This window comes from Schistocerca americana, chromosome 8, assembly GCF_021461395.2.
Source record: "Schistocerca americana isolate TAMUIC-IGC-003095 chromosome 8, iqSchAmer2.1, whole genome shotgun sequence".
Taxonomy (NCBI): Eukaryota; Metazoa; Arthropoda; class Insecta; order Orthoptera; family Acrididae; genus Schistocerca; species Schistocerca americana.
In genome coordinates, this window is record NC_060126.1 from 212,594,649 (window position 1) to 212,666,737 (window position 72,089).

The following is a 72,089-nucleotide window of genomic DNA, read 5'->3' on the forward strand; positions in this document are numbered from 1 at the left end:
CATATCTAGATTAACTAGATGACAATAAATTAAATATTAAGAAAAAACGATATTAAGGAACAAAAAGAAGTAAAATAATTATGCCAAAAAAGGAGAACAAAATAGATTTAAAAATTATAATAATACAGTAAAAGGGCTTTAGTAATTTATGCCAATATCGAATGATTATTAAAATATACTAGCACTTATCAAGCAAATTCTTGATCAATCTTATACTGATAGTTTTAACATTTAAAATTCCTTTAAGTCACTATATAAAACTTTCAAATGGTGATTATATACCATCTGTGGAATGTGAGTTAAAGACACCCCCAAAAATTTGTAGAAATGGTGAAACGAGAGTCTAGTGAATTTGAAGTGTTATGTGATAAAAATGTCCCAATAATAATGCCTAAAGAACATTATATAAATTTTAATATATTTGAAAAATGTTTTATATATCAAGGGAAATTTACTGATGGAGAAAAAAGGTAAGTGATCATTATCATGTAACAGAAAAATTTCAAGCGGCTGCCAATAAAGTTTGTAATATTATTTATTCTTTTCTCCAAGGTTATATTCATAATTCAAGTGTTCTTCTGAATATTGAACAATTATAATGAAGTCCGATGCTTCTTTACAGAGCATAGGGGAATGATGCGGGAGACCCACACCGCTTTAATAGGCAAGGTCCTAGTGGAGATGGTTTGCCATTGCCTTCCTCCAACCATAATGGGGATGAATGATGATGATGAAGATGAAACAACAACACCCAGTCATCACGAGGCAGGAAAAATCCCTGACCACGCCAGGAGTCGAAACCAGGACCCTGTGCTCGGGAAACAATAATGCTACTGCGAGACCACAAGCTGAATTTCATTTAATAAATTAGTTTAAGACCAATTAAAATTAAGTTTTTGGATGCTTTCAGATGTATCCCATTAAATATTTATAAATTATCTTCTTTTTTGGAATAAGCACAATTTAGAGGAGGAACAAAATATTTCAAATACCAATAATTCGATTTAATCTTTACAACAAGACTTTATTTATAGGTATATATAGATACTGAAGAAAAATCAAAATAAATAAAGTTACCTAAAAAGGATTTTTTCTATTCATGACTTAATAAATCTAATATGTAATATGAAAATTAGTTTGGGGAACATTTAGAATGAAAAATTTGGAATACTGCACGAAATTATATAATAAACCTCATGTTTTGATATCGGCAGATACTTAAGAAAATTTCAGAGATACATGTATTAAGTTTTCTAAACTCCCTCCTTCTTGGTGTTATAGTACTCTGGGTTTATCTTGTGATGCTATGTTAAAAATACTGTAATTGAGCTAGAATTATTAAACGACTATGACATGGTTTCAATGCCTGAAAGAGATTTGATAGTGGAGGTATTTCTCACAGTATTAAAACATATCCAAAAGCAAATATTATAAAGACTCAAAAAATTTTATTCATGAAATAAAATTCAAGTTATGCAGCTTATTCAGACACTAATACTTTATGTGGTTCGGTTGTGTGTCTCAGTTTTAACCATTTAAAGGACTCCAGTGGTTAGACACGAAAAACTTTAATTTCTAAAAAACCTGCTTTAGAAGTCGATTTCGAATCACACAAAACTACACAATTTACACAAAGATTTGCTTTTAACACCAGTAGGAGGACAAAAATTAATAACATCAAATAATCTATAGATATATGTGTTAAATCATAGCTATATGTTAAACAGAGCCTAAATCATGCATTAAAATATATAAAAATCCATGGGATATTAAGTTTTGAACAACTTAAAAAAGTGACTCGATTTTACTACAGAACTGAGAATAAAGGTGACTAAAGATTTTGAAAAATGTTTTTATGCATTAAAATAAATAATTCTGTTTTGGAAAACGATAATCAAAAAATAGACAAAATATTAAAACAAAATCAAACCCCAAAACATGTGTGCAGTATGTTTCAAAACCAAACTATGTACATGACGATGTTTTCAGAAAAATTAATAGAAACGCATATGAAAGAAACAGTTACAATTCGAAAAACCTGTTTATATTAGGGTGACAATTTTACATATTTCTAAAATTAAAAAATGTAAGTTTTTCATAGTAATGTTATGAAAGCAAAATATAGAAGACATGCTAATTTATATTACAAGGACACCGATTCATTTACATTCGAAACAAGAACCTAAGATTATTCTAACAATATGAAATCGATGCTGAACGAATTTGATATAAGTGATTGTTCAGAAGACAATATTTATGGCTTACCACTAATAAACAAAACAGTTTTAGTAAAAGTGGGAGATAAAAATTTTGGAAAAATCGTGGTACACCATGTCAGTTTAAAATCCATAATGTATGATTATAGATGTGAGAAAAATATACTAAAAAATCTAAAGGCGTTAAAAATTTGTAGTAACTGTGAAATAACTTTCAATGATTATAAAAAGATTTTAGACAATAAAATAAAACAACACAGGAAATTGAATTTGATTACATCTTAGAAATGCTAATTATTGAATGCTGCAAAATTGCTTTAAGTGTTTACCATGATAATAGATTTACATTAGAAACCAGGACAGATACTGTACCACATAGATATTATAAAATAAAAGAATTAAATATAAACAATTAAAGAAATAATTAAATCTGAGCACATTTAAAATTTTCTAATGGTAAGTTTTTTTGTGTATTCAAACTAATTCTTGAACAAATTTTCCTAGAAACTAGATATTTTTCATAATATTTTGATATATATTTTTGATATTAAGCACTCTTTACAGTGGTTATTGTTACAACAATTTTTAACATTTTATTCCTTTTTTGGAGGATCAGGTAAAATAAATGCATAAATAAATAAATAAATAAATAAATACATCAAAAATATATTTGAACAAGTTTAGCTCTTTCTACCAACAAATATACTTTTTACTCCTTTTTAAAAAGCTTGTTTTTGTATACTAAATAATTTTTATATTCACTTTGCTTCTTTATGATGCAACTAATAAATCCTTGTATTTGATGGTAGATTCTTTTTTGCTATTTGTATTTCTTTATTAATTTTTTTTCTTGTTGCACAAATGACAAATAACTTTAATTGCATTCTCCATTTATGTTTAAAAATCCCTAAAACTTGAAAAATGAAAATGAAGGAATAAATATATATTTTAAAATTTTTTATAACAAGTTAAAGCGTATTTAGACCATCCTAACAACTTCCTTAAATTTAACAATAAACAAGTTTTAACGATAATTGATGAAAAAATAATCCTTGATCTTTATGTGAAATGGACTGCCAATATTTTAGGATATGAATGTCCCTGTTGTGTTATATAACCTTATGTTAAAAAATATTGTAAAATTATACAGGTTTTAATAGTGATAAAGCTCCAGAATCTAAAAAATTACATCCCTTAAAAAATTATCAACGTGCCTGCGATTTTTTCTTTAGCGTGTGTTCCAAATTGCCTAGTCTGAATATTTCCTTTATTGGGTTTGTGAAGAAGCTTCACCTTCTGTTCTTAAACATGATAATTTATAAAATTGGAAAAAGAAATAGGAAATTATCAAAATGAAATAAAGAACTAAAAAATTTAATCAGAAGTCATAATAGGCATATGGAGTTTTTAAGAGTGGCTTTAAATTAAATTACACAAAATGTTCTTCCATTAACACAAAATGCAGTATTAAGATCAACATTTTTTCTTTTATAATTACTATTATTTCTAATTATTATGTTGTTCAAACACATAGTAAAATTCTTCAAAAACAAATCAATACTATTAACAGTAGACATCCAAATTATGAAGCAGTGTTACAACTTAATTATGATCCTAATTTGCTTAATGAAAGAAAGATTGAATGTTGTTAGTTGTCGCAATTATTTCAATAAAAGTGAGGAGCCAACTAATTTTTTCATAATTATTTTTCTATAATATTCATAACGATTTTTTTATGTCTAATACACAAAACTCACTAAATCCGTCTGATCCAAACAGCTCGAATTTAAAATTGCTAAATATTTCCGACATTTGATCATTCTTATCAAATTTAATTTTAATATCGAAATGTACTCTAGCTTCTCTGATAAAAGAACTAATGTAGTTGGCTTTACACACGCTACCAAAGACAGTGAAATTAGCAATAACAATTTCCATTTAGACAAACAAAAATTTTATGTAATCATTATATTTGTATGCATGCAGCTGTATTTTGAATTATCTAGTTCTAACAATTTAACATATACATCATCTCCTCCCCTTCTTTACATCCTCTGAGCAAGATATATGACATGATAATTTGCTTTTGTTGTTCTTCATAAAAATATCATTTATTTTATCTTCACCTAAAACCTTTAATTTATATGTGATTAGATTAGAATAAATATTGCTTTCAGTTACGAAAATTTCGTTTGACCAATTGGCTGTATAGCCTTCTAAAAAATTCCTTTAATTTCAGTAATTCTAACTAATGTATTTAGACTCATCAATAGATACAAATACATTAACTTCTGTGACTTCATATTTATTGTCAAATACTTGTATTACTGCATTCATTGACTAATTTTGAGACTATAGCTCTCTAATTATAATTATCTTGAAAAGCAAATTACTTCATCAAATATAATTATCTTTACATCTACTGGCATAATTTTAACAGAGTCTTTTAATATTATTGTAGAAAGCTGGATACAAAATCGATTTCTAATGATACAGTGTCACCAGTCAAATAGCAAAGTTCATAAAAAAGGTATTGTAATATCAAAATTGTGACAAGATTGATTTTTATTTACATTTTGACCAACAACACCTGCAACTAAATCATAATCAAAGTAAAATTTTTTGTCCCTCTCCTATAATAAATGAAAATTTGATATTTTGTTTATCATGAATTTTTCGGCATGTTGATTTAATATATGTAAGTAAATTTGTTACTTCTACTTCTATTTTTGTTACGTAATTATTTAGTTGCAGGTTATTTAATGCAAATTCTTGTTTAATAATATAATAATTAAATTGTATTAGAATAGTCATATAATCAGCATTTGTGGAAAGATCTTTTAATTGATTTTCTAAATATGGCTTAATAACAGCATCATAATCGCTTATTGGTTTTTAGAAATTAACTATTCTTCCTTTAAAACTAAAACAGGCCTTGGTGATTTTGAAAAATTTTACTTAATTCTTTCTGAAATTGTTGAATCATATTTTCTATTTTTGAATTAAATGTTACTGTTTTTTTATTTACATGATTCTAAAGCAGGTATCATGTTTTCTAATGGTCACAAATTTATTTTGTGACCTTTAGATTGCACCTTATTTTCGGAAACGCCCATTCACTATATTAAAAATTTTATTAAACTTATAAATTATAGGTCAATAGTCTTCTCAGAAATAGACACAAATGACCACATATTACTTCATTAAAATTGTGAATTCGTTGACCATTATAAGACAGCTCACTTCAGCCAAGACCTTTAACCAACTCTTTGGGAATATTTCCTTCAAATAAAATAAACACCAATTTTTTACCGTTATTCTTATGATATATCCAGTAAGTATCATCTTTACCAGAATTATCTAACTTAAGTATCCCAGATTCATATTTTGCTGGGATGATAAGGTAATTCATCAATCATAAAGATGCCATGAAAGAATTTTTTTAGTGTTTTTGCTCCAGTGTCAGCTTTCTTCTGTACTACTAAATCATGTCATTTTGTTCTTCAAATTCTTGATCTTCTTGATAATCATCTGTTACTGTTTCTGCTAATGTACCGAGTACTATACTGGTAGCAGCTAAATATGGTAATGCCATCTAAATAAATGGAAGATATCATCCTCCACGTTTTCTTAATCTGGAACCTTCCTTCTTTTTTGTTAGATGGTCTATATACCCTATGTTTGTCTGCTTTGTGTCTTTTTCTATATCTTTATGATCGCTGTATGGAAAAATCATGATTTTTAAAAGCTTCATTTAGTGAATTTATTCCTTGATTGCCTCTGGCTAATCTCCCTTCTAATCTTGTTCCTGACCCTCAATAATTACAACCAGGGAGATTTATTTCAAATGGTTATTTGTTAACTAAAGTATTAACTAACCCTTTTTCATATTTTTCTGTTTTCCAAAACGTGTGTGGCAAATTATTCAAATATAGTTTCAGATAAACTATTGGTTTTGGATTGTTGATAATGACATAACTAAATTTATTGGTTAACATGTGTGTTATTCCAACTTTTTCACTGTGATAATTTTTATTTACATCAAATTCTTCTCCATGAATAACTGCTCATATATGTCAATTATATCTTTTATCTATAATCTAATACACTGGACTTCCTGTATGTTTTTTTTTTAAATTCAGTTTTCAGCTCTTTTCTCATCCACACTCTGCAATGAATCATCTGCATTTCTTTTCCTCAATGCCGGCAGAAAATCAGCGACAGTTTCTTTTATTTAATATTTATATTTATTACGTATACTTTGTATTATTTTAGTCAGATTATTATCAGAACATATTGCTCTTGAATACTACAATATATACAACTTATTTAATAAATCAGAACCTGTAACTCTTGTATTCGTATCATCTATAATAATATGTATTTTAGTTAAAAGATTTATTAATCTGTCTGTTCCATGATGAGACCTTTCACAAATAGTTAATTTATCTTGGTCGAATTTTATTGGTAATTTAACAACAAATTTAAATGTACCAACAGGTCTAGACCCAAAAACCTTGTCTTCACTGTGGTTAACATATTCTAGCATTCTTTCACTTATGTTTATTTTTTTAGTTGTTTTCTTGTTTTTATTAACATTCTCTTCTTTGTAGTTCTTCCATTAATATTGTATTTCTAACTTGGTTAACGTACAGTCTCATTCATCACTTTACACTGCTTAATTGCACATATGTCATTAAATTCTTCAAAATATTTACAGCCAAACCATCAGCTTTGTGAGTTTTCTGTTCTGTTTTATTGCTTTCAGAGATGATCGCCGTTACCTTCAGTACTTTCTTTAACTTTTTCGATTGCATCAATAACTGGCTGACATTTTTCTTACATTTTTTCAGATTCTCATCTTGGTTGTTTCTCCATTTTTTAATCCCTCTTTTAGTTGCTTCTTTACCTTTCTATTTCTATTAGCCTTTTTAACAATCTCTGGGCTGTGCTCATTATGTGTACTCTGCTGTTTTGTGCAATTGTATTTTGCAGACATTTAGTAAGGATAAAAAGCATGAATGATTTAATTTTAACATTCAACGTTTTGCATGTAACATTCAGCATTTTATATTTAATGCTTATGTTTAATATTTGGCGTTCAGCGTTTATTGTTATGCTTGACGATTATGTTTAACGATTATTTTTGTGTTTATGCTTTTAATAAATTTTTAATCTTATATCTGTTCTTACCATTATTAATTTTTCTGTCATATCTGTTGTAGCAATAGTTAATTTACCTTCATTCTTGCATTTATGATACGTTTCTTTCAAAATCATCAAATTTTAAATCACCTCCAATCAATTCAAGATAAATAAGATTTAAATTCGTATTTTCTTTTCTAAAATTATTTAAAAAATTTATTTCACCTCTTACAAATTGTTTTGGTATCTTCGAGTATGTCTGGGCTAAATAGAAACAAACCATTTCTTGTGTCTTCCTCTAGTATAATATTCTCTAATTACATCCTCACTTTTGAGAATCAAATCATTGAATGCGACAGCTGAATTACCTTGACATCCTTTGAATTATAAAATTTTGTCATTATTTTCGATAAATTGCTAGAATGTAATAGTAAATCATTATCATTGTTTCCCTACCCACCTGGGCCTATTATTACACATCAAATAGAGCTAAGTAAGTTCTTGCCGTTCTTATTTTTCGATTTCTTTTCAGCAGCTCCTATTTTTGGATCCCAGTAAGTTTTATTCATTTAATGATTTTTTATTAATACAAATGAGTCGTCTTTTTCAATTAAGTGGTAAGTCATCTGATCTCAAAAAAAGATTGACAGTACCTTTAAGAGACTGCTATGGTAATTTTTCACTAGTCGACTTTTATACAACATTTTTAACGTGAAATGCCATGTATTCCAATTTTTGATACTATACATCGACTTAGAAATAACTGTAACAGACGAAACTAGTAATTTGACTAACTTAGTTTGTATGACAGTTGTTTCAGAAATGACTTAACAAATTTTATACTTATTAAGTGGATAAGACTGAGAGCTATCAGTTGTATCTATTCCCTGTGAATGAGGAGAAAGATGCGGTCATCTGTTTCTCGAGTCTGCTGGCATTTGCCAGTAGCACACTCAGAAGATAAACGGGCAGGGGCTTATCGTGAGGTGTTGCAAGTCTGCATGGAAGGTGTGGTGCTCACTACAGTCTTCATCGTCTCCTGGCTGCTGGCGTCTCCAGTAGGCAGCGATGGCGGCGGCACATCTACAGAATCGTGTGGCACAACTGACTTCAAATGAAGTGCCTCATTGTTATTTCTGCATTTAAGTTTCCTGTGTTATTCGTCAAAAATATTAAATAATGTTTTCATTGCCAAAACCAAACTGTGGTTCGATTTTTGTATCCACTTGCAGCAAGCCGCAATAAACGACCAAATTAAGTACCGCAGTGGTATTGTTTATCAAAAACTCGTCTAATTTGGTTAAAACTGATAAATCAATAGCCAGACACCGATGATCAGGGTGCATCGTAAGCATTGTCAGAGCCTGCATTCCCGGTACTGGAAGTCAAGCAAGGCAGGACACACCACTTGTCTAACCCTGTATAAGGATTTTTCTAGAAGAGAGCAATGAGGATTTTTCCCTGCATAGTAATAATCTTAGGACGTCACCCATTCTCTTCTGTGTAAAATGGCAACTCTTCCACATGCACTAAGATGACAAACGTCATTGGATACCAACTAATGTCGTGTCGGATCGTCTTCTGCCCCTGTAGTGCAGAAACTCGATGTGGTATGGACTCTGTAATTCACTGGAAGACTCCTGCTGAAGTTCTGAGCCATGCTGCCTCTATAGCCGTCCATAATTGCCTAAGTGTTGCCGGTCCCGGATTTTGAACACGAACTGGCCTCTCGATTATGTACCACAAATGATTGATGGGATTCGTGTCAGGCGGTTTGGGGAGGGGGTGAATTCATTCCCTTGAATTGCCCAAAATGTTCTTCTAACCATTTGCAGCCCAGTGACCTGGAGCATTATCATCCACAAAATTTCCATTGTTGTTTCGGAACATCAGATAAATGGATGACTGCAGATGGCCTCCAAGAAGCCGAATATAACTATTTACCGTCATTGACCCATGTAACCACAGCTTGCAGCATTATGGAGTCATCAGCAGCTTGCACAGTGCCTCGTTGACAACTTAGGTCCATGGCTTTGTGGGGTCTGTGCCACAACTCGAACAGTGCCATCAACTCTTATCAACTAAAATCGGTATTCATCCCACTAGCTCACGGTTTTCCAGTCGTCTAGGGTCCAATCGATATGGTCAAAAGCTCAGGAGAGGCGCTGCCTGCGATATCATGCTGTTAGCAAAGGCACTCTCGATAGCCATTTGCTGACATAGCCCAATAAAACCACACTACATTGTCGTATTCGAATCAAGAACAGTTGCCAACATCAGTAAGTTAGAAGTAGATATCCTCAGAGTAGTGTAACCACTTAAATCACTTAACAAAAGCAAGTCTTCCGGTCCAGACTATGTACCAATTAGGCTGCTATCAGAGTACGCTGATGCAATAGCTTCATCCTTACCAATCATATACAGCCAACCATTCTACGAAAGAGCCATACCCAAAGATTGGAAAATTGTATGGGTCACACCAGCATTCAAAAAAGGCAATAGGAGTGATGCAGTAAATAACAGACCTATATAATTAACAGTGATATGCAGCGAGATTTTGGAACATATATTGTGTTCGAACATATGAGTTACCTCGAACGACCTATTGACGATCAGTCAACACGGATTTAGCATAGTTCTTGTGAAACACAACTCGTTCTTTACGCACACAAAGTGTTGAGTGCTATCGACAAGGGATTTCTAATTTATTCCGTATTTTAAGGTTTTCACAAAACATTCAACGCCGAGGTTAGCGGAGCACGCAGATAAAGTTCAAAGAAGAGCATCACGTTTTGTTCTATCGAGAAATCGCCGAGAGATGTCACTGTCCTAATACAGGATTTTGGATGTACATCATTAAAAAAACTACGTGTCTAGCTGCGGCGGGATCTTTACACGAAATCGCCAACTTCCTCTCCCGAATGCGAAGATATTTTCTTAACACCGACCTACGTAGGGAGAAACAATCATTATAATAAAATAAGAAAAATCAGAGATCACAAGGAAAGATACAGATGTTCGTCTTTTTCCGCACACTGCTCGAGAGCGAATAATGGGAGATTATAGTGAAGGTGGGAATGATACAGATGTTCGTCTTTTTCCGCACGCTGCTCGAGAGCGAATAATGGGAGATTGTAGTGAAGGTGTTTCAATGAGCCCTCTACCCTCTGATATGTAGAATACCCATGTAAATAATGATGTAGACGTGAACAGTTTCACCCATTTTAGAGGAAATAATTAAAACTACATCCAAACAGAATATAGTTTATAATCTTTTCTCAGTCTTGATTTTATGCAAAGTTTAATCGTACGCCAGTTGACCTGTGTACTCGTCTGACGAGAAGTCCTTTTCATCCCGTCATCAAATTTCATTAATTGTTAACGTATCCATCTCCTTCCTAAGTTTTCTAACTTACCCGCCCTGTTATGGGGGTCTAACCTCCCACGCTCTTTCCTGAATGCTGAATGCCAGTTTTATCTTTCGTGCTGATGACGTCCTCGAGAATAGTCCCCACCAGGATAATCGAATCGGGGTCTATTTTACCTCCAAAAGGTTTAAAGCAACATGTTACCACCATTATTTTCCTTTTTGGTTCATGTTTAACGACCAGATCCGTTGTAGTTGCATCTGCTGCATGACTATCCTTGAGGCACACAAGCCACCCCACCACGGCAAGATCAGTGACTCCTGACGGGATGGGAATAGATCAATACACCGCTATCTTTATCACAGATATGCATCAGCCACTTTTGCACTATCTAGTGACCTAACACAATCACCAAAGTATGTCAGTCGGTGAAAATGTATATATCGTATGGCATTGTTGACTGGGATATCCTCACGAAATAGGTTCATCTGCCTGTCGGAAAAGGTGGTCAACCTTAACGCACACTGTGCTCTTTCATTGCGGATATATGAGAGTTGTGTCGGGTGTATATTTCTTGAGTGTAGCTGACTGTAATAAATGCGGGCATGTTTGTGTTGTATGATGACTACCAGAGACAGGACAGGGTGAAACCATAGCAACACAGAGCCTAATCCTCTCCAATGCCACTAAAGGAACCGCTGGGTTTAACATCCCCATTAGGCGGATGTATTACCATCCACAACGTCACATGCCCTCACTTATGAGACACAACAGGGAAAATGCTGTAGGATGAAGAAAGGAATTAAAATTTCTACTAACAACAAAACCTAAGTTTCCTGCTTACTTCGGAGACGCGCTCACAGTTGCGCCTCACTGGTTCTCCATATATGACAACTGCGCAGAATAACACACTATGTTCCCCGCCCCAATACAAATTGCCATTCACGCCTTAGATTATTGCTACTCCGTTTCTAAACTCGCACCAGTATTGCAGAGGCTCTCTAAAATTGGAATAGAACCTTAGCAAGTGGCGCTAATTTTATCTGTACCTCAGACATACATGATATACACTATGTGATCAAAACCATCCGGACACCTGGCTGAACATTACTTACAAGTTCGAGGAGCCCTCCATCGGTAATGCTGGAACTCAGTATGGTGTTGGCACACCCTTAGCTTCCACTATAGCAGGCATACTTTCAGTCAGGTGCTGGAAGAGTTCTTGGGGAATGGCAGACTTTTCTTCACGGAGTACTTCTCTGAGAAGAGGTCTGGCAGGAAGTCGGCATTTCAAAACTTCCCAAAGGTGTTCTATAGGATTCAGGTCAGGTCTCTATGCAGGCCAGTCCATTAAAGGGATGTTATTGTCGTGTAACCACTCCAACACAGGCCGTGCATAATGAACAGGTGCTCGAACGTGTTGAAAGCTGCAATCGCCATCTCCGAAATACTCTTCAACAGAGGAAAGCAAGTGATACTGCCACGGAAAACAACAAGGAGTGCTAGCCCTCTCCATGAAAAACCCGACCACCGCCTCCGAATTTTACTGTTGGCACTACACACGCTGGCAGGTGACGTTCACCGGGCATTCGCCATACCCACAACCTGCCACCGGATCAACTTATTGTGTACCGTGATTCGTCACTCAACACAACGTTTTTCCACTGTATAAGCGTCCAATGTTTACGATCCTTACACCAAGCGAGACGTCGTTTGGAATTTATCGGCGTTGTGTGTGGCTTATGAGCAGCCGCTCGACCGTGAAATCCAAGTTTTCTTACATCCCGCCTAACTGTCATAGTACTTGCAGTGGATCCTGGTTCAGTTTGGAATTCCTGTGTGATGGTCTGGGTAGATGTTCGGCGGTCTCTGTCAATCAACAGACTTTGCTATACATGTCCCTTCACGTTTCCAGTTCACGATCACATCAGAAACAGTGGACGTATGGATGTTTAGGAGGATGAAAATCTCGCGTACAGACGTATGACACGATTGACACCCAATCATCTGATCACGTTCGAAGTCCGTGAGTTCCACGGAGCGACCTTTTCTGCTCTCTCACGATGTCTGATGACTACTAAGGTCGCTGACATTGAGTAACTGACAGTAGTTGGCAGCACAATGCACGTAATATGAAACGTAAGTTTTTGGGGATTTGCGGATACTTTCGACTACATAGTGTATTAATCGTATACAGCTAATGTTCCAGAGATATACTGAGTCTCACCTTTTTCTACGATAATGATGTAGGCTGAAGCAAAGAATTAAAATTTAAACCAGCACCAGGATTCGAGCCTGGGCCTCCTTCTTACGAGACATAAGTTCTAAATCAGGAACATCGACTAAATGATTAACATATCACCTATGGTAAGGTGCTATTGCGATATCAGAGAGATTCAGCAACACTGAATTTAGAAGGGTGCTGGTAAAGGCCTGGGGCACTAATTGGAATTTGGAATGCGAGAGGCAGTAATGCAGTCCGCGAAGCTGTGGCAGCCAGAGTGTCAGGGTGGCGCAATGGATAGAGCCTCCACCTTGTTAGCAGGATACCTAACGCTGGTATAAATTTTAATCCATTGCTTCAGTCTATACCATTGTCATAGATAAAGGTGAGACTCATTATGTCTCAGGACCATAACCTGTACATGATTAGCACAACAGAGAGGTTTAGTGAACAGAAATTTACTTCACCATCTCTACCCCACTTGTCTGACGAATACTGGCAGTGACAAATTCATCCATCACCAAGAGTCGAATCGACTCATCTCCGAGTCGAACACAACTACACAGATGTTTGTTAGCGACCTCAGCTGGCATTTCTTCGTCCTGCGCAATACACATTTCCGGCATCTTAACAAAATGTGTTGTTGTCCGATCCAGGCAGCTGCAACAGCAGGCCTCACGCGATATTTGCTTCTCTCTTCCACTTCGCAGAGCACGCACTCGTCGCTACTGCATCGTGTATATAAGGGACGAGGAGACGCCAGAGCTGCATCAGTCGTCATGGCAGCCTCCACCAAGTCTCTCCTGTTCCTCTGTCTGGCTCTCGTGGTAAGTGCGACTGCGTTTCGATCTTCTCTTCACATAGGCGGTAGCTTATGGCTCGGTACTGCACCAACACTTATCAAGGTATGGTCATTTGGGGTGTCTCAAATAAAATCTGGGTCCGAATTGAGGTTTTCTTAGTAGTGAAGACGCAACGTGACAGCTTGGATGTAGAGTCGTCGACAGATGTGAAAGTAACATCAAGTGTTCTGGGTAGTGCAGAAATTGTCAGCTTGTTCCAAAATGTCTAGAAACGTGAAACTGAGCACTTCTCAAAACTCAGAAACGTATTATTTTTCGTCTTCTAGTGCTGGTCCATTCCGGATTTTGATAACCTTCATAGCTATATCACTCCTGCTTGTTCGAGAAAGTACCTGAGTCGGACTTCTTTAATACGGACATAAATTCTTTGTGAGTTATCCCATTCGTTGTTAATGTTAGTCCCCAGATATACCATTTTTGTTTACTTTTGCAGTAAGTTTACCATTAACATTTAGATGACAGTTTGGTAAACTTTTTTGGCGACGACCATTACTTTTATTTTATTTATGTTCAGTTCTAGCCTGTAACTCTCAGTACTTCCCTTGACTGAGGACTATTTAAGGTGTCAGCCGATATTGGTGTATCATCTATCCCACTGCTTCTTAGCATCTCAATCACCTCGTAATGTTGTACTCTATCAAAGACCTTCTGATAATAAAAAGGTTTAAACCTCACAATACATGTCCACACATCTAGTATAAGACCTGAATGCAAAACAAACGTCATGCGTACCGGCAGTATTTCTGAAGACACACTGTGTAGGTACAATTCCTTCTTCACAAACTTTTTAGGTTCTTTTGTGAATATTTTTTTAGAAATATTTTCAGGGGTTTCTTCGCGAATCTCTAGCACATGCATGTCCGTCTTATCTAGACTTCAGTTGTGCTAGTTTTCCCGGATCCGAACAGAAATCTTTGCAGATCTATGATTTAGAAAGACGCTTACATCTCTAGAGAGAGCAGCGAGATTAACACTAAAGACTATGCTGGATCGTAACGAATTTCCAGTGCATGCAAAATCAGGGTTCACTAATGTCGAAGAAAATGCTGTTCATGAAGCTTAATATGAAGCTATTTGTAGATACCCTAACACATCGATGGTGGACGCTGTCTAACTTTTTGGGGAGAGTTAAGCCACAGATCTTACTCCCTCAGCCGAGCCAGCATCAAACATAGGTTTTACAAAACAGTAAAAGGTATAACATGTCTTCACCTGTGTCCACCTACTGAGATATATCAGAATGTTTAGAGCATTAAAGGTTCTCGTTTTAAGTATTTTAAGTGTTGTAAACAAGTAAGCTGATCGTCTAATTTGAGGTCGAAAAATATTACTGTTTCTTTTAAGCTGAGAACGGCATCCATCATTAGTAATTTTGATGTATATTTTCAAATAACACACATACTTTTCTGAGGGGAGATTGTAAAACCTACGGCTTCCGGCTACACATTCGACTTCCTCAACGCCATTCGTATTTCATGTGCTGTGATAGATAAATTCGGCCCAAAACTGCGAATGATTTCACAGATACAGGTTGTCTACACAATGTATTTCACAGGAAATTGTACTAATCAAATCTTGAAAAAGAACTTTTAGAAACATATGTCCAGACTCGAATAATTTTTGAGATACACTATAGCAGCAGCTTACTTTGATTACCACTGGTTGCGATACATCCCTCATCCCACTTTCCCAACGAGTCACCAACTGGTGTAAATACAGTTTGCTGCCGTCAATTTTTTTTACATGTATGGCACACACACACCTTGAAAGTCTCTTCGGGTTTGGTGCCGGATCCTAAAATCAACTTGACTCGATATTTCGGCGACCCAACTGTTCGCCATCTTCAGGAAAGTGCTGCTTATGCTGATGAGTCCCGCTGAGAACACGCCAGGTTGCAAATAGACGTCCTATATAGGCCACCGCTCAGTACACGGCGCATGCGCCGCCCATCACGGTTTCTGCCTTCCAAAACAGGGAGGTGGCGCCGCCCTTAGTGAAACACTGCTGGCAACGATATATCGCAATCAAGGCCGCACCAAAGAACGTTCAGTTTTGATGCGAGATAATACAGGATTCCACGTTTTGCTAAGAGGAAACCCATTGTCTCTGTTGATTAATTATCAGTCAACCTAATTTCAATCGCCTCTTTATACACACTGTTCCAAAAACCGGAAATGTTGCCAACCACAACAGTTTCCTCAAATTTCATTTTGTGTCCCTCATTTAGGCAGTGTTCTGCTACCGCCGATTTTTCCGGTTGTTGTAGCCTCGTATGTCGGCGATGGAGGTTGAAAATGATGGGATGCTTCCGTTTCTAGACGTAATGGTTTATAAAAAACCAGATGGAACTTTGGGACACAGTGTTCACCGAAAGCCGACACACACAGATTGGTATGTGCATCCTAAGAGTTGTCATCCACCACACCAACGTAGTGGCGTCCTTAGGACTTTGGTACGGAGAGCGAGAGCATATGTCATTTCCGACGCAGACAGTTTAACCCAAGAACTTGAGCATTTGATGACTGTTTTTAAGGAAAATGGATACACCGAGAAGCAGATTCGTCGGGCTATGGAGTTTGGACCATCTCCGAAGGTGTACGAAGAGGAACATGGATCTGTGGCCTTTCTTCCTTATGCTGGAGGCTTATAGTTTAAGATTGGACGAATTTTAAGGAATTTTAACATTAAGAGTGTTTTCCGTCCACCTTCTAAGATTAGGGCTCTGCGTGGCTCTGTGAAGGATGATTTGGGGCTTAGGAAACCCGGGGTGTACAAAATTCCATGTCAGTGTGGGAAAGCTTACGTTGGCCGTTCTATTCGCACAGTGCAAGACAGGTGTGTGGAACATCGTCGACATACGAGGCTACAACAGCCGGAAAAATCGGCGGTAGCAGAACACTGCCTAAATGAGGGACACAAAATGAAATTTGAAGAAACTGTTGTGGTTGCCAACATTTCCGGTTTTTAAAACTGTGTATAAAGAGGCGATTGAAATTAGGGTGACTGATAATTTAATCAACAGAGACAATGGGTTCCCTCTTAGCAAAACGTGGAATCCTGTATTATCTTGCATCAAAACTGAACGGTCTTCGGTGCGGCCTTGATTGCGATATATCGTTGCCAGCAGTGTTTCACTAAGAGCGGCGCCACCTCCCTGTTTTGGAAGGCAGAAACCGTGATGGGCGGCGCACGCGCCGTGTACTGAACGGTGGCCTATATAGGACGTCGATTTGCAACCTGACGTCAGTTCTGAGCGGGACTCATTAGCATAAGCAGCATTTTCCTGAAGATGGCGAACAGTTGGATCGCCGAAATATCGAGTCAAGTTGATTTTTGGATCCGGCAGCAAACCCGAAGAGACTTTCAAGACTTATTACGCCGGGAAAGCCTACGTAATCACACACACACTTGTTAGATATGTACCTACTCGATACTATGGAATAACACTTTGCCATTAAGTACACGCATAGGCAGAAATCTGAGTGATTAAGCACATGTCACTGGGGCTGCTCGAACAATTTATCTCTCACTCAACGTTTGTGTTAGTCGCTGTCGTAGTACAGATGATCGGTAGGTGACCTCTCCTACGTAAATTACATTCCTTGTCTTTCTGCGAGGCCGACAATGTCCAGTGTTGCGGGTAATTTTCCGTTCGACAGTTGATAATAAATAGCACATGTTAATTTGGCCGGTGAAATGTATGGCCCTTGTAGTGCACCAACGACAATTCCTACGCATCCATCGATACTAAAGCGATGCTTATGTCTTTCTTTCATGACCACACGACAGTTTGCATCTGCCCACACATGTTTATTGTTGTAATTTATTGCCACTCTGTGTGTGAATCCCAATTCATTCGTTAGTAAAGTGCAATTTCTACACAGAGAATGTTCAGCGATCCTTCTTAGAACACGTCTACAATTTGAGATGGTGGTGTTTTGGCACGAGGGCTTCAATGCATTGTAAGTAATTATTATTTCGTGTGGCTCAGTTACCGTGTGCAAGTCTTTTCAATAGACGCGACTTCGGCGATTTGTGTGTCGCTAATTCAATTATCCAGCCGGGGAAATGAAAGCACAATTTAATATGGAGTCTGAATCACATGTCGTTCATCACAATTCTTTACATCACAGAGAGGTGAATGATAGATCAAACAAACTGAAAATTTCCGGCCGGGATTCGGTCTCGCAACCTCTCGATCTCCAGACACGCACTTTACTGCTACACCACAGCGCTATATGTGATTTCGACAAAGTAACAGCTCGTTAGAACTGAACTCGCAAGAGCATGGTTCATGCCTTCAGCAGTTCAAGTTCTTCGCGATCTGCTTCTGGATTGTCTCCTCCTCGATAGGTTCGTCCCTCTCCACACCTTGTGTGGACAGCACGAGACCTCCCAATTTCTTAATCCGAATCGTCCCTTTATATGCAAGTCTTTTATAACACTGCTGAACATTTGTTTCGGTTGTAATATGACACTGTACGTGTAGTTCACCGTGCACTGCACATGTCAGTCGATTAACGCAGGTGGCTAAACCATACCAAAATACCACGATTGTTACTTCCCGCATGAAATAATAGGCAATTCACTATTTACATTTTTCGCAAGGAATATCCAATTTCCTTCTGGTCAGCACTACGTCAAAACGATACGTACTTGACTCAGCGTAGAAGACAGTTGGAAGTGCCTTCTGTGACAACAGCATCCATAGGAGACTAAGTAAAGACACGAAGGTGAAGAAATGAGAAAAGTACGTCAGGACGAAGGCAGCTTACACATCTCTACACTGACTTTTCTCAACGCATGTAAAATCGTCCTTACCTCAATAAATAATTGGTCCCATACTAATATTTATAGGAAATGTTTTTATAGTTTTGATAAATACCGTCTCCTGTTAATATATACGATCCCTTGTTTTAAACACCTTATATAACTAGAAGCATATTGAGATACGACAAATGTGAATTTACATCTGTTCTCTGCAAACCAGTGACACTCTCCCGTTTGTCAAACAAATATGTGACCAACAGTACTGTAGTTCGTTCATACGCTCAACACAGATGCAGACAGATGAATACAATCCTGGATGATTCTCTCATGGATTTTATAAGCAATTTTCTTTGTAGACTCATAGTATTTTCCCAGTAGCATACCAATAAAGCCAAGTCCATGGCTTAATTTACCTATAATTGATCCTAGGTGATCATTCCATTTCACATCCCTACAAAAATGTTACCTCCGTCTCGCCTCCCTCCTCCGAGTTATACGTATGAGTTGAATGATTCCAGTTGTGACTCATTTTAATTTTTGGAAAGTTACAGGGGCTATCCATCCTTTGCACTACTTTGAAACCTTGCAGGAATTAACGGAGTATTTGTGCAGCTTTTTCTTAGAGTAATTTATTATAACGGTATCCTCTGTGAGAGGTGTTAGATCTTCATGTACATTGTCTGCTAGATCATTGACACACGATGGACGGCAGTGGTCCCGACACACTTTCCTGCAGTAATCGTATGGGTAATTATAGAAGATAGCATGCTGCATCCTTCCTAACAAGTCCTCCACCCCTGTACAAAATGTATTTGACATTACATCAAATCGTACTTTCGTTAATAAGCATTGGTGTGGTATTGAGTCAAATGCTTTTCCGAAGTCACGAGATGTGTAACTAGCTCATTTCTTAGATCGGTACAATCTACAAAGAAAATTTAGAGTGATCGGTTCCAACTTCTTTCAGTTCCTACTGCACTGAGACTAATTATGTGTCATCAGTTTCTGAATGGCTTTATTCGGCTCACCACGAAATCCTCTTCTGTGCCAACCTCTTGATCTCAGAGTTGCATATGCAGCAACGCAATGTCTTCAGTTATTTCTTGGATACATACCACTCTTCGTCTAATCCTACAGTTTTTATCCTGTACACATCCTAAGTGCCATGCAAATTATTTCTTTATGCCCTGACACATGACCAGTTATCGTGTCCCTACTTCTTGTCAGTGTTTTCCATATATTTTCTCTCTTCGCCGACTCTGCAAAGAATCTCCTCATTTCTCATCTTATCAGTCCAACTAATTTTCAACATTCTTCTACAATCCCACATTTCAGACACTTCCATTCTGTTCTTTCCCAGTTTCTCCCACAGTCACCTCGGTACAGTGCTTTACTCCAGATATGCATTCTTATAAATTTCTTCCTTAAATTAAGATCGATTGTTTATAGTGATGGACTTGTTTGGTCGAGGAATGCCCTATTTGCTTGTGCTAGCCTGCTTTTTATATTTTCCTTGCATCTTCCATCGTGCATTGTTGTGCTTCCAAGGTAGCGAGATTACTTGACTTCATCTACCTCCAAGTCTGCAGTTTTGATGTAAACTTATATCAGTTTCACTTCTGCTGATTCTCAGTACTTTCGCTTCTCTTGGTTTCACTCACAGTACATATCCATGTGGGAAGACATCAATCTGTTCAACACGCCGTGTAATTCTTTCTCACTTACACTAATAATACCAAAATCATTACCAATCTCATCATTGATATGCTTTCATCTTGAATTTTAATCCCATTCCTGAACATTCCTTTTATTTCCATCACAGGTTTTTCCATTCATAGATTGATCCATAGGGGTAGAAGTCTGTACCTCTGTCTTAAAACCTAAAAAAATCCAAGTACTTCATTCTTGATCTTGCATTATTATTTTTACTCTTTGATCGTTGTACATATTATCTGGGTTTTTTTCCGACTTACATTTATTGTCCTGAGGATGTCGTACGCCTTGCACTTTGTACATTGTTCGAACGCTTTTTCTAGATCGATAAATCATATGACCACATCTAGATTTTTCTTAAGACATTGTGACTGAAAAAGAAGTTGATGGTTGCGTCAGTTTCGAAAGCAACTTGTCGCTTTGTCTGCAGGTCGTGGCCGCGATGGCGCAGGAACCTGCAGACGTACCAGCTGTCCCTAGCGGAGATGTCGCCAGCAACCAGGAGCCGGTACAGCCGGTGGTGGGCGACGGAGCTGCTGGGGACCAGGCGCTGCAAGACCGCTGGGGGGCGTCCATTTCCTTCCATACCGGCTGAACGAACTGCTGGCAGACTCCAGAAATAGGAGGCTCTACTTTGTTATAAACGTTTCTTTCTTTACAGATTAGACATTTAAAATACTTTTTCTTTTTCTATATCAAGAGCTTCCTTTTCATTTCTCAAAATTCTAAACGAAAATGTATTACAAAAGAATAAATAAATTTTAGAATTCAAAAAAGCATTACTGACGTCATTTATTTACTAAATATTTTTCCATTTTAACTGTTACCCTAAGAGAAATTCTGGAATAATGTTTCCCACACAACTATTTATTTTCTGGTTTCTGACTGGTCTCTCACTTAGCAATAAAAAAGACTGCATATACCCTGAGCATTTACTTGACACAGTAGCCTGACATCTGTACAAATGAAAACGTAAATACTTGCGATCGAGTCTCCAAAACTTCTTCACCTATTGCTTAGAAATTTTGACACAACATTGCGTTGTTTTTATATACCTACTGGAGCGCCATATGGTACATAACTACATATATAATAATAAAGGGGATACGATTTTTGAAAAAAACTCATCTTGTTTTGTTGTACCACTAAATTCTCTGAAAGTTCTTCACCAATTGCTTCGAAATTTTGACACAACATTTCAGTGGAATTTGTGTGTGTTTTATATACCTATTTTTAATATATATGATATATAAATAAATAAGAAATATGTAAAGGAGAAACATTATTATCAAAGATCTCAGAAAGTTGTTGACTGAGTTACTTCAAATTTTTACACACTACCCTCATGAACCTTCAGACTCACATAGGGTATATAATTTAATATATGTAATATTTAAATATATATACCATGTGTAAAGGAGAACACTGTTACAAAAATTTCAAAAGGTGCTCGACTGGTTTACTTCGAAATTCTACATGCTACTGTAATAAAATTATGGAAGCATATAGGCTCTATATTTTTTTGTATATAGAATAAATCTATGAAATACATAATAAGGAAACGTTATTTGCAAACAGGAGAGTTTTATTTATGGTTTATTGGCTTATTTTTAGAATACTACTACAAGTTCTGAATTTCCAACAACAATAAACAAGGCTCACTGGCAGAGAGAGGGGGTAATTGGAGATGGACAGAGGGAGGGAGGACATTGACGTAGAAAACAGAAAGTAAGAAGTTGTCAGAGACAGGGGCAGGAGGAAATGTTGAGGGGGAGAGCAGGAGAAAATGGACAGAGAAAGGGCGAGGGGGCGTTGGACAGATACAGGGGGGAGAGAGAGGGGCAGAAGAAGGTACAGAGAGATAGGGAGGCGAGGAAGCACAAAAAGTGGGAGAACCGCTGATGGACAGAGAAAAGGGGAGTAGGAGGAGATGGATAAAGAGAGGGGCAGGTGAAGATTGAGAGACACAAGGATGAGGAGTAGATTAGAAAGTGTATCCAATTCTCATATATATTAGAAACGTGTGTTTCTCTTTCCTTTATTTTCCATTTAACCAGACAGCCACAGTAATGCATGGCCAAGAACAGCTAGTATATTACATTTGTAGAGCCTTAGATAATATACCATATATTACGGGATTTAACATTCATCTCACTGGACCGATGTGCATCGTGAATGTCAGTATGAGATGTGGCACCAACTGGCACGAATAAGTTTTTGTAACCGTTGTAGGATAGAAGCTAACAGCCTCTGAGCGTCATTTTGAGCAATAACGAGCTATGCCTGAAGCTGATACTGTAACATTTATTTAATAACACAGCGTGGAGATTGGTATGAAAGTGTTCGTCTTCCTGCCTGTTGTTGACTTCTGGCTCGGATTCGTCAGCTGATGCCATTTTGATGATTTTTCTCGTCTTTCGGCAGCGTGAGCAGCTGGCGTTGTCAAGGTTTCACCCCCATTAGTAGTGGTGGGCTAGCAATGGAGGGTGAAGCTTTGACAATGCCAGACACATGTGCTGGTGAATTGTCAGAGAAATCACAAACAAATTTCGGCCGCAGAACCCGAGACAGAAGCCAACAGGCAGTTTTTCAACAAGTGGTCTCGAAAGCCTTACAATTTTGAACAACTTCCCATCGCAATCGCAGATATGGTCTATTGATAATAAATCAGTGGACTGGACAGGCTAATTGAGGACCTCACTTTCCTTAAGGTGTTTGTGTTGTCAACTGCAACGTTGGTTCTTGCGTTTCTGAGTTAGAACACGTCGTCTGGCATCTAACTCATGAAATGTATGACAACATCTCTTTGGATGTTGGTGCTCCTCTTTCTTTCCGTGCCAGCTGGGAAAAATTGTTGAGGTATTCCGTCCTATACAGTACTAGACACTGTTGCATTACTTGGCTATGATGCGAAGATAGCAGATAAAATAAACAAAAAAAGTAGTGAAACTATACAGAAATTGTCAATAAGTAATCATGAAACACACACATAGGCAGACAAAACGAAATGCACAAGAGTTACACAGAGGGCAAGCAACAAATGACACATTATGATTTACAACCAGAAAACCACACACAGGGTAGGAAACCTACTAAAAAGACAGGTGCTCAAATTAGCATATGGCACAAACAGCACAACGAAGTACAATCTCGAAGGACAAACTACTCACACTGATCACTACTGCTAAACTGGTATGTACCAACTAACGAGCAATTGCTCTCTGCGTGTTTATGTTGTTTGAACATGTAAATCGGATTGAAAGATCTCAAAACTAGTAATAACTTGCACACAAACATAACGATTGAAGTGAATTATCATATATAAAAATCAATAGGGCAAGGAAAAAACCATACTAAGTTAATACATGTCGCTCTGTAAGAAAACATCACTTAAGACACAAAGGAATTACAGATATTGCTTTGAGTGGGTATTAATACAAATCAATAGGGAACATTCAAAATTTATGCTAGACCAGAATTCGAATCCGGGTCTCCTGCTTACTAAGCACCATCCAGATACAATGGGCATCACAACTGCAAGGAATACCTTAGCACACCTCTCAACTGATCTAAATTCTCAAATTATCCACACACTGCTAATGCAGTGTCCCTTGCCCATTGTCCCCAGATTTTCACAGATATTCGCCAATTCCTGTAAGAGTTCTAGGCCGGTGCCCATCTGCACTGAAGAGATCGCTGGTGTCTAGCCTTACCTCCCTATCCATATATTTCTTTCTTTGGATCTTCTCCCATGCCGACACTCAGTCGGCTGTTTTATGACGGATTTGGCAATGTTAGTTGCAGAGGGTGGCCGGATGCCCTTCCTGCCGCCACCCTGAACCCCCCAGGACATATATAGTGCACCCAAGCTGTCTGTTTCTAGTAAAAACCATGAAATAGTGTGAGCATGATCAAATGTCCATGAGTCATATAACTGAGGCAGAATGTGGGACCAGCCTAAAACCACATCCAGGCTGGCTGGCATACCAGCCCTCATCATTAATCCGCTGGGTGGATTCGATCCGGGGCTGGCATGCCCACCCAAGTCCTGGAAGCAGTGCATTAGCGCTCTCGGCTACCTCGGCAGGTATGTATCTATCTATATATATATAATATGATAAGTGAAAACAATGTGATCACCTGCTTAATAGCTTCTTTGTCCATCTTCAGAATGAAATACACCACTGATTCTACATATCAGGGATTTCACAGTTTGTTGACAGAGTTTTGGTGTTATGTGTCTTAGATGTGTATGCACAGGTCATGTATTTAGAGTAAATAATAGGCTGCTGCTTTTCGCACGTAGTGATGGCACGTAATAGCGACCCACATGGGTTCCCTAGGATTTACATAAGGTGATTTTAGTTGATTAGACATCAATGTGAGTTCACCTTAGACCAGTGTAGCACATGGAGTATAGCAAGCATGAAAGGATGCAGGTGGTTAGCAGTTGTCAGTGTGTATTTCATTACTACCACAGGTTCCATGCAAGTGCAGAATAATGTCTCCTTTAGCATAATACTGCTTGCAACAGGCTGCATCCATGGTGTGCTGCAGGTTCGGAGTCGCCATTCGTCTCAATGATGGCGTTTGTGGAGGTGACCATCAACCTAGGGTAGAAAAATGTGATATATCAAAAGAGCTGGCACGTTTCCATTCACTGATGGTCTAATCCCAATTGTCCCGTGAGAATTCCAATCATAATTGATGATGTTGTTGGGAAAATATGTGAACAGATAAAGTGTCTTATGCAGACTTCCATGTTCAATAATATACAATGAAGAGTCTGCTCTGAAACACTTCTGCATGCACCAGAGTAATTATCCCATGGCTATTCCACTTCAGGCAAGCTAAAGCCAATGGAATCAGTTTTTCCCTAAATAAAAAGTACAATTTTTCAAGCAAAATTCTTCCCCCTCTTAATACAATGATCACAATGTGATTAAAATTAAGAGATTCAAAATGATAAAATTAATGAATTAAAATTATAAACACAAAATATTAAATTAATTACTTATATTTTTCAGGTGAAGTTATTTTTATTTGAATTTCATCACATTATTTATTTTTCTTGAAAATTTAAAATAATTTTTAATTAAAACCAAAAAATATTTATTTGATAATATAAAAATTATGCCCAGCTTATAATATCTGCATAATTATTATAGAGCAAATAAGCTCAAAGGTTATCTAAAATTCACAAAAAGATTACGTTAATTCATTAGTTAATAATTATAATGAGAATGATTTGGAATATAAAACTGTAAAAGAACTTCAAAAAGTTGAGAATTAAAAAATTCAAAACTGGATCCTCAACTTAATAAACAACAATCAATTATTATTATTGAAAATAATATGGATTATATTATTTATAATAAATTTGAGAATAAAACCTTAAATGAACTTCGAAAAATATGAAAACAAGAAATTTTAAATGATATCCTAAACTTAATAAATAACAATTAATTAGATGAGTTATCTGATAATAAGTATGCTACCAGTTTCTTTTTTAACCTTTTTGGTACAATTCATACTACCATACAATTGATTTCTAGATACAGATGGCTCACCATAAGATGGAGGTGTTATAAGAACATTATGATGAGGACCAAGTATAGCTAGATTCTGTGCTGATGCTGCTGGCGAAAATGATGCAAACTTAGTAATTGGTGATGAAACGTTTGTGAAACTGGAAGTTTGTTACGTTTTAGGTATTTACAGTGCACTGCCTTGTGGTATCCACATCAAATATATTCCTATAATTTACATTACATGCTATGCTTGGTTTTACTATGACTCACAGACAGTAAATGCCGAGCATCTTTACAAAGAATATCAGTCTAGCAGTAGATGATATTCTTGAAAAAGCAAAAATCAAGTTTCTTAACAGACACTGAGAAATTTGAGAAAAATCAATTATTTCCACAAACATTCATGCATATGAGTGGGAAGAACTTGAAATATATCCTCTTTCCCATACAAAAAACAAACAAGAAAAACATGTTAACCGTCTTTTAAGTAAAAATAAAATTAATTCTCCATATTGTGGGATGAAAGACATATGTAGATTAAATAGCACACAATCAACTAAACATTAAGAAAAATTTATCCTTTTGATAGGTATTTAAGGTTTTTGACCCTCAAGAAAAATTATATGACCACAAAAAAGATTGTAAAGAACATAAAGAAGTAAAATAATTATGTCAAAAAGGAGAACAAATTAGATTTAAAAACTATAATAATACATTAAAAGTGCCTTCAGTAATTTATGCTTATATTGTATGTTTATTAAAAAATATTAGCACTTATCAAGCAAGATCTTGATAAATCTTATATTGATAAATATTAAAAAACATTTATAATTCCTTTTAGTTATCATATAAAACATTGTAATGGGGATTATAAGCCAGCGACGGAATATCAGGTAACGACAGCCCAAAAATTTTGTAGAAATGTTGAGACGGGAATCTAGTAAATTCAAGTGTTACGTGATCAAAATGATCCAATAATAATGCCTAAAGAATATCACATTAGTTTAAAAAATCTTACTGTTGGTGAAACAATGTAAGTGATTATTGTCACTGAACATAAGAATTTCAAGGGACTGCAATTGAAGATTGTAAAATAATTACAAAAAACCTTCTATCTTTCCAGGTTATATTCATATTTCAACTGTTTATTAATGAGTTGAGGATAGATAGTAAACATATTGACACAATCCTAAATATTGAACAAAAATATATTTCATTTAGTAAAGTTATGTATAAACTTTAAGATTTTTTGATGCTTTTAGATTAATGCCATTAATTATTGATAAATTGACTTCTGTTTTTGAACAAGCGCAATTGGGAGGAACATAAAAATATTTCACTTATGAAAAATTAGATTTAATGATTACAACATGTTTTTATTCATGGGTATATATAGATAGTGAAGAGAAATTACCTAAAACAGAATTTTTTTATTCAAGACTTCATAAAAACAATATTTCAGATGAGAATTAGTTTGGGAAAAATATAGAACACTGTACAAAATTATATAATAAACCTCATGGTTTTATATTATCATATACTTCAGAAAACTTTAGAGATGCTTCTAATCTCCCTCCTTCTTGGTATTAAATGTCTCTGGATTTATCTTGTGACACTATGTTAAAAACAACTAAAATTGAGCTATATTTATAAAACGATTATGATACAGTTTCAGTGCCTGAAAAAGATTTGGGGGGCTGTATTAAAAGGTACGCAAAAGCAAACAATAAAGACATGAAAAATTTTATATATGAAAAAATCGATTTATGTAGCTTATTTAGAAACTAATAATTTGTGTGGATGGGTTGTGTGTTTCTATTTTTTCAGTTTAAAGGATTCCACTGGCTAGACCCAAAATATTTTAATTCTAAAAAAACCCTGACGATTATAAATGTGGATATGCTTTAGATGTCGATTTCGACTTATACAAAATTACACACTTTATACAAAGATTTACTTTCAGCTCCAGAATGAAGACGTTAATTAATAACAACATTAAAGAATAAAAACAATTATGTTTTACATCATACATGTATTAAACAGTTCCTAGATCTTGTGTTAAATTGACAAAAATGCATGGAATTTTAAGTCTTGAACAAGCACAATGATTAAGAAAAGTGTCTCGATTTTAATACAGAATTGAGAATAAAGGAGACTAAAGATTTTGAATAAGATTTTTATAGATAAAACCAATGATTCTGTTTTTGGTAAAACGATGGTCAAAAACCAGACAAAATATTAAAATGAAATAAAATCCCAAAACGTATATGCAGTATGTTTCAAAACCAAATTATGATCATCACATTATTTTCAGAAAATTTAATAGAAGTTCATGTTAAAAAAAATTAAAATTCGATTAACCTGTTTATATTGGGATTAGTATTTCACATATTTCTAAAATAAAAAATGTATGATTTTCGTTGTAATATTATGGAAGCAAAATATGGAGGATATACTCATTTATGTTACATGGATACTGATTCATTTATTCTAAGAATATGAAATTGATGCTGAAACAATCTGATATTAGTGATTATTCAAAAGACAATACTTATGGATTACCACTAAAAACAAAAAGTTTTACGAAAAATGGAAGATAAAAATTTTGGAAAAACAGTGACTGACCATGTTAGTTTAAAATCCAAAATTTATGACTATAGACGAGAGAAAAAAGAATATAAAAAATTCCTAAGGAGTTAAAAATTTGTTGTAACAGCGAAATTACTTTCAATGATCATGAAAAAATCAGACAATAAAATAAAACAAAATAGAAAAATGAATTTCATTACGTCTTAGGAATGGGAATTATTGAATGCAACAAATTTCCTTTAACCTTTTAACTGCTCTGGATGTGTTAACATGCGTGTGTTTGTACCTGTCCCTGTGTGCTCTGAACGTGTTTATGTGCGCCACCTGTCCTTCTACCTGGTACTCTGAACGTGTCTAGGCGTACACAGGTTCAGAGTACCAGGTAGGAGGACTGGTTGCGTGCGTAAACACGTTCAGAGCACACAGGGACAGGCACAAAGGAGCACGCGTTAGCACGTCCACAGCAGTTAAAGGGTTATGTGGCTACATGATACAAGATTTATGTTAGAAATCAGGACAGATACTGTACCACATAGACATTATAAAATAAGAGAATTAAGTATAATCAAAAATAAAAATATTGCTTCTGAGTAGATTTAAAATTTTCTTGTGGTAAGCTAATTTTAGATGTTTTCAAACTATTTCTTGAACAAATTTTCCACAGAGACATTCAATTTTTTCATAATATTTTTATATATATTTTTGATAATATGCACTCTTTACAGTGCTTATTGTTACTACAATTTCAACATTTTCTTCCTTTTTTGAGGACCATAATTACATTAAAATATAATTAGAACAATTTTTAGCTCTTTCTCACAATCTTCGTAAATAGATTTTTGACTCCAGTTTTTAAAAAGCTTGTTTTTGTATAGTAAAATATTTTTATAATCACATTGCTTCTTTATTATGCAACCAATAAGGCCTTGTTTTTCATTTTAGATTTTTTTGCTATTTTTCCCTTTGTTAATTAGTTTTTCTTGTTGCACAAAGGACAAATCACTTTAATTGCATTCGCCTATTATATTTAAAAAACCCTAAAAATTTTAAAAATTAAAATGAAGAAATATTAATATTAAAATTTTTTGTAATAAATGATTTCGTATTTAGACCTTGGTTACAACTTGCTTCAATTTAATAATAAATAAGTTGTAATTATTGTTGATGAAAAATAATTGTTGATCTAATGTTAATGTACTGCCAATATTTTAGGCTATAAATGTCCTTGTAGTTTTATAAAACTTCATGTAAAAAAATTTGTTGTAAAACTATAAAAGTGTAAATAGCGATAAAACTTTAGAATCTACAAAAATACGTCCCTTAAAAAATTTATCAACACACCTGGGATTTTTTCTTTAGTTGTAAGTTCCAAATTGCCTTGGCTATATATTTCCATTACTGGGTTTATGAAGAATGCATTTTCTGTTAGTGGAAGAACATTTTGTATAATTAAATTTAAAGCCACTATTAAAAACTTCATACGCCTATTATGCCAACTGATTAAAATTTTCAATTATTTATTACGTTTATATAATTTTCTATTGATTTTGAAGATGAAGGTTCTTCATAAACCCAGTAATGGAAATATACAAATTTATTTGGTGGCCTTTAGGTTGCATCTTATTTTCGAAAATGCCCATTCACTATATTAAAAATTGTATTAAAATTATAACTTTTGGACAATAGCCTAGTCACAAATAGACACAAATAACCACACATTACTTTATTAAATTTGTGAATTCGTTGACCATTATAAGACAGCTCATTTCACCCAAGATATTTAACAAGTTCTTTGTAAATATTTCCTCTAAATGAAACAAACATCAATTTTTTATCAATTTCTTATTCTTATAATATGTCCAATAAGCATCACCCTTACCAGAAATATTTAAATTAAGTATTCCAGATTGATATTCTCTAGGATTATTAGGTAATATATCAATAATAAAGACACAGTGAAAGAGTTTTATTTTTAATTGTTCAGTAATATTTTCTACATCAGAATTACTTAATACATTATGATATATATCAACTATTTTTTGGAATTTTTTTCGGGTATTTTGCTCCAGTGTCAGCTTTCATCTGCATTTCTAAATCAAGTCTTGTTCTTTGGTTCTTCTAACTCTTGATCTTTTAGTTTTTCATGTATTACCTTTTTTGCTACTGTACTGGCAACAGCTAAATATGGTAATACTGTCAAAATAAATGGAATAAATCATCCTCCATGTTTTGTTAATCTGGAACCTTTTTTCTTTTTTGTCAGATATTCGATATTTTTTACAGAACAAGTATACCCAATGTTATAATAAATTACCACCTGTCGTCTTCTGCCTATTCCTTTTTTGCACATAGTTAACGAATTACTAGTACTATGTAATTGATCATTATTTCTTCTTATTTTAATTGCTTTTGTATTAGTCTTGCCACTAGGTAAGAAAGTATAATTAACATGGAAACTATTCTTTTATACAGAAAATATTTTTATAAAGATTACTATTTTTATTGTCCCCAAACATTGCAATCAACATCTAAACCCATATGTAATTTTCTATTTCCATAAAAGATTCCTCCAACTGCTGTAACAACTCATTCAACTACAGTTGTTGTATCAGAAGCATACATTCTTTCTTTTTCAAATAGTTGAAGTTGTATGTCTGCTTCATGTCTTTTCTATATATTTATGATCTCTGTATGCAAAACCATGATTTTTGCAAGCTTCATCTAGTGGGTTTATAACTTGATTGCCTCTAACTGATACTCCTCCTAATTTTGTTCCTGACCCACAATAATTACAACCAGGGAAACGCGTTTCGAATGGTTATTTTTTAACTGAAGTATTAACTAATCCTTTTCGATATTTTTCTGTTTTCCAAAATGTGTGTGGCAAACTGTTCAAAAATATTTTCAGATATTGTATTCCTTTCAGGTTGTTGATAATGACATAACTAAATTTATTGGGTAACATGTGTGTTAGTCCTACTTTTTCACTGTGATAATTTTATTTCCATCTGATTCTTCTCCGTGAATAACTGCTAATAAATCAGTTAAATGTCTAATCTACATAATATGTTTCACTGGTCTTCCTGTATGTCTTTTACTTCAGTCTTCACCTCTTTTCTCATCCTCACACTGTGGTGAATCATCTGCATTTCTTTGCCTCAATACTGGCAAAAAAATCATCGACAGTTACTGTTATATAATATTTATATTTTAGTCAGATTATTATCCGAATATCATGCTCCTGAATAGTACAAAATATATACCTTATTTAATAAATCAGAACCTGTAACTCTTGTAGTCATGTCATCCATAGTAATCTGTTTTTTTAAATAAAAGATTTATTAATGTGGCTTTTCCTTGATATGACCCATAGTAATCCATCTTTTAGATAAAAGATTTATTAATCTGTCTGTTCTTTGATGAGACATTTCACCAATATTTAATTTATCTTGATCAAATTTTATTGGTAATTTACCACTGAATTTATATGTACCAACAGGTCTTAACCCAAAAATCTTGTCTTCACTGTGATTAACTCATTCTAGCAATCTTTCACTTATGTTTATCTTTAATGTGGCTTGCTTCTTTCTATTTTTAACATCTGCTTTGTAGTTCTTCCATAGATATTGCATTTCTGATTTGCATAACTTATAATCTCGTTTATCACTATTACACTGGTTAATTGTAGTTATATAATTAAAATCTACAAAATATTTATAAGGAACCATCAGCTTTGTGAATTCTCTGTTTTCTTCTAGAGATTTCAGCCAACTGCAGATGGTGGCTAGAGTCGTTATCAGTTATGTGTGTCGCTTTGGATTAGAAGAGATTCTCTCTGGTTTCGAGCAGCTATCAGAGGTGGAAAAGGCTACCAGACTTGCTTGCAAAATGAAAGTAGAACTCACCATTTGCAGCATAGTCGATAGGACACATTGCAGATCTCTAGTACAGAGCCCAATGGAAGGTCTGAATCAGAGCCTTAGACAGTTCTGCAACCATGTAGGCAGCAGATTCCTGACTTGCGCAATAGGGTGGCGGCGTTTCGGGGTCCGCTAAAAAGCTCAGGAGTCCGTTGCATCCAGGAGGCGGCTACACAGATAGCAGGGGCTGTGTGGCGCGTACTGGTCAGTTTTTTTAGATTAGAGTGTCTATGGAAAACACAAAAAGGGCTTCAGTTTCAGAGAGTGCAGTTTGAACAGAGTAAAAACGTAGATACAGAAGCCACTGGTATAACAGTTGTAAATTGTCGTAGCTGTGTTGGGAAAGTGCCAGAGCTCCAACCGCTAATAGAAAGCACTGATGCTCACACCGTTATTGACATGGAAAGCTGGCTAGAGCCGGAGATAAGTTCAGCGGAAATTTTTGGGGGTAGACCTAAGGGTGTTGTGAAAGGGCAGGCTAAACACAGTTGGAGGTGGCATATTTGTTGCTGATAGAAGCAGTTTATCTTTTTCAGGTTGCCCTCCATGGGGTGGGTGCACGCAATGACTGTGGTTATATTGCAACTTAATTCTACGACTGATTGCTGCTCTATCTAACCCAGTTTATCTTTTACTGAAACTGAAGTAGATAGTTGGTGTGAGTTAGTATGGATTGAGGTCATTCTTGGAAAATGGAATAAAGTAATAATTGGAGCATTTTATCGGCCTCCAAACACAGATGGCACAATTGCTGAAAGGTTCAGAGAAACTTGAATCAACTTTGAAACGCGTACCCAACTCATACAATTACAGTTGGTGGTGACTTCAATTCACCATCGATACGTTGGCGAAAATACATGTTTAAATCCGGAGCAATGCATAAAACATCATCCGAAATTGTGCTAAACGCATTCTCTGAAAATTATTTCGATCCGTTACTTCATGAGCCCATGCGAATAGTAAACTGTTGTGAAAACACACTTGACCCCCAAGGCAACAGATAATCCTGAGCTAATAATGAGCATCAGGACGGATACAGGAATTAGTGAACACGGGGTTGTCGTAGAGAGACTGGGTATCGTAACTCCCAAATCCTCCAAAAATAAACGAAAAATGTATCAAGTAAAATAAAAAGATAAAAATTCGTTTTATCCGTTCCTGAGAGACAATCTTGGCTCCTTCGAAATGAACAAAGTAACTATAGACCAGATGTGGCTTCAGTTTAAAGAAATAGTGTCGATAGCAATCGAGAGATTTATACCAAATAAATTAATGAAGGATGGAGCTGATCTCCCTGGTGCACAAAAAGGGTCAGAAGACTGTTGGAAAGGCAACGAAAAATGCATGCCAAATTTAAAAGAATGTGAAATTCCAAGATCTAATGTTTTACAGACGCTCGAAATTCAGCACAGACTTGAATGCGAGATGCTTATAATACTTTCCTCAACAAAATCTTGTCTGGAAACCTGGCTGAAAATCTAATAAGAATCTGGTGATGTGTAAAGTATGCTAGCGGCAAGAAACAATGTTTTCTCTGGGCTATAGCAATGGAAGTACTATCGATGACAATTCTGTTAAAGCAGAGTTATTAAACACAGCCTTCTGAAATCCCTTCACCAAAGAAGATGAAGTAAATATCGCAGAATTCGAATCAAGAACAGTTGCCAACATCAGTGTTAGAAGATGATATCCTCAGAGTATTATTACCAGTTAAATCACTTGATAAAAGCAAGTCTTCGAGTCCAGACTATATACCAACTAGGCTCCTTTCAGAGTACGCCGATGCAATAGCTTCAGCCTTACCAGTCATATAGAGCCACACACTCGACGAAAGAGCCATACCCAAAGATTGGAAAATTGCGTAGGTCAAACCACTATTCAAAAAAGGCGATAGGAGTAATGCACTAAAACTAGATAATTAACAGCGATATGCAGCAGCCTTTGGAACATATATTTCATTATGAATTACCTCGAACAGAACGACCTATTGACGCTCAGTGAACACGGATTAAGGGAACACTGTTCTTGTGAAACACAACTAGTTCTTCACACACACTAAGTGTTGAGTTATATCGAGAATGGATTTCTAAATGATTCCATATTTTTAGATTTCCAGAAAGCTTTTGACACCGAACCTAACAAGCTGATTGTAATCAACTTAAGTGCTTATAAAATACCGTCTCAGTTACGCGACTGGATTAGGGAGTTTATGTCGGAATGGGTACAATTCGTAGTTATTGACGGGAAGTCATTGAGTAAAGCAAAAGTGTTTTCTGGTATTCATAAAGGTAGTGCTATAGGCCCTCTGCTGTTCCTTATTTATATAAAAGCTTTAGGAGACCAACTGAGCAGCAGTCTTAGGTTGTTTGTAGATGACGTTGTCTTTTACAGGCTAGTAAAATCATCAGAAGATCAAAAGAAATTGCAAAATCATATAGGAGTAATATCTGTATGGTGCAAAAATTGTCAACTGATCCTAAATAAAGAAAATTGTGAGGTCATTCACATGAGATCTAAGAGGAATCCATTAAGCTTCGGTTACATGATAAATCAGTCAAAGCTAAAAGCTGTAAATTCAACTCAATACCTAAGAATTACTATTACGAACAACTTAAATTAGAAATAACACGTAGAAAATGTTGGGAAGGCGAAAAAAAGACTGTGTCTAATCGGCAGAACACTTAGATGATGCAACAGATCTACTAAAGTGACTGCCTACACTATGCTTGTCTGTCCTCTTTTGGAGTATGCTGCGTGATGTGTGATCCTTACCAGATAGGGTTAACGAAGCACGCCGAAAAAGTTCAAAGAAGGGCACCACGTTTTGTATTATCGAGAAATAGGGGAGAGATCTTACGGTCCTGATACAGGATTTGGGAGGGACATCGTTGAAACAAATACGTTTCCAGCAGCGGCGAGATCTTCTCACAAAATCACCAACTTTCTCCTCCGAATGCGAAAACATTTTGTTAACGCCGACCTACGTAGGGAGAAACAATCATCATAATAAAATAAGAAAAATCAGAGCTGAGAAGGAAAGATACAGATGTTCGTTTTTTCCGCCCGCTGCTCGAGAGTGGAATAATGGGAGATTATTGTGAAGGTTTTTCGATGGGACCTCTGCCTTCTGATTTGCAGAATACCCATGTAAATGTAGAGGAAATAATTAAAACTACATGCAAACAGAATATAGTTTATAATCTTTTCTCGGTCTTGATTTTCTGGAAAGTTTAATCGTAAGCCAGTTGACCTGTGTACTCGTCTGACGAGAAGTCTTTTTCATCCCATCATCAAATTTCATTAATTGCCAACCTATCCATCTCCTTCCTAAATTTTTTAACTTACCCGCCCTGTTATGGGAGTCTAACCTCCCACCCTCTTTCCTGCTGAATGCAGGTTTTATTTTCCGTGCTGGTGACGTCCTCGAGAATAGTCCCCACCAGGAAATTCGAACCGGGGACTATTTTACCTCCAAAAGATTTTAAGCAACATGTTACCACCATCTTTTCCCTTTCTCCCATTTCATTTTCCCTTTGTTTTCATCCGTTCGCGGTACCAGCACAACAAGGCAATGTTGCTTCATGTTTCACAACCATATCTGTCGATCATTCAGACCATTGCTCCTGCAACTACTAAAATGCAGCTGACCGTCTTGAGGAACCACAGGTTTGTCTGGCGCTCAACAGATACCCCTCCATTGTAGTTGTATCTGCTATTTGACTACTGTATCGTTGAGGCGCGCAAACCACCACACCACGGGAAGATCAGTGGTTCCTGGGGGGATGGGAATAGATCAGTACCCTGCTACGTTTATCACAGGTCTGCATTGGCCACTTTTGCACGATCTAGAGCCCAACACAATCGCCGACGTATTACAGTCGGTGAAAATGTATGTATCGTATGGCCTTGTTGGCTGGGGTATCCCCACGTAGTGGGTTCAGTTGCCTGTGAAAAAGGTGGTCATTTTTAACGCACACAGTGCTCTTTCATTGCGGATATGTGAGAGTTGTGTGTGAGTATATTTCATGAGTATAGCTGAGCGGCACATAGCCTAATCCTCTCGAATGCCACTAAAGGAACCGCAGGGCTTGACTTCCCCATTAGGCGAATGTATTACGATCCACACCGTCACCTCGCCTAACTTATGACACACAACAGAGAAAATGCTGTAGGTTGAAGGAAGGAATTAAAATTTATACTAATACCAAAAGCTAGGTTTCCTGCTTACTACGGAGACGCGCCCTCAGGCCGTGCGGAGTGGCCGCGCGGTTTATGGCGTCATGTTGCGGAGATTCGAGTCCTCCCTCGGGCATGAGTGTTTGTGTTGTTCTTAGCATAAGTTAGTTTAAGTTAGTTTAAGTAGTGTGTAAGTCAAGGGACCGATGACCAAAGCAGTTTGGTCCCTTAGGAATTCACACACATGCGCGCGCTCTCATTTGCACCTCACTGGTTCTCCATATATGACAGCTGCGCAGACAAACCACTACGTTTCCCGCCCCAATACAAATTGGAGTTCACGCCTTAGATTATTGCTATTCCGTTTCTAAACTCGCACCAGTATTCCAGAGGCTCTCCAATATTGGGATAATACCTCAGCAATGCACGAAGTGACGTTAATAATACCTATACCTCAGACATATGTGATGTACACTATGTGATGAAAACCATCCGTACACCTGTCTGGTAACGACTTACACGTTCGAGGCGTCATCCATCGGTAATACTGGAATTCAATATGGCTTAAGTTGAATCAGATGCTGGAAGATTTCTTGGGGAGTGGCAGACTTTTCTTCACGGAGTACTTCACTCAGAAGAGGTGTGGCACGAAGTCGGCATTTCAAAACTTCCCAAAGGTGTTCTATAAAATTCAAGTCAGGACTCTATGCAGGTCAGTCCATTAAAGGGATGTTATTGTCGTGTAACCACTCCAACAAAGGCCGTGCATTATGAACAGGTGCTCGATCGTGTTGAAAGCTGCAATCGCCATACCCGAATTGCACTTCAATAGAAGAAAGCAAGAAGTTGCTTAAAACATCAATGTAGACCTGCGCTGTGATAGTGCCACGCAAAACAACAAGGGATGCTAGACCCCTCCATGAAAAACACGACCACAGCCTCCGAGTTTTACTGTTGGCACTACACAGCTGGCAGGTGACGTTCACAGGGCATTTGACGTACCCACACCCATCTGCTGTTTAATGTTCCAAAGTTGACGCTCCTTACACCAAGCGAGGCGTCGTTTGGCATTTACCGGCGCTATGTGTGGCTTATAAGCAGCCGTTCGACCATGATATCCAAGTTTTATTACCACCCACCTAACTGTCAAAGAAGGCTACTTGCAGTGGATTCTGATGCAGTTTGGAATTCCCGTGTGATTGTCTGGGTAGACGTTTGCCTACTACACATTACGGCCCTCTTCAACTGTCGATGGTCTCTGTCAGTCAACAGACGAGGTCGACCAGTACCCTTTTGTGCTGTACGTGTCCCTTCACGTTTCCACTTCACTATCACATCGGAAACAGTGGACCTAAAAATGTTTAGGAGGGCGGAAATCTCACGTACAGCCATATGACACAAGTGACACCATATCATCTGATCACGTTCGAAGTCCGTGAGTTCCACGGATAGCCCCTTTTTGCTCTCGCACGATGTCTTATAACTACTGAAGTCGCTGATACGGAGTACCTGCCAGTAGTTGGCAGCACAGTGGTTCAGATGGCTCTGAGCACTATGGGACTTAACATCTGAGGTCATCAGTCTCCTAGAATCTACTTAAACCTAACTAGCCTAAGGACATCACACACATCCATGCCCGAGGCAGGGTTCGAACCTGAGACCGTAGCAGCAGCGCGGTTCCGGACTGAAGCGCCTAGAACCGCTCGGCCACACCGGCCTGCGCAGCACAATGCTCCTAATATGAAAAACGTATGTTTCTCCGGGTGTACGGATACTTTTGATCACATAGTGTATTAATCATATACAGTTAATTTTTCTGAGATATAATGAGTCTCACCTTTCTCTACGATAATGATGTAGGCTGAAGAAATGGATTAAAATTTGAACCAGCACCAGGATTCGAGTCTGGGCCTCCTTCTTCCGAGACATATGTCCTATCTGAGGAACATCGACTATATGATTAATATATCACCTATTGCTGAGGCACAGGCAAGTTTGACCCCATTTCTCTCATCGCTAAGGTGCTATTGCGATATCAGAGAGCTTCAGCAACACTGAGTTTACAAGGGGGTTGGCAAAGTCCTGGGCACGAATTGGAATTTGGAATGCGAGAGGCAGTAATGCTGTCCACGAAGCTATGGCAGCCAGTGTGTCAGGGTGGCGCAATGGGTAGTGCGTCCACATAGTCAGTAGGATACCTGGCGCTGGTATAAATTTTAATCCATTGCTTCAGTCTGTCTCATTATCAATATATGTCACGAACATCACCTGTATATGATTAGCACAACAGAGAGGTCTGTTGAACAGAAATTTACTTCATCATCTCTAACCCACTTATCTGGAAAATACTGGCAGTGACAATTTCATTCATCACCAAGAGTCGAATCGGCTTGTCTCCGAGTCGAGGGCCTCTGCACAGAAGTGCGTTAGCGACCTCAGCTGGCATTTCTTCATCCTGCGCAATACACATTTCCGGTATCTTAACAAAATGTGTTGTTGTCCGATGCAGACAGCTGCAACAGCAGGCCTCACGCGATATCTGCTTCTCTCTTCCACTTCGCAGAGCACGTAGTCGTCGCCAGCGCATCGTGTATATAAGGGACGAGGAGACGCCAGAGCAGCATCAGTCGTCATGGCAGCCTCCACCAAGTCTCTCCTGCTCCTCTGTCTGGCGCTCGTGGTAAGTGCGACTGCGTTTCGATCTTCTCTTCACGTAGTGGATTTCATATGACTCGGTACTGCAGCAACACTTATCAAGGTAGGGTCATTTGGTGTGTCTCAAATGAAATCTGTGTCTCAATTGAGGCTTTCTTGGCAGTGAAGAAGCAACGTGACAGCTTGGATGTAGAGTCGTCAACAGATGTGAAAGTAACATTAAGCATTCCGGATGGTGCAAAAATTGACAGCTTGTTCCAAAATGTCTAGAAATGTGAAACTGAACACTTCTCAAAACGCAGAAACGTATTATTTCTCGTCTTCTAGTGCCGATCCATTCCGGATTTTGATAACGTTCGTAGCTGTATCACTTCTTCTTGTTCGAAAAAGTTCCTGAGTCGGACTTCTTTAATACGGACTTAAATTTCTTGTGAGTTATCCCATTGGTTGTTAATGTTAGTTCCCAGATATACCATTTTTGTTTACTTTTGCAGTAAGTTTACCATTACCATTTAGATGACAGTTTGGTATATTTTTTTGGCAACGACCATTACTTTTATTTTATTTATGTTCAGTTCAAGCCTATAACACTCAGTACTTGCCTTGATTGAGGACTATTTAAGGTGTCAACCGATATCCCACTGCTTCTTAGGATCTCAGTCACCTCGTAATGTTGTACTCTATTAAAGGCCTTCCGATAATAAAAAGGTTTAGACCTCACAATACATGTCCACACCTCTGGAATAAGACCTGAATGCAGAACAAACGTCATACGTACCGGCAGTATTTGTGAGGACACACTGTGTGGATGCAATTCCTTCTTCACAAACTTTTTAGATTGTTTTGTGAATATTTTTTAGAAATATTTTCAAGAGATTCTCCGCGAATGTCTAGCACATGCATGTCCGTCTTATCTAGACTTCTGTTGTGCTAGTTTTTCCCGGATCCGAAAAGAAATCTTTGCTCCTCTATGATTTAGAAAGACGCTTACACCTCTCGAGCGAGCAACGACATTAAAACACTAAAGACTAGGCTGGATCATAACGAATTTCCAGTGCATGCAAAATCAGGGTTCACTAATGTTGAAGAAAATGCTGTTAATGAAGCTTAATATGAAGCTGTCTGCAGACACTCTAACACACCGATGGTGGACGCTGTCTAACTTTTTGGGAGAGTTAATCCACAGATCCTACTCCCTCAGCCGAGCTAGCATCAAACATAGGTTTTACAAAACAGTAAAAGGTATAACTTGGTTTCACTTGTGTCCACCTACTGAGATATATCAGAATGTTTTGAGCATTAAAGGTGCTCGTTTTAATATATTTTACGTGTCATAAACAAGTAAGCTGATCGTCCAATTTGAGGTTGAAAAATCTTACTGTTTGTTTTAAGCTGAGAACGGCATCCGTCAATAGTAATTTTGATGTATATTTTCAAATAACACACATACTTTTCTGGAGGGAGATTGTAAAACCTACGGCTTCCGTCTACACATTCGACTTGCTCAACGCCATTTGTATTTCATGTGCCGTGATAGATAAATTGGGCCCCGAACTGCGAATGGTTCCACATATACAGGTTGTCTAAACAATGTGTCCCACTGGAGATATTACTAGTCAAATCCTGAAAAAGAACCCGTAGAAACATTTGGCCGGAAGCCAATAATTAGGTATGTTGGGTATGAGTCAACTCGATACCATGGAATAACACTTTGACTTTAAGTATCCGCACAGGCAGGAATCTGATGAAGCACACGTCAGTGGGGCTGCTCGACCAATTAATCTCTCATTCAACGTTTGTGTTAGTCTCTGTCGTAGTATAGATAATAGGAAGGTGACCTCTCTTGCGTAAATTACATTCCTTTTCTTTCTGCGAGGGTGGCGTTGTCCAGTGCAGCGGGCAATTTTTCGTTCGACATTTGATGATAAATAGCACGTGTTAATTAGGCCGGTGAAATCTATGGCCCTACTAGTGCGCCAACCACAATCCCCATCCAACCAACCAACGATACCAAATATATGCGTATGTCTTGCTTTCATGACCAATCGACAGTTTGCATCTGTCCACAGATGTTTATTGTTGTAATACATTGTCACTCTGTGTGTAATTAACTATCACTCTCTGTGGGAATCCGATTTCATTCGTTAGTAAAGTGCAATTTCAACGCAAAGGATGTTCAGCAATCCATCAGAGAACCCATCTATAATTTGAGATGGTGGTCTTTTGGCACGAGGGCTTCAAAGCACGATAAGTAATTAGGATTTCGTGTGGCTCAGTTACCGCGTGCAACTCTTTCGAATAGAAACGACTTTGGCGATTTGTGTGTCACTAATTCAACCCAGTTATCCAGCCGGGCAAAGGAAAGTACAATTTAACATGGAGTCCGAAACACATATCGTTCCTCGCGATTCTTTTACGTCACATAAAGGTGAATGAGAGATCAAACAAATGAAAATTTCCGACCGGGATTCAGTCTGCAAACCTCTCGATCTCCAGACACGCATTTTACTGCTACACCACAGCGCTCTATGTGATTTCGACAAAGTAAGAGCTCGTGTAGTGCTGAACTCACAAAAGCGTGGTTCATGCCCACAGCAGTTTCAGTTCGTCGCAGTCTGCTTCTAGATTGTCTCCTCCTCGATACATTCGTCCCTCTCCACTCCTTGTGTGGACAGCACGAGACCTCCCAATTTCTCAATCCGAATCGTCCCTTTATATGCAAGTCTTTATAACATACTGCTGAACATTTTTTTCAGTTGTAGTATGACACTGTACGTGTAGTTCGCCGTGCACTGCACATGTCAGTCGATTAACGCAGGTGACTAAACCATACCAAAGTACCACGATTGTTACTTCCCGCATGAAATAATAGGACTTCAATTCACTATTTACATTGTTCGCAAGGAATAACCAATTTCCTTCTGGTCAGCACTACGTCAAAACGATATCTACGGAATGGACGACGTAGAAGACAGTTGAAAGTGCGTTCTCTGACAACAGCATCCATAGGAGACTAAGTAAAGACACGAAAGAGAAGAAATGAGAAAAGTACGTCAGGACGAAGGCAGCTTACACATCTCTACACTGACCTTTCTCAACGCATGTAAAATGGTCCTTACCTCAATAAATAATTGGTCCCATACTAATATTTATAGGAAATGTTTTTATAGTGTTGATAAATACCGTCTCCTGTTAATATATACGATCCCTTGTTTTAAACACCTTATATAACTAGAAGCATATTGAGATACGACAAATGTGCTTTTACATCTGTTCTCTGCAAACCAGTGACACTCTCCCGTTTGTCAGACAAATATGTGACCAACAGTACTGTAGTTTGTTCATACGCTCAAAACAGATGAAGACAGATGAATACAATCCTGGATGATTCTCTCATGGATTTTATACGCAATTTCCTTCGTAGAGTCATAACATTTTCCCAGTACCATACCAATGAAACCAAGTCCGTGACTTAATTTACCTATGATTAGTCCTACGTGATCATTCCATTTCACATGCCCACAAAAATGTTATCTCCCCCTCTCTCCCTCCTCAGAGTTATATCTATGAGTTGAATGATTCCAGTTGTGACTCATTTTTATTTTTGGAAATTTACAAGGACTTGCCAACCTTTGCGATAGTTTGAAACCTTGCAAGAATCGACGGAGTATATGTGCAGCTTTTTCATAGAGTAATCTATTATAACGCTATCTTCTGTGAGAGGTGTTAGATTATTATGTACATTGTCTGCTAGATCATTGACATACGATGGACTGCAGTGGTCCCGACACACTTTCCTGCAGCAGTTGTAAGGGTACTTATACAACTCTCGGTGGCCTCTGTAGAAGATAGCATGCTCCATCCTCCCTAACAAGTCCTCAATATAGGTACAAACTGTATTTGGTACTACATCAAATCGTACTTTCTTTAATAAGCGTTGGTGTAGTATTGAGTCAAATTCTTTTCTGAAGCCACGGGATGTGTAATCTAGCTGATTTCTTAGATCAGGTCAATCTATAAAGAAAATTTAGAGCGATCGGTTCCAACTTATTTCAGTTCCTACTGTACTGAGACTAATTTTGTGTCATCAATTTCTGAACGCTTTGATTCCGCTCACCACAAAAACCTTTTCTATGCCAATCTGCCGGCCGAAGTGGCCGTGCGGTTAAGGGCGCTGCAGTCTGAAACCGCAAGACCGCTACGGTCGCAGGTTCGAATCCTGCCTCGGGCATGGATGTTTGTGATGTCCTTAGGTTAGTTAGGTTTAAGTAGTTCTAAGTTCTAGGGGACTAATGACCTCAGCAGTTGAGTCCCATAGTGCTCAGAGCCATTTGAACCATTTTTTATGCCAATCTCTTGATGTCAGAGTTGCACATGCAGTTATGAAACTTCTTCAGTTATTTGTTGGATATACACCAGACTTAGTCATATCCTACAGTTTTTATCCTGTACGTATCCTAATTGCCATAGAAACTATTTCTTTATGCCTTAACACACGACCAGTCATCGTGTCCGTATTTCTTATCAGTGTTTTCCACATATTTCTCTCTTCGCCGATCCTGGAGAGAATCTCCTCATTTCTCATCTTATCAGTCCAACTAATTTTCAACATACTTCCACAATCCCACATTTCAGAGATTTTGATTCTGTTTTTTCCGAATTTTTCCCACAGTCACCTCCATAAAATGCTCAGATATGCATTCTTATAAATTTCTTCCTTAAATTAGGATCGATTCTTTATAGCGATAGACTTCTTTGGTCGAGGAATTCCCTCTTTGCCTGTGCTAGCCTGTTTTTTATACTTTCCTTGCTTCTTTCATCATGTGTTGTGGTGCTTCCAAGGTAGCAGGATTACTTGACTTCATCTACCTCCAAGTCTGCAGTTTTGATGTAAACTTATATGGGTCACACTTCTGTTGTTCCTCAGTACTTTCACCTCTCTTTCTTTCACTCACAGTGCATATCCAAGCCTGGAAGCCATGATTCTTTTCAACACAATTCTTTCTCGCTTTCACTAATAATACCAATATCATTACTGAATCTCATCATTGATATGCTTTCAATTTGAATTTTAATCCCATTCCTGAACATGCCTTTTATTTCCATCTCTGTTTTTTTTTTCGTTTATAGACTGAACTGTAGGGATAGAAGTCTACACCTCTGCCTTAAAACCTTAAAATCAGAGTACTTCGTTCTGGGTCCTGCATTATTATTTTTATTCTTGAACGTTGTACATATTATCCGATTTTTTTTCCTGATTTCCATCTATTATCCTGAGAATGTCGAACGCCTTGGACCTTTGTACATTGTCGAACGCTTTTGCTAGATTAGTGAATCATACGACCACATCTAGATTTTTCTTAAGACATTGTGACTGAAAAAGGAGTTGATGGTTGCGTCAGTTTCGAAAGCAACTTGTCGCTTTGTCTGCAGGTCGTGGCCGCGATGGCGCAGGAACCTGCAGACGTACCAGCTGTCCCTTTCGGAGATGCCGCCAGCAACCAGGAGCCGGTACAGCCGGTGGTGGGCGACGGAGCTGCTGGAGACCAGGCGCTGCAAGACCGCTGGGGGGCGTCCATTTCCTTCCACAGCGGCTGAGCGGACTGCTGGCACATTCCAGAAATAGGAGGCTCTAGTTTGTCATAAACGTTTCTTCCTTTACAGATTAGACATTTTAAATACTTTTTCTGTTTCTATATCAAGAGCTTCCTTTTCATTTCTCAAAACTATAAACGAAAATGTATTACAAATAAATAAATAAATTTTAGAATTCAAAAAAGCATTACTGACTTCGTTTAGCTACTAAATGTTAGGTAATAATGTACCACCGAGCGAGGTGGCGCAGTGGTTAGACACTGGACTCGCATTCGGGAGGACGACGGTTCAATCCCGTGTCCGGCCATCCTGATTTAGGTTTTCCGTGATTTCCCTAAATCACTCCAGGCAAATGCCGGGATGGTTCCTCTGAAAGGGCACGGCCGACTTCCTTCCCCATCCTTCCCTAATCCGATGAGACCGATGACCACGCTGTCTGGTCTCCTTCCCCAAAAACAACCAACCAACAACAATAATGTACCCACACAACCCTATTTATTTTCTGGTTTCCGTCTGGTCTCTCACCTATCAATAAAAAGTCTGTATATACCTTGAGCATTCACTGATGGAGATGGAAAGTTTTATACCATGATGCACCAGACTGACATCTGTACAATAGAAATGGAAATGTCTGCGTTCACGTCACCGATAGCTTAGAAATTTTGACACAACATTGCATTGGAACAGGAGCGTGTTTTTATATACCTACTAGAGCGCCATATGGTACATAACTAGATATATAATAATAAAGGGGATACGTTTTTTTGGAAAACCTCACCTTCGTTTTTTGAACTTCTAAATTCTTTAAAAGGTCTTCACCGATTGCTTCGAAATTTTGACACAACATTGCAGGGAAATTTGGGTGTGCTTTTACAAACCTATTTTTAATATATATGATATATAAATATGAAATATATAAAGGGGAAATATTACTATCAAAGATCTCGAAAAGTTGTTGACTGAATTACTTCAAATTTTTCACAGTTATCTCGTGAACATTCGGACCCACATTGGCTATATCATTCAGTATGTGTAATGTATAAAAATATATGTCATATATAAAGGGGAACAATGTTACAAAAAATTTTAAAAAGAGCTCGACCGATTTACTTCGAAATTGTACCTACTACTGTAATAAACATATGGATGCATAAAGGTTCTATATTTTTTGTATATATAATAAATCTGTGAAATATATAATAAAGAAACATTAGTTGCAGTTATGATTTTTTGGCCTATTTTTAGAATACTACTACAAAATCTGAATTTCCAATAACAATAAACAAGGCTCATTTTCAGAGAGAGGGGGAATTGGTGATGGATGGTGGGGTGGGGGGACATTGACGTTCAAAACAGAAAGTACGAAGTGGTGAGAGGCAGGGGCAGGAGGAAATGTTGAGGGAGAGGGCAGGAGTAGATGGACAGAGAAAGGGCGAGGAGGTGTTGGACAGATACAGGAGGGAAAGAGAAGGGCAGGAGGAGGTAAAGAGAGATAGGGAGGCGAAGATGCAAAAAAAGAGGGGGAAAAGCTGACGGATAGAGAAAGGGGGAGGAGGAGGAGTTGAGCAAAGAGTGGGGCAGGAGAAGATTGAGAGAGACAAGGATGAGAAGGAGATTAGAACGTGTACACAATTCTCATATATATTAGAAATATGTATTAGAAATGTGTGTTTTCACTTTTCTTGCTTTTCTATTTAACCAGACAGCCACAGTAATACATGGCCAAGAACAGCTAGTGTATTAGTATTTCTGGAGACTTAGATAACATAACATGTATTACGCGATTTAACATTCATCTCATTTGGAACTGATGTCCAAGGTGAATATTAGTATGAGATGTGGCAACCACAGGCACGAATAAATTTTTGTAACCATTGCAGGATGGAAGCTAACAGCCTCTGAGCATCATCTTGAGTAATAACGAGCTATGCCTGAAACTGATACTATCATTTTATGAATAAAACCGTCTGGAGATTGGTATGAAAGTGTATCTCTTCCAGCCTGTTGACTTCTGACTTTTTGATGGTTTTTCTTACGTTTCGCCAGCCTGAGTGGCTGACTTTGTCAATGCTGCACCCTCCATTAGTAGTGGTGGACCAGCAATGGAGGGTGAAGCTTTGAGAATGCCAGACACATGTGCTGGTGAAATGTCAGAAATATCATCAAACAAATTTCGGCCACAGAACCAGAGACAGAAACCAACAGACTGTTTGTCAACAAATGGTCTCGAAAGCCTCACAATTCCGAACGTCTTCCCATCGTAATCCCAGATATGGTCTATTGGTAATATATCAGTGGACTGGACAGGCTGCCTTACGGCCACCACGTTCCTTAAGGGGTTTGTGTTGTGAACCGCAATGTTGGTTCTTCCATTACTGAGTTGGAACACGCCGTCTGTCATCTAAGCCATGAATGGCATGACAACATCTCTTTGGATGTTGACATTCCTCTTTCTTTCGGTGCCTGCTGGGAAAAATTGTTGAAGTATTCCGTACTGTACAGTTTGCATTACTTGGCTATGATGCGATAATACCAGATAAAATAAACAAAAAAGCACAGGAACTATACAGAAATTTACAATAAGTAATCATAAACACACACATTGGCAGACAAAACGAAATGCACAACAATTGAACAGAGGGTAAGCAACAAATGATACATTATGACATATAACAACAAAACCACATATTAAAAAGACAGATGCTCAGCATAGCATATAGAATAATCAGCACAACACAGTACAAACTCAGAGGACAAAATACTGACACTGATCAATACTGCTAATCTTGTATGTACCAACTAACGAGAAATTGCTCTCTGCATGTAAATGTTATCCAAACATGTAGTAATTTCAGGGCCAGAAAAATAGAATGTCTAAGATCATTAAAAAGTAGAAGTTCCAGCTCAACATTTGCAGAGATTCACCATCTAACAAATATAGAAATCGAATTGAAAGAGCTCAAAACTAGGAATAACTTTTGCAAACACGGAACGATTGAAGCGAATTATCATATATAAAATTCAATAGGGAAAGGAAAAAACCGTACTTAATGAATACATGTCACTTTGTAATAAAACGTTACTTAAGACACAAAGGAATTACAGATATTGTTGGAGTGGGTATTAATTTAAATCGATGGGGAAAATTCAAAATTTGTGCCGGACAAGGATTCGAATCTAGGCCTCCTGCTTACTAAGCAGATGTGCTGACTACAGCACCATCCAGACCCAAGTGGCACCACAACTGCAAGGAATACCTTAGCATGCCTCCCAACATCTAAATTCTCAGCTTATCCACACACTACTAATGTAGTGTCCCTTGCCCATTGTTCCTAGATTTTCACAGCTATTTGCCAATTGCTGTAAGAGTTCAAGGCTTTCTTCCTGTGGGTCTTGTCCAGCGCCAAAGTGCTGTCAGCCATGTTATTACGTATTTGGCAGTGTTAGTTGCAGAGGACAGCTGGATGCCATTCCTGCCGCCACCTCGAACTCCACGGGATGTAAGTAGAGTACCACAGCTGTCTGCATCTAGTGTAACCCATGAAATAGTGTGAACATGTTCAAACGTCTGTGAGTCATGTAACTAAGGCGGAACGTGGGGACCAGCCCAGTATTTACTAGTGGGATGTGGAAAACCGCCTAAAAACCACATAAAGGCTGGCCAGCATACTGGCCCTTGCTGTTAATCTGCTGGGCGGAGTCGATCCGGAGCCTGCACACCTACTCGAATCCAGGAAGCATTGCATTAGCATGTTTGGCTACCCTGGTGGGTATCTATCTATCTATCTATATTTTATCGTATATAAAAGTCAATAGGGAAAGGAATAAACCATACTCAATGAATACATGTGACTCTGTAACAAAAACGTTATGACCACCTGCTTAGTAGATTGTTTGTCCACCTTTGGAATGAAATACACCACTGATTCTACATATCAGGGTTCCAGCAGTTTGTTGACAGATTTGTGGTTGTGTGTGGCTTAGATGTGTATACACAGGTCGTGTAATTAGCGTAAATAATGGGCCGCTACTTTGCACAGATAGTGATGACGACTAATAGCGACCCGGGTGCATTCCATAGGATTTACAAAAGGTGGCTTTAGTAGCCTAGACATCACTGTGAGTTCACCTTAGACCAGTGCAGGAGAGGGAGTATATCAAGCATGAAAGGATGCAGGTGGTTCGCAGTTGTCAACTTGTATTTGATTACTACCACAGGTTTCATGCAAGTGCAGAAGAATGTCTCCTGTAGCATAATCCTGCTTGCACCAGGCTGTGTCCATGGTGGGCTGCAGGTTCTGAGACACAATTCACCACAATGAGGGCGTTTGTGGAGGCGACCATCAACAAACTATAGCCAAAATATGATACACCCAAATAACTGGTAGATTCCATTCACTAAAGGTCGAATCCATATTGTCCCGTACCCATTGCAATCGTAATTGACGATGTTGTTGTACCAAGAGGTGAAAACATAGAGGGTCTGTTGCAAAATTCCATGTTCAATAACATACAGTTAAGAGTGTGCTTCGAAACACTTCTGCATGCACCAGAGTAATTATCCCATGGCGATTCAAGTGGAGGCAACAAAAAGCCAATGAAATCAGTTTTCCACTCATTAAAAAGCACAATTTTCAAAGCAAAAATTTTCCCACTCTTCATGCAGTGCTCAAAGTTTGATTAAAATTAAGAGATACCAAATCGTAAAATAATAAATTAAAATTATAAACATAAAATAATTAATTAATCACTTATAGTTTTCATATCAAATTATTTTTATTTGAATTTCATCACATTTTCTTTATTTTTCTCGAAAATCTAAAATTAATGTCTATCTAAGACCTAAACAAATTTTTATATTTAAAAAATATTAATTTTTCTTTATAAATATGAAATAAAATCGACCAGCTTAGAAGATTTTCATAATTATTATAGAGCAAATACGCTGAGAGGTTACTTTAAATTCACTAAAGAAGAACTTAATTAATTTATTAATAGATGTAATGAGAATTATTTGGATCATAAAACTGTAAAAGAACTTCAAACATTTGTAAATAAAAAAACTCAAAAATTTATCCTATACTATCTATCAATTATTGTTGTTGCAGTTGTTGTCTTCAGTCCTGAGTCTGGTTTGATACAGCTCTCCATGCTACTCTATCCTGTGCAAGCTTCTTCATCTCCCAGTACTTACTCCAACCTACATCCTTCTGAATCTGCTTAGTGTATTCATCTCTTGGTCTCCCTCTACGATTTTTACCCTCCACGCAGCCCTCCAATGCTAAATTGCCTCAGAACATGTCCTACTAATCGGTCCCTTCTTTTTGTCAAGTTGTGCCGCAAACTCCTCTTCTCCCCAATTCTATTCAATACTTCATCATTAGTTATGTGATCTACCCATCTGATCTTCAGCATTCTTGTGTAGCACCACATTTCGAAAGCTGCTAATCTCTTCTTGTCCAAACTATTTATCGTCCATGTTTCACTTCCATACGTGGCTACACTCCATACAAATACTTTCAGAAACGACTTTCTGACACTTAAATCTATACTCGATATTAACAAATTCCTCTTCTTCAGAAACGCTGTCCTTCCCATTACCAATCTACATTTTATATCTTCTCTACTTCGACCATCATCAGTAATTTTGCTCCCCAAATAGCAAAACTCCTTTACTACTTTAAGTGTCTCATTTCCTAATCTAATTCTCTCAGCATCACCTGACTTAATTCGACTACATTCCATTACCCTCGTTCTGCTTTTGTTGGTGTTCATTTTATATCCTCCTTTCAAGACACTGTCCATTCTGTTCAAATGCTCTTCCAAGTCCTTTGCTGTCTCTGACAGCATTACAATGTCATTGGCGAACCTCAAAGTTTTTATTTCTTCCCTATGGATTTTAATTCTTACTCCCAACGTTTCTTTTGTTTCCTTTACTGCTTGCTCAATATACAGATACAATAACATCGGGGATAGACTAAAGCCCTGTCTCACTCTTTTCTCGACCAGTGCTTCCCTTTTGTCCCCCTCAACTCTTAAAAGGATATACTTAACTTAATAAACAACAATTAATTAAATGAGTTATGTGGTAAGCAGTATGAAACCAGTTATTTTTTTTAATTTTTTGCTACAATTCATTCTACCATACACATGTTTTCAAGCCACTGAGGCCTCATCATCAGATGGAGGTGTTACAAGAACATTGTGCTGTGGACCAAGTGTAGCCAGCTGCTGTGCTGATGCTGCTGGCGAAAATCATGGAAATTTAGCAATTGGTGATGAAACGTTTCTGAAACTGGGAGTTTGTTATGTTTTAGCTATTTACAGTGCACTGTCTTGTGGTATCCATAACAAATATATTCCTATAATTTACATTACAAGCTATGTGCACAAAACACAGTACTTAGCTGCACTTGGTTTTACTATGACTCACAGACAGTAAATGCTGGGTGTCTTTACAAAGAATATCAGTCAAGTAGTAAATTAAATTCTTGAAAAAGAAAAATTAATTTTCTTATAGAACTAACAGACATTGATAAATCTGAGAAGAAACCAAATATTTCAATAAATGTTTATGCCTATGAGGCGGGAAAACCTGACATATATCCTATTTCCCATACAAAAAACAAACAAGAAAAGCATGTTATTCTTCTTTTAATTAAAACGAAATTAATTCGCCATATTGTAGGATACAAGACATTTCTAGATTAATTTGATCACAATCAACTAAACATTAAGAAAAAATTTATCATTGTGGTAATTTTTTGACTGTTTTTTAGTCTCAACAAAAAGTAGACAATCACAAAAAAGAAATAAAATAACTATACCAAAAAAGGAGAACAAAAAAGTTTTAAAAATTTCGAAAATTACTTAAAAAATGTTAGCACTTATCAAGCAAAATCTTGATATATATAAACCACCTATGGAACATGATGTAACAATGCCCCCAAAAATTTGTAAAAATGTTGAGACCAGCATCTAGTGAAATTGTAGTGGTACATGATCAAAAATTTCCAATAATAATAATTAAAGATCATGACACTAATTTAAAAAATCTGAACAGTTTTTTCTGTATCAAGGAAAACTTATTGTTGGAGAGAAAAAGGTAAGTGATCATTGCTATTTAACAGAAAAATTTCAAGAGTTTCCCAATGAAGTTCATAATATCAGCCATATCTCCGCAATATCCTTTCTTTCAGGAGTGCTAGTCCTGCACGGTTTGCAGGAGAGCTTCTGTAATGTTTGGAAGGTAGGAGACGAGGTACTGGCGGAAATAAAGCTGTGAGGACGGGGCGTGACTCGTGCTTGGGTACCTCAGTTGCTAGAGTACTTGCCCGTGAAAGGCAAAGGTCCTGAGTTCGAGTCTCGGTCCGGCACACAGTTTTAATCTGCCAGGAAGTTTCATATCAGCGCACACTCCGCTGCAGAGTGAAAATCTCATTCTGGAATTATCAAAATCCTTCTTTTTTCCAGGTTATGTTCATAATTCAACAGTTTATTAAAGAGTTTGTGATATATAATAAAGATATTGACATAATACTGAATACTGAACAAAAATATATTACATTTACAGAAGTAGTTGAAGATGGATTAACTTTAAGATTTTTGGATGCTTTTAGATTTATTCCTTTAAATGTTGATAAATTATCTTCTGTTTTTAAATAATCACAATTTAGAGGAACATTCAAATTCATGAAATAAGGGAATTTAGTTTTAATGATTACAGCATATTTTAATTCATAGATATATATAGACACTGAAGAAAAGTTAAAGTAAACAAAATTACCTAATAAGCAATTTTTTCTATTCAAGACTTAATTAATCCAATATTTCAGATATAAATTAGTTTGGGGGAAATTGTGTACCAAAAATTGAGGACACTGTACGAAATTATATAATAATCCTCATGTTTTGATTTAAGCAGATACTTTAGTAAATTTTAGAGATACTTGTATTGAACCTTCTAAACATACTCCTTCCTGGTATTATACTGCTCTAGGTTTATCTTGTGATGCTATGTTAAAAACGACTAAAATTAAGCTAGATTTATTAAATGATTATGATATGGTTTCAATGCTTGAAAAAGATTTGAGCCTGGAGGTATTACTCAAAGTATTAAAAGATATGCAAAAGCAAAGGTAAAGATATGAACAATTTTAATCCTACAAAAATCGAACTATGTAGCTTAATGTACTTGGGTTGTGTGTCTCAGTTTTTATCATTTAAAGGATTCCTGTGGTTAGACCCAAATTATTTTAATTCTGAAATAATCCTGACAATTATAATCTCGAAATGCTTTAGAGGTTGGTTTCAAATTAAACCAAATTACACTATTGACACAAAGCTTTACTTTTGGCGCCAGAAAGAGGACATAAATTAATACCAACATCAAATAATAAATAAAATATGTTTTACATCATAGATGTCTTAAACAGTGCCTTAATCTTGCGTTAAAAACAACAAAAATCGATGGAATCTTAAGTTTTGAACAATCACTTTATTAATAAAAAGATTTTATTACAGAATTAAGGATGAAGGTGACCAACGATTTGAAAAATATTTTTATAGATAAAATGAATAATTCTGTTTTTGGTAAAACGATGGTCAAAAAATAGACAAGATATTAAAATAAAATCAGATCTTGAAACACACATGCAGTATGTATCAAAACCAAATTATGAACATGACAATATTTTCAGAAAATTTAATAGCACTTCATACGAAAAAAGAATTAAAATTCGATAAACCTGTTTATAACTGGATGAGTATTTTACATATTCCTAAAACAAAGATGTGAGATTTTCATTCTAATGCTATGAAACCAAAATACAGAGAACATACTGAGTTATATTACATGGGTACTGATTCATTTTTATGTGATATAAGAACCTAAGATTATTCTAACGATATGAAATCGATGCTGAAAGAATTTGATGTAAGTGATTATTCAAAAGACAATATTTATGGATTACCACTGTTAAACAAAAATATTTTAGGAGAAATGGAAGAAAAATTGGAATTACTGATTTCAGCGAAATTGCTTTAGGTGGATATGATGATAAAAGATTTGTATTAGAAACAGAAAAAGATATTGTACCATATAGACACTATAAAATAAAAGTATTAAATATAGACAATTAAAAATAAAAAATTAATTTTAAGCAGATTTAGTTTTTTCTCATGGTAATCTTATTTTTGGTGTGTTTTCAGACTAATTCTTGAAACAAATGTTGCACAGAAACATTCGAATTTTTCATAATATTTTGATATATTTTTTGATAATAAGCACTCCTTACAATGTTTATTGTAACAACAACTGAAACATTTTCTTCTTTTTTGGAGGACCATAATTACAGTATACAATATATAGAACATTTCTTAGCTCTATCTTCCAATCCTCATAAATATATTTTTACTCCAGTTTTTAAAAGGTTTGTTTTTGTATACTAAATTATTTTTATATTCACTTTGCTTTTTTATTATGCGACCAATACAACCTTGTTTTTGATGGTAGATTCTTATCTGGTACTTTTATTACCTTATTAATTTCTTTTCTTGTTGTACAAAAGACAAATCACTTTAATTGCATTCTCCTTTTATATTGAAAAATCCCTACAGAATTTAGAAAATAGAAATGAAAAAATAGAAGTTTATATTAAAGTATTGTGTAATAAATGAATTCGTATTTAGACCTTTCTAACAACTTGCTTAAATTTAATAATAAACAAGTTTTTGTGAGTATTGATGACAAAATAATCCTTCACCTTTTTGTGAATCATATTTCCAATACTTTAGGAGATGAATGTCCTCATAGTATTATAAAACATCAAGTTAAAAAAATATTGTAAAATTATTAAAGTTTAAATAGCAATAAAACTCCAGAATCTAAAACAATTCGTCCCTTCCTTAATTTATCAAAGTGCCTGGGTTTTTTTTGTTTACTTGCGACTTCCAAAATATTTCCATTATTGGATTTATATAGAAGCTTCACCTTTAGTTCATAAACATGATAATATATAAAATAGGAAAAAGAAATAGAAAATTATAAAAAACAAAATACATAATTAAAACTTTTGATCAGAATTCTTAATAGTCATACTGAGTGTTTAAAAGTGACTTTAAATTTAATTGCAGAAAATGTTCTTCCACTAACACAAAATCCAGTGTTAAGATCAATATTTCCTCTTTTAGAAGTAACTGATAAGAATTTTACCTGTAATTATTATTTTACTTGTACACAAGATAAAAATCTTCAAAAACAAATAAATACTGTTAAAAGTAGATATCCAAACTGGGGAGTTATGTTACATCTCAATTGTGATCCTAATTTGGTTAATTTCTATATAAGACTGAAAGGAAAATTGAATGTTGTTTGTCATCACAATTATTTCAATCTGTTGGGTAACTACTCATGGGAAAAGCTGATTGGTGAAATAATTACGCCTCTTCAATAAAAGTGAAAAACCCACTACGTTTTTTTAAATATTTTTATATAACATCCATAACGATTTTTATTTACATCTAATACTCAAAACTCAATAAATATATCTGATTCAAACAGCTCAAATTTAAAACTTTTAAATAATTCTGACCTTTGGTCATTCTTATTAATTTTAATTTTAATATCGAAATGAACTCTATCTTCTCTGATAAAACAATTAATATAGTTAGTATAATATTCCATACCAATGACCTTGAAATTATCAATAACGGTTTCCATTTGCACGTACAAAATTTTTATATAATAATTATATTTTTATCCATCCAACTGTTATGTGAATTATCGAATACTAACCATTTAACATATTCTTCATCTCGTTTCCTTCTTAACACAGATTTTCAACAAGATACATATCACAATAATCTGTTTTTTGTAGTTCTCATTAATATAAATATGCTTTTAATTCATCTTCACCTAAAACTTTTAATTTTTATGTGGTTAATTGAGAATAAATAACGCTTTCAATTACAGAAAATTCTGTTGAGCAGTTAGCTGTATAACCCTTTAAAAATTCCTTTAATTTCGATAAATCTAGCTTTATTGGCATCTGTGTATTTATCTTATCAATAGATACAAAGACAGCTGATTTATAATCTTTATCATTAACCCCTATGGTTTCATTTGTACTGTCAAATTCTTGTATTACTGCATTCATCGAATTTGAGACTGTATCTGTCTAATTATAATTATCTTGAAGAACAAATTACTTCAGAAAATATAATTATATTTAACAGAATCTTTTAATGTTATTGTAGAAAGTTGGATTCATGTTCGATTTTTAATGATACAGTGTCACTAGTCAATTTGTAAATGTCTCAAAAAAGTTAATGTAATATCAAAATTGTTTGAAGATAAATTTTTATTTATATTTTGATCAACAACAACTACATTATTACGAACAAAATCATACTGAAAATGAAAATTATTTGTTTATCTCCTGTAATAAATCATAATTCGATTGTTTGTTTACTGTGGACTTTTCTGCATTCTGATTGAATATATGTATCAGAATTTGTTTTTCTGCTTCGATTTCTTGTTTTTTTGTTAAGGAATTATTTAGCTGCAGGTTATCTGACTCTAATTCTTGTTTAATAGTGTAATAATTGAATTGTGTTAGAATATTCATATACTCAACCTTTGTAGAAAGATCTTTTCATTGATTTTCTAAGTATTGTTTAGTAACAGAATCATATTCCCTTACTGCATTTTTTTTACTAACTGCTTTGCTTCCTTTAAAACTAATACAAGACTCAATCATTTCGAAAAGTGTTAGTTAATTCTTTCTGAAATTGTTGAATCATATTCGCTATTTTTGAATTGAGTGTTACTGTTTGTTAACTCCGTGATTCTAAAGCTGATTTTATATTCTCTAATTCTCATAAATTTATTTTGTGGTCTTTAGGCTGCACCTTATTTCCGAAACCGCTTGTTCACTGTATTAAAAATTTTATTAAACTTATAATTATTGGACAATATCTTTATCACAAATAGACACAAATGACCACATATTTCTTCATTAAAATTGTGCATTCATTAACCATTATAAGACAGCTCACTTCAAGTCATTTCACCAATTCTTTTGGAATATTTCCTTCAAATGAAACAAACACTAATTTTAATCGTTATTCTTGTATGTCCAATAAGCATATACATTATCACATATATGTAAATTAAGTATCACATATTCATATTCTCTAGGATGATTAGGTAATTAATCAATTATAAAGACACCATGAAAGTGTTAGATTTTTAACTGATTTTCAATATATTTTACAACGGATTTAGTTAATACTTTAGGATATATATATAAAGGATTTTTTGGAATTTTTTAGTTTTTTTGCATTGCTAAATCATGTCTTCTTTATTCTTCTAATTCTTGATCTTTTTGTTTTTTATCTACTACCATTTTTGCTACTGTTCCGACTACTGTACTGGAAATAGCAAAATCTGATAATGCCATCAAAATAAATGGAAAGAATCATCCTCTGTGTTTGGCTAATATGAAACCTTCTTTATTTTTTGTTAGATATTCGATAATTTTTTTATGGAACAGATATGTTATAATAAATTTCCCCCTGCCTTCTTCTGCCTATTTCTTTTTTGAACATAGTTAAAAAATTGTGAATATTATGCAATTGATCATTGCTTCATATAATTTTAAGTGCTTTTGAATTAGTCTTGCCACTAAGTAGCAAAGTAAAATTAATGCGAAGGTTATTCTTTTATACAGATAATAGTTTTATAAAGATTATTATTTCTATAGTTCCCAACCATTACAGTCAACATCAAAACCCATATCCTATTTTGTGTTTCCATAAAGTAGTCCTCCAATTGCTGTAGCAACTAATTTTTCTCCAGCTGTTGCGTCAGAAGCATGTATTCTTTCTTTTTCAAATAGTTGTAGTTGTTTGTCTGCTTCAGGTCTTTTTATATTTCTTTATGATCTCTGTATACAAAATCATGATTTTTGCAAGCTTCATCTAGTAGCTTTATTCCTTGATTTCCTTCAGCTAATCTTCCTTCTAATTTTGTTCTTGACCCATAAACATTACAACCAGGGAGATGCATTATGAATGGTTATTTGTTAACTAAAGCATTAACTAATTCTTTTCAATATTTTTTCTGTTTTTGTGACTGTGTGTGGCATATTATTCATAAATATTTTCAGATAAAGTACTCCCTTTGTATTGTTGATAATAGCATAACTAAATACATTCTTTAACATTTGTGATCTTCCATCATTTTCATTGTGATACTTTGTATTTCCAGCTAATTCGTCTCTAGGAATGACTGCTAATATATCAATTAAATCTCGTATCTATAATATATTACACTGGTCTTCCTGTATGTTTTCTAAGTAAGTCTTTACCTCTTTTCTCATCCTCACTCTGCAATGAACCATCTGCATTTCTTTGCCTCAATGCTGACTGAAAATCATCGACAGTTTCTTTTAGTAAATATTTATTTTTATTGCCTTTACTTGATTTTATTTTAGTCAGATTATTATCAGAATTTAATGCTTGTGAATAGTGGAAAAAATACACATTATTTGATAAATCAGGACCTGTAAATCTTTTATTCATGTTATCCATAGTGATCTGTTTTTTGGGTAAAAGATTTATTAATGTGTCTTTTCCTTGATATGATCCATAGTAAACTGTCTTTTAAATAAAAGATTAACTAATCTATCTGTTCTTTGATAAAATCTTTCAGCTATAGTTAATTTATCTTGATGAAATTTTAGTGTTAATTTACCAACAAATTTAAATGTACCAGCAGAACTTAATCGAAAAACCTTTTCTTCAATGTCTTCAATATTCTAGCATTCTTTCACTTATTTTTTAGTAGCTTGCTTATTTCTATTTTTAATCTCTTCTTGGTAGATCTTCCATAAATACTGTATTCCTGATTTGCTTAGTTTATAATCTCTTTTATCACTATTACACTGTTTAATTGCAGGTATGGCATTAAATTCTTCAAACTATTTATAAGGAACCATCAGCTTTGTGACTTGTCTGTTTTCTTCTATAGCTTTCAGAGAAGATCGCTCATACTTTCTGTTCTTTCTTTAACTTATGCAATAGCAATCAATCTTTTTGTTATATTTTTCAAAATCTCTTTTTGGTTGGATCGCCATTTTTTTAAATTTCTCTTTTAATTGCTCCTTTACCTCTCTATTTCTTTCAGCCTTTTTAACAACCTCTGGGCTGTACACATTGTATGTACTCTGGTGTTTCGTACAATTGTACCTTGCAAACATTTAATAAGAATAAAAAAGCATTAATGATTTAATTTTAACATTCAACGATTTGCATTTAATGTTTTATATTTAATGTTTATGTGTAATATTTAGCATTCAGCACTTATCGTTAGGCTTAATTTTATGTTTAACGATTATCTTTGCATTTATGTTTTTAAAATCTTATATCTGTGCTTATCATTATTAATTTTTCTGTCATTCCTGCATATACTATACATTTCTTTCAAAATCATCAAATTTTAAATCACCACAGACAAATTCAAAGTAAATATGATTTAAATTTGTATTGTCTTTTCTAAAGTTATTTAAAAAATTTATCTTGCCTCTTACAATATTTTGTCTGGGACTGAATACCATTTAATTTCTTCATGTGTCCTTATGTGATTACTGTCTCTATAGCCAATGCGTTAACCATGGAAGGTCGTATCCTCAATAATGGGAAGGTAAAAAGTAATAAAAATTAAGTTCTCTTTCCACTAGATTTCCTTGGTGGGTTCCTTAAGGACTACAAGGAAGTTATGTGGGAATGTGATTTAACTGCAATTTTTACCTAGATTTCTAGTGCAAACGATGACATTCTGCAATGGTCTGTCCACAATCATTCTGCAGTTGAAAAACAAGATACACTTCCGAAGGAAGGTGAAGTTGTTGTGCAATCAATGTAAATTCATGTTCCTGTGTTAGATATGAACCACAGTATTCACATGAGCTGGAGCACAAGAGACTAAAAAATCCAAAAATCCCTTTCCTTTCTTTGAATCACAAACCACTGAGACTGCTGTCTTAACCCTAGGACGCCTAAGGGGGGGAGGGGACGTTTTTATGTCCTGTGCTTTTGCCCAAGTAACTTTTATACTACATATTCCCTTTGATTTATTGTTTGTTGGCTATTTTATGAAATGTTAGTGTCAATATATTTTATAGAAAATTCCTGCTTTGAAAGAAAAAATAAATAGACTTATTATGGGCCCAACAAATCCCCCCCCCCTTAAGCTTCCATGCTATAGAAAATTTCCCTCAGTAGGATTTCGTATTTCTCATCTCTACAACAATGCAAGTTAGTTTCTTGTTGTTTGGTATTCTTGATATTCACAACAATCGGTTTACTTTCAGAGGAAGTGATTGTGATGTCAGTCAGCTGTTATTTATCTTGTAAACTTGCAATGAGTTAGTGCAGTTTCGAACACATAGGCCTCCAGTAACTTTGATGTCCTACACAGCAAAAACGAAACTAAGTAAAAACTTACTGATGTTGTCAAAAATGCACCAAGATAAAGGCACTGTTGGAGGAGAGAAGAATAAAACCGAGATAAATGCATATTATAATTGATACCACTGATCAAATGGCGCATATGTACACCTGCAAGAGGGGAACACAGAGATGGCCTCTATCTGTATTTTACTGTCTCATCGACATTTGTGCTATCAATGCAACCACCATATTCATCCAGCAACATCCAAGATGGAATGAAAACAAACACAACAAACGGACACCTTATCTTCTGCAAGCCGTGATGGAACTAGTGAAATTGCAGGTAGAAGAAAGAAGTGCCAATGCAAGTGGGTTATCTAACCAAATTGTTCAATCAATGGAGACTATTCTACAAAAGAAAATCAAAGACGTGACAACAGAAGCACGTCAGCCTCCCGCAGGGTAAGGTCGGTGCCATATTTGTGTAAGAAAGGCTAAAACAATGAAGCAGAAGTACAACAATCTAAGTAAACCAAAACAGTACTGTGGACAGTGTCATAAACATGTGTGTAACACACATTCATAAAAAATTGTGAGGTGTGTCTCTTGCCTTGAAGTTGAAGACTCAGAGTAGTCTATTGTATATGAACACATCTGTATTTTGTATTGTAATATCTCAATTTTTTATCATACAATCCAATATTTATAACAATTAACAACATTTATAAACCAATGCCTTAGTTAAAATACATAAACCATTTTGGAAGTTGTAATTTTTCGTCAGTCAACTTATTTAATACCTGTGGGCTCGCCGAACCCCCCCCCCCCCCCCCCCTTTGGGCATCCAAGTTAGAAAAAAAGGCTTGGGTGTCCTAGGGTTAAGTGGAAACAGAAATTTTGAACTAGATATCACCAATTACTCTAATACTGCAGAACTTGATATGCCTTACTTTATTTTCGTTGTTTCCCAAATGAATCAAAACAGTTGTCAGTTGACTGATTCTTCGTTATTCAATCAAGTTAAATTATAAATATTCAGATAAAGAATGGCAGATATGAAGTTTTTCACCAAGGAATGTGAAATCTAGATCCACCAACTAACTTTTTGAAGGCTTACATTGCTTTCCGAGATTTTAGTTAGGTCACACAATTAACTGGTGATGTCATTTTCAATCCATTCCATTTTTGCTATAAATATGTCTAGGAGAATGAATGTGTTAGCTACACAGAAAACTACTATGGCACTTATGCTACTTTTAATGATAATTTTATTAAGATAACGTTTGCTCACATAATTATGTATGTTAATAAGAATTTTACTTACATTGTACAATTTAGAATATTAACTGAGAATTTTTAAACATATCTAATGATAATCAATATTATTGATTATTATTTTTCTGGTTATTCCTTTATATGTAGTGTATGTTAGAGGAATTAAAGAAAATCGATCAATCTAGCAGGACTCCTGACACAAGATATTTTATAACTCCTGTCTATTACACTGCTTGCAGCTAAATGAAGTTTTTGTCACGAACTGCTGTGGCTAAAAGGTCGCCAACTGCGGCCAGAGGGTCGCATCAAGCTATCAAATCCGTTTCCTGCATGACTTTAGCAGCTGGAGCTGATTCAAAAAACCACAAACAGATTTCACCATATGTAGAAATTTTTGTTTTCGAATCAACTATGTTACTCAATTAGCAAATGTATATACAATTTGGAACGCTATTTCCTTGTCCTGTGGGACAAGCCTGAATGCTGTAACAGTTAGACTGGCCAGCCAGTTCTATTGTATTTTCTATCCACTCACTGCATCAAGGAAATCAGCCAACAGTAGCTCTCCCTTCTACACCAAGATGTAAATGTCAAGATGTGTCCAACAAGAAAATGGTTGGTTGGGGATAGTAACCAAACTCACAGACCAAAAAAGCGACGAAAAACCGAGTGGGGAAAGATGATATAGAGAGAGTACCAACAAAAGTCCAATTGGGTTCCTCCTGGCAAGAAGGATTTTCACATTTTCAGAATCAAGATACTTATTTAATTTTATTTAAAAATTTTCTGTACATGGTGGTTGAAGAGATTTTTTAAACATAAAATTTATCAGATAGTCTTAAGCTTCGATATTTTGGTGTTAAATGACTATCCAACCCTAAATATGAATATTGAAGTTTGAAACAATGTAACAATTTTTATTGTTAAGTAATCTAAATAATTTTTGTATGTATAAATAATAAAACTGTGAGCAATAATACTGATGTACTATTAAGCAAGCTTAATGGTTACAATAATATTTCTACAGAGAGTGTTACTAAACTAATAGAATTTTAAAATATAAATCTTTCAGAATCTCAATTTTTATCAAGTAAATATGACCAAACAATTATGTTAATTCTAAATGATTAATACAAAATTATTCTTCTTCATCATTATTATGAAAGTATTGAAGATGAATAAGATAAACTAAAAAAACCTGTTGGTTTAAAATTTATTTACAGAGGTAAAAATAATGATAATTATTCTAAGCATTATTGGTTTTGGAAAATAGATTGGAATTTTTTTAGTTCCTTAATTTTTTATTTATTTATTTATAATTTTTTAGTTTTAAATTTTTACCATTTGGTTACTCTTATTTCAGTCACATTGTTATTACTGCATTAGGACTGGGAAGCTTTTTTGGTTTGAAAAATTCCAGTTTTTATGTTAGGAAAAAATGGGTGGATGTTAATTGAGATGATGAACCCATTGGCTTTTGTAATGTGTTTTAGAATCCCCAGCACTGTACTCTTTCGGCAGAGATACCACAGATAACCATCTATCCTGCTTTATAGAGCAGACAAGCCTATGAACCCCACACTGTGGACGTACACCCATTTAGCACCTGTTGATAGTTTCACTGTAACTCTACATCCTTCTGTAGATGCTCACAACAGTAGTGAACATCCAACGAGTTTCGCCATTTTCGAGGTACTCGTTACATGCACTGCATAATAATAATCTGTCCTTTGTCAAAGTCACTTACCTCAATTCATTTTTCTATTTGCAGGTGATGTCTCTGCTTGGGCGATCTCCTGTCTTTATCTGCTCTGGTTACTTACTTTTGTTACTGTGTCATATGCCATCAATGCCACAAGACAGCATCCAGTGTCATGGTGGGAAGTCATCATAAAGTTTTTGTTTATATATATATATATATATATATGAAAGTATTGAGGATGAGTAAAATAAACTAATTTTTATATATATATATATATATATATATATATATATATATATATATATATATATATATATATATTGAAGTTTGAAACACTTTTTATTGTTAAAAAATCTAAATAATTTTTGTATTTATAAATAATAAAACTGTGAGCAATAATACTGATGTACTACTTAGCAAGCTTTATATGTATACATACGATGATGCTGAAGTTCCATACTCCAAGGAGAATAGGGGACGATGCGGGAAATCTGCACCACTGTGCTAGCAATGTCCTAGTGGAGGTGGTTTGCCATTGCCTTCCTCCAACCATAATGGGGATGAATGATGATGATGATGAAGATGACACAACACCCAGTCATCTCGAGGCAGGAAAAATCCCTGAGCCTGTCGGGAATCGAACCTGGGATCCTGTGCATGGGAAGCGAGATATGGACAAAGCATCTAAAACTTGAACTCTAGTTATTACGTAAATGGAAAGTGCTATTGATGTGCAGTTTTCACTGAATGGATTGGCAGGCAGGGGCTCATATTGTTAGCCAATTAATAGATTGTAATAACATGTATAAAATGTGTATCTTGTGCAAATATACATTTTTAAATGGCACAATGACTGTTGATATCAGGAAGCTAAGAGTAGGGTAAATTAGATTGTCAGTGGTGTTTGATGCAGGAATCTAGCGTGAATCATTTACGAGATATGGTATTTTGAGAAGTTCCCACAACAATTGTAGTACAATACGCCTAGTAGCAATCATTTAAGAACAACACAAGTGGATACATTAGTTATGCGGATAAAATATTGTAATGAGACAATCGACAACCACAGGTTGTTTTCAACATGACCAGCAGTAGCGGCAATACACACCTGCACTATGGTATTCAACAACTACTGCACACGTGCTAGCATTTCAGCACAGATGTCTGATCAGACTGCAGTAATACCTTGTTACATATCGTTGGGTGTAGTTGACATGTCTTTGTAGACAGCGCCTTTCAGTTTAAGGAAAAAAAGGTCTTCAGGCGTCAAACATGGGGAACAGGTCGGCCAAGGGGTACAGGTCCCCTGCATACAATCCAGCTATTTGGAAACAATTTGTGAGGAGAAGGTAGAGGAAATTAGTGTTTAACGTCAGTAATGAGGTCATTAAAGACAGAGGTAGAGGTCTAATTAGAGGAGGATGCAAAAGGAACGTGGCTGTGGGCTTTCGAAAGAACTATTCCAGGACCTGCCTTAAGCAATTTAAGGGAACCATGGAAAACGTAAATCAGAATGGTCGATTGCTGGTTTGTCCTGTCGATCTCCTGAATGCTTCCTGTGTGCTTACCACTGTGCTATCATTGTGGTGAAACAGTTTGTGTAGATGTGCTGTAGTACTTCATGCGGTATGGGCTGGAGAGCCATCATGTTGGTATAAATTGTTCCTCCTAGCCCGCAGAGAAACGTCTACTAGCATCTGTGGGAGATAGTGTGTTAGGTGGCTGCGGTACCTGTATATGTTCAGTATTCCATCCATAAAAAATGGGCCAATGAGCTGATGGTTGACTACCCCACACAACATATCTACACTCCATTGTTATTGGAAGTACAATTTTAATTCTGTGTCTCAGTTTCTTTGGATATTATGTTGGTTCACTTTCTCTATTGCTTTGCTCCACAGAACTGATGATGGAAACTTCCTATGATTGATACTGAAACGAGTAGTAAAGTCATATGTAATGAAACATTTAAGTTTCTTCTAGAAACTGGCCCTTTGCTCATATTTTGTTGTTAGAAGTATATGAAGAAACTGAAATAGGGATTTTGTCAAAGATCTATTGTAACAATCTGAAAATATGAAATCTTAATACAGCAACACAACAAACTGAGCTCCATGGATCAGCTACAACCAGTGATGATGTTTATCATAAAAAACAAAGAATAACAAGAATAAAGACAGTTACTTCATTCCATCAGAATCTGAGAAACTAAGATTTCCGTAATTCGCTTAAGACGAATATGTAGTGTAGGGTTTGGATTCCAGATGGTATATAAGTAGGCATGGGGCTCAATTTAACAATAATTAATTTAGCATCCAAAAATATCAGTTAACAAAAACAGAAACACTAACAGTAAAACAATATAGTTCTCTGGGGCCTGAAAGGACTTAATTATGGCAAGGATAATCAAACACAAAATATCAGTTCACAGAAACACAAAAAAATCCAAAAATAGAATAATATCAATCTGGCACTACAACAACGAACCTGGTACTAAAATTACAGTTTACAACATCACACACTCTGCCCTCATTATACACGGCAATGGAAAAACTTTACAGGCCAGGCAACACTAAATCTATTTACGATCAAAAACGTAACTTTTAAGTATGTCTTGTGCTACCTTTATTATCAACACCCGACAGTTAAGACGCTACCCACACTTAAGTCTATCTTAACATATATGATAATTCATTCACATAAAGCAATACAAAATTGAATCTTTATACAGATGAGTGAACCACTAGTTCAGTCACAAAAATTCAATACACAATCAATCTTTAAAACCACTAAATAAATAAATGATTCACAATCGTAGAAAAAGTTACATTTTATTTAATTTGCTTAATCTATCCTCTGGCGTTACTGACACAATCAGGACTACTCTTTAACAGAAACCACACTGTTCACAACATAAAAGCCACTAATACGAACAACCTATTACGCAGCACTGCCAGACTTCCATTCAGATAGTTATTAACAAGTGGTTACACTTAGTGCACATTCTCACATAACACTATGTGCCACACCAGTCACAAGGCCTACATGACGCCACCATTAATTGTAAGAAGCACTCAGGTTCTGACTCTTATTATCTGCTAAAGCCTTTCCCTCGCCTTGACTGCATTGCTGTACGTCAGACTGGGAAAGACAGCATCTACTCCACCAGCTTGTTGTCCACACAGCAACCCTACCCATGCTGACCATGATCACATCTGGTACAGTCCCACACGCCAGCTAATTGAGGTCCCTGACATGACTCCACCCAGAATCGTCTTTCACTGGGTCACTCCAGGAATTGACTACGCCACTATTCATCCATTTCCAAACACAGCCCGGGCTGCCAGTTTCAGCACTACCAAACTCCTCTGCATTCAGTGATCACAGTCGACGAAGCCCTGCAGGCAAAAACAAAGGCCTCTACACTGGCTTCTGGGAGATGTTCTTGTCCAATATCTCTTTGCTCAACAGGACGACTCTGTTGGTTGTGCTGACACACTCGTCCATCAGTTGGGGTATTCAAAGATATGTACCTGGTTTTTTTTTAGCCTAACAGAACACCCTAATGAGCCATGAAGGACGATCTATGCGGAATTGCTTGTGCATTACGAGGTTAATCGTGACAATTTCTATTGGATATCGTCGCAGGCGATGAAACATGTGTTCATCACTTCGACCTACAAATAAAATGACAATCCCTGGAATGGCGCCGCACCACCTCAGCTGGTAAAGTCATGGCTACGGTCTTGTGGGACTCTGAGGGGGTTAACCTGTTTTTTGTCCTCCGTCATTGTGCAACGATCAACTCTGAAGCGTATTGTGCTACACTCAGGAAATTCAAGAAACAAATTCAGCCTGTTCGTCGCCACAAAAGTGCAAATAAACTTCTTCATCTCCATGACAACACAAGGCCTCACTCAAGTCCACGCTGCCGAGAGGAGCTCACAAAATTTCAAGTTCATCCCCATCTACCCTACAGCTCGGATCTCGCCTCTCGTACTTTCTGTCTGCCATCTGTTTGGTTCAATGAAGGAGACGCTATGTGGAAAGCAGCATTTGGATAATGGAGATGTTATTGATGCAGCAAGGCGTTGACTTCGACGATGACCAGAAGAGTTGTAACATGCAGGCATGCCCAGTAAGTTGTCGTAAGGCAGTCGCATTGAATGGAGACTATGTTGAAAATTAAGTTCAAAATGGTTCAAATGGCTCTAAGCACTAACATCCCGTTGACTTAGAACTACTTAAACCTAACTAACCTAAGGACATCACACATAGCCATGCCCGAGGCAGGATTCGATCCTGCGACCGTAGCAGCAGCGCGGTTCCGGACTGGAGCACCTAGAACCGCTCGGCCACATCGGCAGGCGAAAAATAAGTGTTTGCAGCAAAAAGGATGGGGTATAATACAGAGTATTGGAATGCGAAATGAAATCAGCATACTTTCAAAAAAAATGTGCTGCATTAATTATCGAATGGCCCTCGTAGATGGGTCTTGAGAACTTTGTAGTACACGTCCAAGCGTTTTTGAATGTTCCTGATCAAATCTTCGACGTTAACAGGTGTGTACCAAAGGCATAGTTTCTATTCGTAAAATGTACAGTGGCGAAGCTGCAGAATGCGCCAGTAGGGGGCAGTGGTGTGAAAATACGAAGAGAATCATCCGCTCCTAGTTGATGCATCGAATTAGTTCACGTTTGTAGACAGGCAACCAACTGATCAGATTTCCAAGGTAGGCTACCGTGAAGAATCACGTTTCTGTTTGTGAACTGGACAAACAAGAACTTTCTGCCATTCTGTAGCTGTTTTCTCCAGGTTTCATCTTTTATGTGTCAGTTGATGTTGATTTTCTATATGATAGGGAGATTAGGGTTTAACATCTCGTTGATGATGTGGTCGGTAGACATGTAGCACAGCCTCAGAACGGGCACGTGTGAGGAAGGCCGAGAAGAAAGTGGCCTGTACTCATCTGTCAACACGGGGCACGAAGGGTTGTTGAGATAGCCAGGGCTCGTGGTACAAATTGTGCTTGGAGAGTCGTCCTGTTGAGTAACGAGATGTTGGACTGAGACCCGTCAGTCACCACGAATGAGAGTATTCACACGTTCCAACATTGAAAGAGTCACAACTGTGTGTGGCCGGCACGTGGAGATCAGAAGGTTTGCGTGATCTTGATGCAATGATGACAGACGCCTCACTCCACGATTCACCGTGGTTTTATTCACTTCCAGGTCTCCGTCAACATTTTGCAAGTGCCAATGAATATCTGCGATGCGCCCGTTTTCCGTCAAAAGAAACTCAGCGGCAGCTCTCTGCTTGGAACGCACCTCCGTTATAGACGCCATTTTGAAGGCTACGTATGGCGCCACCACGTATCGGAACTGTAGGAGCTGAAGCGGTGTTTGGCTTATAGCGTGAATGAAGAAAACGAAATTAAACAATTAATTATATACCTAAAAAAGAAAGTATGTGCAATCATATACGCCTAAGTTAATTTTGGACCACAGTGCTTTTTCAGTTACTCTTCCATTATTTTAATAAGAACAACCTAGGTTGCATACTTCTCACTATTTTACTGTTCTTTTAATTTTATATTGTTGTAGTTGAAATAAAGGGATAACTATTAGGAGAAGAAATTAAAAAATCGAGGTTTGGCAACGATATTGTCATTCTGGCAGAAACAGCAAAGGATCCTGAAGTGTAATACCTGAAGAGAGGTTATAAGATGAACAGCAACGAAAGTAAAGCAAGAGTAATGAAATGTAGTCGAAATATGTCAGGTGATGCTGAAGGATTTAGAGTAGCAAATGGGACACTAAAAGTAGTACATGACTTTTGCTATTTGGTCAGAAAATTGACTGACGATAGATGATGTAAAAAGAATATACAATGCAGACTGTCTGTAGCATGAAATACATCTTGGAAAAGAGATACTTGTTAAGATTTAATATAAATTTAAGTGTTAAAAAGTATTTTCTGAAGGTACTGTATGAAGTGTAGACTTGTGTGGGAGTGAAATGCGGATGATAAACAGTTCGAACAACAGGAGAATAGAAATTTTAAAATTCACAGGAGAATAGATGATTTTGAAATGTGGTGTCAGAGAAGAATGCTGAAGATTATAAGGATATGTCACGTTACTAATGATGAAGTACTGAACCGAATTGGAGAAAAAAAATTATTTATGGCAAAACTTGAGTAAAAGAAGGGATTGGTCGACAAGGTACATTCTAAGACATGAAGGCAGTTTCGCAGTTGTGGGATGTGTGGTGTTGGGAAGGAGGGGGGGGGGGGGAGGGTAAATATTGGAGAGTAAGGTGAAGAGTTAAATACAGTAAGCAGGAGTTCAAATGGATGTAGGTTACATTAGTTATTTGGAGATGAAGAGGCTTGAACAGCGTATAATACAGTGAGGAGCTACATCAAACCAGGCTTCGGAATGAAGTCGACAAAAACAATAACAGTTGTAAAACATTAATGAATATTCGTATCAGCTTTTAATGAAAATTTATATGTCTTTAAACAATCGCTTATTTTAAAGTTACATTATTCAGTAATACGAAGTGCGGCAGCTGTCTTGTCTATGTACAATTATTTAATGATGCCAATATCACTAATATGCAAGCACTTTTAAGTTGTGGTGTGTACATGTTCTAGAGAAAAACTTATCACAGGATTATTTTTGTATTGAGCAGTGGGAACAATCGGTATGTTTGGGCACTGTAACTCCATTAGCTGTAGAGGCTGTACAAATTTGAATTGTAGTTTATTAAATTTGTTGTGATGCAGTCATCAATTGGAATTTTTCTTTTATATTTGTTGTAACAGATCTGAAGATGGCTAACGTCAGAACTGGTGATCAGAATGAAGTGCATATGCGATCAAAGACTATAAATAATTGTAGTAATACCTTCTTTGCTAGTAGAACCTAAATTATAAAGCTGGAGGACCGAAAGTAGTTTTAGTAAGATGTAGACTTAGTATCTAATTCATATTTTAGGGATATGCAGTTAAGTAATACCGTAGTCTGGAAAAGGCACAAATTGTTCCTTTGAATAATTATTATTAAAGAAAAATACGAAGGAAAACCGTATATAATTATGTAGAGGTCTACATGAAGTGTACACTAGCTTTTAGCGCTTAGATAACATGTCATACGCAAATGAGTAACCAAACAAAACTGTCTAGGCAAATGAGTAACTAAACAAAACTGTCTAGGAAACTTTCTAAGATCTGTTTGCATGTCGAAAGTATCATTCATTTCTTCGTCTTGGTAGAACAGATATATGACAAACCCTTCGGGGTTTGAGAAAGAATGTATTGCATTACGGAATGCTGACATTCATTTATTCATTTGTAATGCATGTTCGACTATGGTTCGATCTTTGTATCCTCTTGGAGCAAGGCGCTATGAAAGCTCAAATTAAGTGCCGCAGTGGTATTTCCGAGCCTCAAAGTCTGTATTATTAATGGAAATCCGTTTTAAATTGGTTAAAACCAATACAACACTGGCCAAAGTCGGACGATCAGGGTGTAGTGTATCCACTGTCGGAGACTGCGTTCCCGGGAAGTCGCACTATGACGGACACAGCGCTTGTCTACATCCAGTACAAGGCTTCTCCTATAAGAGAACAAAGAGAATTTTGATACTGCCCTTTTGTTCGCTCCACAGCAATTATCTTACAATATTCCACATTCTCTTGGATTTAAGAAGGCAACTCTTCTACATCTACACCTACGCCTACATCTACGTCTTCATCTGCATCTACATGGATACTCTGCAAATCACACTTAAGTGCGTTGCAGAGGGTTCATCAAATCACCTTCACAATAATGCTCTATTTTTCTCATCGCTAGAGCTCAACCACTAGAGGGAACACCAGAGTCTAACCGCATCACCAAGTGGAGGAGCAAACTACCACCACCTAATATCACTCTAAAGGGAGAGCTATCTCCAGGAAACGACTTACCCTATCCTATTTGGAGATCGCTTAATTATCTTAGGGTGAGCGTTCCTCTAAGCAAGACCAACATGCGAAAATGGGGCATTCTTCCATCTGATGGATAAACATCCTGCGAGTGCAGAGCAACACAAGGCCCGGGCCACCTGCTAATTTGTCCTCAACTTGATCAACCCTGCACAACACAGGACCTGGTCGAGGAAACCAACAAGGCCATCGGAGTTGCTACCCTCTGGAAATGCTGACCGGCCACGGAAATGAATGAAATGAATGATCCTCGAACAGCGCTCGAAAAAAACGAACACCTATATATTTGCATACGAGTTCTGATTTTCCTTATTTTATTTGATAATTGTTTCTCCCTACGTAGGCAGGCGTCAACAAAATATTTTCGGATTCGGAGGAGGCAGTTGATGATTGAAATTTTGTGAGAAGAGAAATGCCTATCTTTCAATGATGTCCACCCAAATTCTGTATCACGACCGTGGCGCTCTCTCCCCTATTTATCGATAATACGTGCTGCATTTCTTTGAACTTTCTCGATGTACTCCGGTAATGCTATCCATTGAGGATCCCACACCGCACAGCAATACTACAAGAGAGGACGGACAAACATAGTGTAGGCAGTCTCTTTAGTAGGTCTGTTGCATGTTAAAAGTTTTTGCCAACAAAAAGCAGTCTTCGGTTCGCCTTTGGAAATGGAAATTTGTGGTAAGGACTATGGGACCAAACTGCTGAGGTCATTGGTCTCTATGCTTACGCACTACTTAACCTAACTTTTTAAGCTAACTTACGCTAGTACAACACACACACACCCATGCCACCCATGCCCAACGGAGGATTCGAACCCCCGACAGAGCGAGCCACGCTAGCCGTGACAAGACGCCCAGACGTACCGCTACCCCGCGTGGGTTCGCCTTTCCCACAACATTT

The 72,089-nt window shown here is 36.3% G+C and overlaps 2 protein-coding genes across 2 annotated transcripts; both read left to right on the plus strand.

Annotated features, from left to right (window-relative positions):
- The first annotated feature begins 327 nt into the window (after window positions 1–327).
- Window positions 328–21,078, plus strand: LOC124545676. The gene is made up of 3 exons (XM_047124623.1): window positions 328–470; window positions 13,610–13,780; window positions 20,730–21,078. Exons 1-3 carry the CDS (start codon window positions 328–330, stop codon window positions 20,920–20,922), a joined length of 507 nt encoding a protein of 168 aa, XP_046980579.1. The 3' UTR covers window positions 20,923–21,078.
- A 2,009-nt stretch (window positions 21,079–23,087) lies between these two features.
- Window positions 23,088–44,952, plus strand: LOC124545677. Its single transcript, XM_047124624.1, has 3 exons — window positions 23,088–23,158; window positions 39,025–39,195; window positions 44,604–44,952. The coding sequence occupies exons 1-3, from the start codon at window positions 23,088–23,090 to the stop codon at window positions 44,794–44,796; spliced, it is 435 nt and encodes a 144-aa protein (XP_046980580.1). The 3' UTR covers window positions 44,797–44,952.
- The last annotated feature ends 27,137 nt before the right edge of the window (window positions 44,953–72,089 follow it).

Excerpts from the sequence above, each read along its gene's own strand:
- LOC124545676 (XM_047124623.1), top strand. The coding sequence starts at position 328 with ATGGTGAAACGAGAGTCTAGTGAATTTGAAGTGTTATGTGATAAAAAT. Across the intron at positions 471-13,609 it reads TTTACTGATGGAGAAAAAAG|GCAGCTGCAACAGCAGGCCT; the intron begins GTAAGTGATCAT and ends TGTCCGATCCAG. Across the intron at positions 13,781-20,729 it reads TCCTCTGTCTGGCTCTCGTG|GTCGTGGCCGCGATGGCGCA; the intron begins GTAAGTGCGACT and ends CTTTGTCTGCAG.
- LOC124545677 (XM_047124624.1), top strand. The coding sequence starts at position 23,088 with ATGTATGACAACATCTCTTTGGATGTTGGTGCTCCTCTTTCTTTCCGT. Across the intron at positions 23,159-39,024 it reads AGCTGGGAAAAATTGTTGAG|ACAGCTGCAACAGCAGGCCT; the intron begins GTATTCCGTCCT and ends TGTCCGATGCAG. Across the intron at positions 39,196-44,603 it reads TCCTCTGTCTGGCGCTCGTG|GTCGTGGCCGCGATGGCGCA; the intron begins GTAAGTGCGACT and ends CTTTGTCTGCAG.